Source organism: Aethalodelphis obliquidens, unplaced genomic scaffold, assembly GCF_003676395.1.
Source record: "Aethalodelphis obliquidens isolate GAN/ISIS:26980383/991018 unplaced genomic scaffold, ASM367639v1 scaffold30, whole genome shotgun sequence".
Lineage (NCBI taxonomy): Eukaryota > Metazoa > Chordata > Mammalia > Artiodactyla > Delphinidae > Aethalodelphis > Aethalodelphis obliquidens.
This window is the reverse complement of record NW_020837974.1, coordinates 18,660,457-18,732,545: the sequence shown is the minus strand read 5'-3', so window position 1 is coordinate 18,732,545 and position 72,089 is coordinate 18,660,457.

Genomic DNA, 72,089 nt, shown 5'->3' with positions numbered 1-72,089 from the left:
TTCCCCTCAGCACTGTGAAGATTGCCTTCTGGCATTAACGGTTGTGGATGAGAAGTCTGCTGACAATGTAATTATCATTCCTTTGTCGGTAATCTATTTCCTTTCTGGTAACTTAAAGACTATTTTTTCTTGATGTCCTTAAATTTCACTAGGATGCGTCTGGATGTGCATTCATTTTCATTTATTTTACCTGGATTGGGTGCGTCTTGCAGCAAATCTGGAAAATTCTCAGCCGTTGTCTTTTTAAATGTTTCTACACTGCCACTCACTTTATCCTATACTTAGAATTTTTCTATTAGATGTATTTTGGAGACTATCAATTTATTCTCTCTGTTTCTTAATTATTGTTTAATGAAAAAATATTTCTATTTCTCTGCATTTTACTGCACTCTCAGCAGTATTTTCAATTCACCAATTCTTTTTTTTTTTAATTAATTTATTTAGTTTTGGCTGTGTTGGGTCTTCATTTCTGTGCGACAGCTTTCCCCAGTTGTGGCGAGCAGGGGCCACTCTTCATCGTGGTGCGCGGGCCTTTCACTGTTGCGGCCTCTCGCGGCGGAGCACAAGCTCCAGACGCACAGGCTCAGTAGTTGTGGCTCGCGGGCCTAGTTGCTCCGCGGCATGTGGGATCTTCGCAGACCAGGGCTCGAACCCGTGTCCCCTGCATTGGCAGGCAGATTCTCAACCACTGCACCACCAGGGAAGACCAACCAATTCTTGCTAATTATATCCAGTCTAGAGTTTATATCATCTACTGATTTAAAAATGTTAAATTTAAAAATTGTTTTCATTTCCAGCATTTCTAGGAGACACTTTTTAATATATGTTTTATAACCATTTGTGTCCCCTCATAACTTCTTGGTTTTTTAAAAGTAATGTTATTTGCTACTTCTTCCCTTTTTTCTTTCAAAGATATGGAACATTAATTATTAGATTTTCACTTTTCCCCCCAGGTGTATTGACATATAATTGACATATAACATTGTGTTAAGTTTAAGGTATACAATGTGTTGATCTGATATATGTATACATTGCAAAATGATTACCACCATAGTCTTAGCTAACACCTCCATCTCATCATATAATTCCCATTTCTTTTTTGTGGGGAGAATATTAAGATTTACTTCTTTAGCAATGTTCAAGTGTATAATACAGTATTATTGACTACAGTCAGTATGTTGTACATTAGATCCCCAGAACGCATTTGTCTTATAACTGGAACTTGTGCCCTTTGATCAATGTCTCCCCATCTTTCCCCACAACCCCCATCCCCTCCCCAGCTCCTGGTAACCACAGTTCTACACTTTGTTTCTAAAGCAAACTTCAACCTTTTTTTTGGCTGTGGGATCTTAGTTCCCCAACCAGGGTTTGAACCCCGGCCCTCAGCAGTGAAAGCACAGAGTCCTAACCACTGGACTGCCACGGAATTCCCAATTTCAACTTTTTTAGATTCCACATATAAGTGATATCATACAGTGTTTGTCTTTCTTTGTCTGACTTATTTCATTTAGCGTAATGCTGTCAAGGTCCATCCAGGTTGTTTGCAAAGAGCAGGATTTACTTCCTTCTCATGGCTGAATACTTTTTCATATATATATGATGCATATCCCACAAATTCTTTATCTGTTCAATGAAACTGTTCCTCTCATCCACTGTGGTGCATCCAAACTCATATTTTTTCCCCCAGCAGTGTGCTGGAACCTCTCCTCTTGAAACCTGGACTTCCACAAAGGCTCTCTCATTTGTGGGTGATTATCTAAGATAGTGTTTTCTGGGGGCTCACGGGCTGCAGTTGAGAGGGGCTGGAGCCAGTTCATGGGCCACAGCAGGGTCCACAGCCAGGACCAAGGTCTACTTACCTATTTTTCAACACATGGGTTGGTGAGGCTCCTCTCAGGTCCTATGTGATGCTGGATCCCATAGGTCCCTAAAGGTACTTTTGTCCATGGATGGATGCTGAATCTTTGTTGTTGGTTGGGGGGAAGGGGGACAACAATGAGGGGCTTCTTATGCCACCATGATGCTGATGTCATCCTCTGGAACATAATTATTTTAATGTTAACTTCAGATTATTCTATTATTTGTATTATTGTTATTTTCATTAATGATTACTCATTGTTGATTGTTCATTGTGGATTCTATAGTATTTCTTGCCTTTTTTTTTTTTTTTTTTTTTTTTTTGTCCACACCGTGTGGCATGTGGAACTTCCTTGATCAGGAATCAAACCCGTGTGCCCTGCATTGGAAGTGTGGACTCTTAACCACTGGACCACCAGGGGAGTCCAGGATTTCTCTCTTAACATTAGATCTCACTAAATATTTTATTATTTTGCATTATTGTCTCAACTTCAGTGAAAACCTTTTTTCCCCTCCTCTTTTTCTCTGTGCCCACTCCTCCCTACTTAACCAGTTTTGCATCTGGCTCTTCATGGCCCCTGGTCCAGAACCCAGTTTTCTCTTATTGGATTAAGGTACTTGTTGATAATATTGCACTAACATAGATGCAGCTACTGAGCCACTGGACTGCTTGTCCAAGTTTTGGATTGAGGCTGTATCTACTCCCTCCTGCCCGCCTCGCTCTCTCATTGTAGTAAGTCTCAGCTTTTTCAGCTTTCTTTCAGAGACGGGAAAAGATAATCTATCTCCTGGGCTCGAGCAGTAATCTTGGTTCTTGTCCCCTTCCTGTCATGGGGAGTGTTCAGTCTCTATTTCCTTGCAGGAGCCAAACCCCTGGCCGCCTTGTACTGCTCCAGGAACCCCTTTACCATCTTCCGTTTCTGATGACACAGACTGGAGGGTAGGACTTTTATTTTTTGGTTAAAGGAGAGGTTGATTTTTCCCTCTCTCATAGGATACGAATAAGGAAGCCTGTTGCTCTAATTACTATAGAATGTTATCTTATTGCTGTAAAAACCCATCTTGTGCCCACAAAGAATGTTTGTATTAGGGCAATGTGTCAAACACACGAACATATCTTTTTAATCTTTGTTTTTTTGTATCATATGTGAATGTGCATCTTTGCTAATTTTTATATTTTGTCATTTGTTGCCATGTATTTGGAATAGCAGTAGGGCGTCAAGACACCTACCTTATAAATCTCCCTTGACCAGAAGTCAAGCTATACATTTTCAACTCCACTCCCTGGTGTGGAAGCAGTGGTGAACTGCCCAGATTCCCCTCAGGACTAAAGCACTCATTCCTCAGCTGCTGGGAGTTTTGGCTGCAGACGGCTCACAGCTGAGTCACTCTGCCAGAATTGTTTTCAGCTGAAGGGAGTTGCCTTGCCAAAAGTTATAGCCTTTCCTCAGGAGCAGTGAAATTCTAGTGACTGATCAAGTGAAGGCACACAGGCCTGGCTTCCTCGCTTCAATTCAGGATCATGACAAAAGGCCATCCCCCCTTCAGAGCTCCCTGTAGGACAAGCTCAGGCCTTTGTTGCAACTGCATTTCTTTTTTTGTTTTTTTTTTGAATTGGGGACAAAAAATGCTTTTTATTTATTTATTTTTAGCATCTTTATTGGAGTATAATTGCTTTACAATGGTGTGTTAGCTTTCTGCTTTATAACAAAGTGAAATCAGCTATACATTATACATATATCCCCATATCTCTTCCCTCTTGCATCTCCCTCCCACCTATTTCTGTTCAACTTCTTCCTTTTATCAGTTTTGCTTCACTCACTGCTTTCCAGGTGCTAATTCCAAGAGCACCTCAAGTAATCTCCATCTCAGTAGTCTGTGTCTTTAGGGAACTTTATTTAAGACTCTGCTCTATGGGTGGAGAATATCTAGGTCTCCCTAAAGGCCTCATCCAGCTGCTTCCTCAGAGTAGACATTCGGGAATGTGCATGGAATAAATCCATGAATAAAAGCAAAGTTAGTCAAACTTGACCTGCTCAGTTTTCCCAAGCTACATAATTTTTTCTGATTTTGCTAACAAAACTTGGACCTTCAAAGTCTGAGAAATTAATCTTGGGCCTAGGTAAGGTAACATTCACTTACTCTGCAGGTTTCTATTTTAATTGAACTTTAATGTTGCCTGGATGAACCTAGCATGGTTGACACTTTTGTAATACATTGGAAGATGAATTACTTGCACACAGAGTATTAATGTGGGAGGTGCAGGCAGATAGCAGTGTGATCAAGAACTGAGCATGGGCTGTAAATCGAAGTTAGGCAGTAGAAAGGAAAGGCAGTGTTGGAAAATAGTAATAATGGTCATTCTTTTTCGGATGTCACTGGGGTTGGGACAGCATCATGGCTTTACCCCTCATAAAGCTGACTCAAAATCTTTGCTGGGGACTCGCCTCTTGGACTGGCAATTAAGAGCCTCCAGGCAACTTTCATCTCAGAGGGCACATTAAGTGGAGCCTACTCTCTGTAGGGAGGGAGTATAGAGAGGGTGATTGATGGGGAGGCCCGCATCTGGAGAAACAGTGTGGTGTGGTGAGGTGAGGAATTTCCTGAATGTGTTGTCAGGTGCTTGAGAGTTCTCCATGAGGATATTTAAATAGTACATTGCCATGTTGGCATTAATAGTAATTAAAATATAAGCATGTCCTGGATCACCCAACAACGGTTTACCTATTGTGTCCTATTTCCCAGTCATCTTTTCCAAAGCCCCATCTTTTCTTCAGGTATGCCCATGCCTCACTCAGCCCATGTTCTCAAGTTGGATTCTGGTTTCTTTATGCAAATCATTGCAATCCTATTTCCCTTGCAATTATTTGTTTCAGAAACACAGATTTAAGTAAGTAAACTAGCATTCCCTGATGACTTAAAAGTGTGGGGAAGGCTTGAGATTGCCAGGATGACTTTTTATATTGTGGTTGGGGGGAAGGTTTTTCTCCCCTGTCATTCACAGGATATAAAAATGGGAAAACTAGTTTCCCTAGTTGTCTCTAGTGACCATGAAGGAAGCCATCTTGTGTACATGCAGGAAATCATCTTATATACATGCAGGAAGTCATCTTTTTTTAAAATTAATTAATTTATTTGTTTTTATTTTTGACTGTGTTGGGTCTGCATTGCTGTGCGCAGGCTTTCTCTAGTTGCAGAGAGCGGGGGCTACTCTTCATTGTGGTGCACGAGCTTCTCATTTTCGTGGCTTCTCTTGTTGGGGAGCATGGGCTCTAGGCACGCAGGTGGGCTTCAGTAGTTGTGGCACACAGGCTCAGTAGCTGTGGCTCGCAGGCTGTAGAACGCAGGCTCAGTAGTTGTGGCACACAGGCTTAGTTGCTCTGCGGCATGTGGGATCTTCCCGGGCCAGGGTTCGAACCTGTGTCCCCTGCATTGGCAGGTGGATTCTTAACTACTGTGCCACCAGGGGATCCCCAGGAAGTCATCTTGTACACATGCAGGAAATCATCTTGTACACATGCAGGAAGTCATCTGTGTACATGCAGGAAATCATCTTGTATACATTCAGGAAATCATCCTGTGTATATGGATGAAGTCATGTTGTATACATGTAGGAAGTCATCTGTGGACATGCAGGAAATCATCTTATGTACATGCAGGAAGTCATCTTGCATATATGCAGGAAATCATCTTGTATATAGGCAGGAAATCATCCTGTATACGTGCAGGAAGTCATCTCTGCACATCCAGGAGGTCATTTGTATACATGCAGGAAATTGTCTTGTGTAGATGCAGGAAGTCATCTGTGCACGTGCAGGAAATCATTTTGTATATATGCAGGAAGTCATCTGGGTACATGCAGGAATTCATCTTGTATACGTGCAAGAAATCACTTTATGTACGTGCAGAAAGTCATCTATGTACATGCAGGAAGCCATCTTCTGTACATGCAGGAAGTCATCTTGTGTTCATGTAGGAAATCATCTTGTGTAGATGCAGGAAGTCATCTGTGCACATGTAGGAAATCATCTTGTATACATGCAGGAAATCATCTGTGTATGTGCAGGAAGTTATCTTGTATACATGAAAGAAATCATCTTGTATACATGCAGGAAGTTATGTACGTGCAGGAAGCCATCTTGTGTACATGCAGGAAATCATCTTCTTTACATGCAGGAAGTTGTCTTATGTACACACAGGAAGCCGTCTTGTATACATGCAGGAAATCATCTTGTGTATGTGCAGGAAGCCATTTTGTCACCGCATGGAAGCTAATGTGAGTCCACATACAGAGGAAAGCAGTCAACAAAATCTCAAAATTAAACAGTCCTGATTTTACTCACTGTGGGTTCTGCCTCCCCCTGATTTAATGATATATGAAATAATACATTTCCTTACTGTTTAAACAGATTGAGTTGCGGTTTCCCTATTACTTACAGGGAATACCATCGTATTTGACACATATCCTTATGATCAAGTACTGTCTTTGCATGTGGTTTATAATTTCACCAAGTAATCATTGGTGCCAATTAAAGGAAGCATTTACCTTTAAAGACCTAGGTAAGCATATCAGGCTGGCAATAGATTGGCATTTCTGATGCTAAAGTAACAATAATGATTTCTGGTTGAAGTTGACTGTTTGACAACATGAGTTTGTTCCCTTTCTCTACCAGTATCTCAGTAAAACGATAGTAAAGGAATGAAAATAATGTCTAAATATTCAATGATAAGAAGATAAAAAGAGAGCCATGAGAAGAAAGATTTTATCAAATTTCTGGAAGATGGATAAGATATGAAGAATTGAAAACTGGTGAAACAGAATAAGGAAGCCACGGCCCAGAGTATTTACAGAAAGGAGATTCAAATAAGGAGGGAGGCAATATGCCCTTCCACGTATTTAAGGGCCTCAGCACTATGAAATATCATGTATAAAAGAGGGTAGGGGGCTTCCCTCGTGGCACAGTGGTTGAGAATCCACCTGCTGATGCAGGGGACACGAGTTCGTGCCCCGGTCCGGGGAGATCCCACTTGCCGCGGAGCGGCTGGGCCCATGAGCCATGGCCGCTGAGCCTGCGCTCCGCAACGGGAGAGGCCACAACAGAGAGAGGCCCGAGTACCACAAAAAAAAGAAAAAAAAAAAAGTGTAGGATTAAAATTGTGAGGTAGAAAACAATGTGATTAATCAAAAGTTTATATATGAAACAGTCAGACCCACTCCACTCTGGAGGGCATAATTCTTGGAAGCTAAGCTTCTACTCTAATACTTTTTTTAAAAGGAGTATTTTCTTCCACAGAAACTGGAAGGCTCCAGAGAAATGTCTTTTACATTTTATCATTTAGGGGCTCACCAGGTTATGGTTTACTTGCTTCCCCAAACTGCTCTCACTTAGAGCAAATTGGCAAAATGAGCAAGGTTCAGCTATACCACAGGACCCTCATCAGGTTTAACTGACTTCTTCTTGAGCATGAAAAGTCAAAGGTCTTCAAATGAGAGACCCTCAAACATGGAAGAGAGACATCAAAATGAACAGACACACAACAGGGAACAGGATTCATGCAAAGAACAGGAGGGAATTTCTCCAAACTCTAATGTGTGTCCTCAGGGAGATTGGAGAATATATTCAAACAAACATAGAACACAGTGAAAATGGAATAAACACATACTAAGATTCTCTCCTAGATAGTAAATATGTATTTGTCAGAAGAGAAAATAATTCAATAGCAAAGTTGGAAAATTAGATCTGGGAAATATCTCAGAAGAAGAACATGAAAACAAAGCGGTGGAAAATATGAGAAGGAAACCCAGAGGGTCAATGCAAGAGCACTGAACATCTGACCAAGGGAAAAATGATAGGGGAAAGTATCAAAGAAGTAATGAGGACAGTTCTCCAGAACTGAAGGACTTTTAATGTTCAGATTGAAAATGTACACCTAGTGCCCAGTGAATTGAAACAAAAACAAAAAACCCACATAGAACATTACCACAAAATGTCATAACATCTATGATAAAAGGGAAACCCTAAAAGCAAAAAATGAGGGGAAAAAAATCAAAATGAAAACAAGAAGTCAGCATCATACTACTCATCATCAGCTCCAAACATTAGGAGCTTTTGACTTTCAGAGGGACAACTATTTTGATTTAAGATTCACTACATAGCCCACTTCAGACCTAGGGACACATACAGACTGAAAGTGAAGGGATGGAAAACGATACTCCATGCAAATGGAAATCAAAAGAAAGCTGGAGTAGCAATTCTCATATCAGACAAAATAGACTTTAGAACAAAGACTATTACAAGAGACAAAGAAGGACACTGCATAATGATCAAGGGATCAATCCAAGAAGAAGATATAACAATTGTAAATTTTTATGCACCCAACATAGGAGCACCTCAATACATAAGGCAAATACTAACAGCCATAAAAGGGGAAATCGACAGTAACACAATCATAGTAGGGGACTTTAACACCCCACTTTCACCAATGGACAGATCATCCAAAATGAAAATAAATAAGGAAACACAAGCTTTAAATGATACATTAAACAAGATGGATTTAATTGATATTTATAGTACAATCCATCCAAAAACAATAGAATACACTTTCTTCTCAAGTGCTTATAGAACATTCTCCAGGATAGATAATATTTTGGGTCACAAATCAAGCCTTGGTAAATTTAAGAAAATTGAAATTGTATCAAGTATCTTTTCCACAACGCTATGAGACTAGATATCAATTATAGGAAAAAAATCTGTAAAAAATACAGACACATGGAGGCTAAACAATACACTTCTTAATAACCAAGAGATCATTGAAGAAATCAAAGAGGAAATAAAAAAATACCTAGAAACAAATGACAACGAAAACACGACGATCCAAAACCTATGGGATGCAGCAAAAGCAGTTCTAAGAGGGAAGCTTATAGCAATACAATCCTACCTCAAAAAACAAGAAACATCTCAAATAAACAATCTAACCTTACACCTAAAGCAATTAGAGAAAGAAGAACAAAAGAACCCCAAAGTTAGCAGAAGTAAAAAAAATCATAAAGATCAGATCAGAAATAAGTGAAAAAGAAATGAAGGAAACGATAGCAAAGATCAATAAAAGTAAAAGCTGATTCTTTGAGAAGATAAACAAAATTGATAAACCATTAGCCAGACTCATCAAGAAAAAAAGAGAGAAGACTCCAATCAATAGAATTAGAAATGAAAAAGGAGAAGTAACAACTGACACTGCAGAAACACAAAGGATCATGAGAGATTACTACAAGCAACTGTACGCCAATAAAATGGACAACCTGGAAGAAATGGACAAATTCTTAGAAAAGCACAACCTTCCGAGACTGAACCAGGAAGAAATAGAAAATATAAACAGCCCAATCACAAGCACTGAAATTGAAAATGTGATTAAAAATCTTCCAACAAACAAAAGCCCAGGACCAGATGGCTTCACAGGCAAATTCTATCAAACATTTAGAGAAGCGCTAACACCTATCCTTCTGAAACTCTTCCAAAATATAGCAGAGGGAGGAACACTCCCAAACTCATTCTACGAGGCCACCATCACCCTGGTACCAAAGCCAATAAAGATGTCACAAAGAAAGAAAACTACAGGCCAATATCACTGATGAACATAGATGCAAAAATCCTCAACAAAATACTAGCAAACAGAATCCAACAGCACATTAAAAGGATCATACACCATGATCAAGTGGGGTTTATCCCAGGAATGCAAGGATTCTTCAAAATATGCAAATCAATCAATGTGATACAGCAAAATAACAAATTGAAGGGGAAAACCAATATGATCATCTCAATAGATGCAGAGAAAACTTTCAACAAAATTCAACACCCATTTATGATAAAAACCCTCCAGAAAGTAGACATAGAGGGAACTTACCTCAACATAATAAAGGCCATATATGACAAACCCACAGTCAACATCGTCCTCAATGGTGAAAAACTGAAACCATTTCCACTAAGATCAGGAACAAGACAAGGTTGCCCACTCTCACTACTATTATTCAATGTAGTTTTGGAAGTTTTAGCCACAGCAATCAGAGAAGAAAAAGAAATAAAAGGCAGCCGAATTGGAAAAGAAGTAAAGCTGTCACTGTTTGCAGATGACATGATGCTATACATAGAGAATCCTAAAGATGCTACCAGAAAACTACTAGAGCTAATCAATGAATTTGGTAAAGTAGCAGGATACAAAATTAATGCACAGAAATCTCTTGCATTTCTATACACTAATGATGAAAAATCTGAAAGTGAAATTAAGAAAACACTCCCATTTACCATTGCATCAGAAAGAATAAAATACCTAGGAATAAACCTACCTAAGGAGACAAAAGACCTGTATTAAAAAATTACAAGACACTGATGAAAGAAATTAAAGATGATACAAATAGATGGAGAGATATACCATGTTCTTGGATTGGAAGAATCAACATTGTGAAAATGACTCTACTACCCAAAGCAATCTACAGATTCAGTGAAATCCCTATCAAACTACCACTGGCATTTTTCACAGAACTAGAACAAAAAGTTTCACAATTTGTATGGAAACACAAAAGACCCCGAATAGCCAAAGCAATCTTGAGAAAGAAAAACGGAGCTAGAGGAATCAGGCTCCTTGACTTCAGACTATACTACACAGCTACATTAATCAAGACAGTATGGTACTGGCACAAAAACAGAAATATAGATCAATGGAACAGGATAGAGAGCCCAGAGATAAACCCACACACATATGGTCACCGTATCTTTGATAAAGGAGGCAAGAATATACCATGGAGAAAAGACAGCCTCTTCAGTAAGTGGTGCTGGGAAAACTGGACAGCTACATGTAAAAGAATGAATTTAGAACACCGCCTAACACCATACACAAAAATAAACTCAAAATGGATTAAAGACCTAAATGTAAGGCCAGACACTATCAAACTCTTAGAGGAAAACATAGGCAGAACACTCTATGGCATAAATCACAGCAAGATCCTTTTTGACCCACCTCTTAGAGAAATGGAAATAAAAACAAAAATAAACAAATGGGACCTAATGAAACTTAAAAGCTTTTGCACAGCAAAGGAAACCATAAACAAGATGAAAAGACAACCCTCAGAATGGGAGAACATATTTGCAAATGAAGCAACTGACAAAAGATTAATCTACAAAATTTACAAGCAGCTCATGCAGCTCAATATCAAAAAAACAAACAACCCAGTCCAACAGTAGGCAGAAGACCTAAATAGACATTTCTCCAAAGAAGATATACAGATTGCCAACAAACACATGAAAGAATACTCAACATCATTCATCATTAGAGAAATGCAAATCAAAATTACAATGAGATATCATCTCACACCGGTCAGAATGGCCATCATCAAAAAATCTAGAAACAATAAATGCTGGAGAGGGTGTGGAGAAAAGGGAACCCTCTTGCACTGTTGGTGGGAATGTAAATTGATACAGCCACTATAGAGAACAGTATGGTGGTTCCTTAAAAACTAAAAATAGAACTACCATATGACCCAGCAATCCCATTACTGGGCATCTACCCTAAGTAAACCACAATTCAAAAAGAGTCATATACCACAATGTTCGTTGCAGCTTTATTTACAATAGCCAGGACATGGGAACAACCTAAGTGTCCATCAACAGATGAATGGATAAAGAAGATGTGGCACATATATACAATGGAATATTCCTCAGCCATTAAAAGAAACGAAATTGAGTTATTTGTAGTGAGGTGGATGGACCTAGAGTCTGTCATGCAGAGTGAAGTAAGTCAGAAAGAGAAAAACAAATACTGTATGCTAACACATATATATGGAATCTAAAAAAAAAAAAGGTCATGAGGAACCTAGGGGCAAGACGGGAATAAAGATGCAGACCTACTAGAGAATGGACTTGAGGACATGGGGAGGCGGAAGGGTAAGCTGGTACAAAGTGAGAGAGTGGCATGGACATATATACACTACCAAATGTAAAATAGATAGCTAGTGGGAAGCAGCTGCATAGCACAGGGAGATCAGCTCGGTGCTTTGTGACCACCTAGAAGGGTGGGATAAGGAGGTTGGGAGGGAGGGAGATGCAAGAAGGAAGAGATATGGGGATATATGTATATATATAACTGATTCACTGTGTTATAAAGCAGAAACTAACACACCATTGTAAAGCAATTATACTCCAATAAAGATGTTAAAAAAAAGTTTCAATACATAGCTAAGTATCAATAAATAGTATGGTAGAATAAAGACATAATCAGACATTATCTCCAGGGAAACGGGAGAACTTGATAGGATACTAAATTTAAAGGAGAGGTTGAACAAAATTTACAATATTGCAAAAGTAATTAGTTCCAAAAAAATTGAACTCCAGGCAAAAAGTCATACGAGAAAGAACATTTAACTGTAGAGAGAAACAGTTGTGATGAACCACGTTTTCACAGTCATAGTAATGAAATAACTATTGATTTTCATTTTCAGAATCAACCTACTGATAAAGCTCAGAGGAATTAATTACCATTCTAGAACCAAATGTAAGTATTGTAAATGTGACAGTATAAAAGTAACAATTCAGAAGAAGTTTGGGAAGTAGCGATGGAAACAGAACTGATATTTTATCTATATTCTCACATGAGGAAGTAGGAAATAAAAATACACTGTTTTGATGGAAGAAAAAAATAGTTTTTAAAAATGAATTTTAAAAATTAAAAAACAAGATGGCACATAATTTTGCATCTTCCGGTTCTTGTATTCACTTAGAAGTATTTTGGCAGGAATAAAAACAAAGATTCCTTTTTGCAATCGAAAGATACTTTGATGAAAGAAGACTTCAGCTTCTAATGTAATTATTAAATGAAAATTTTGATTTGTCATCATGAAAGCGATAATGTGTGACTTTCATTGTCACAGGCTAATGCAAAAATAAGAGAGGTGAGCATAATAGATAAAGGACGCTTTTGTATCAAGCGAAGGCCACATAACATCGTTGTGAGCTGTACAAAACTAAGTTTTGCAGTTAGTTCACACTAAAAATCGGAGGGACATTGCTAAAAGGAAAGGAAACTTGGCTATAGTAATTTATATCCCGCTCACTTAATGGGTGCTGATTTACCACAATATTAAACATATTACCATCGCATTAAATTGATGTTAAAAAATTAACTTTATTAGTTTTGTGGTTTTGCTACATTGAATGTGAAATTTTTTTAATTGTGAAAAGCAAGGCATTTTAGTTTCATTTGGAGAACTAAGAAGAGACCCATGTGGATGGCTGTGGGGTCTCATTTCCTTACTACTCTCTTCTCTGCTACTGTAGCAGTGAGTTGGTTCAGCAGCTTTGAATTTGCTCAGTGGCAGCATAAGTTGAGACCAGAGCCGGGCTACTCTTTCCCCACAAGGTCAGTTCTTTAACCACAAGCTCCATTGTTATATAGTTGCCTAGATCCTTGCTACACATAATGTGATCTGTGGACCCACAGCATTGGCATCCCCTTAGGGATTTTAAGACGTGCAGAATCTTGGGCCTCACCCCAGACCTACTGAATCAGAATCTGCATTTTTAACAAGATCCCCAGCTCATGCCCCTTGCACCTAAATGTCTGGAAGGCACGGACGCTGCCCTTTCCCTATTACCATGGTCAAGTAGAGGAGCAGCATCCATCTCTGTGGAATCCTCACCCACGGTGCTTCTAGCCTATCTCTGCCCAGTCTGAGCGTCATCCCTCCTTGAGGACAATCATAGCTCAGGGGATCACGTGTGCTCTTGTTACTGAGTCCAAACTCGTTCTGCTTGCTGCACGACAGGCCAATAAATCGGGAGACGAGTTGTTGGGGCGAGGAATAATGACTTTATTTGGAAAGCCAGCAGACCGAGAAGATGGCAGACTAATGTCCTAGAGAACCCTCTTACCCCAGTCAGAATTCAGGCTTCTTTTACACTAAAAGGGGGAGGGGTTGTGGTTAGTTGTTGCAAACTTCTTGGTGTCGGAATCCTTTGTTCTTGCAGCTGTCCACATAGGTCAGGTCACAATGTTCCTGTAAACCTCCAATGAGTCAAATGTTATTCTCTGTTCAGCAACTTTTTATCTCTATATGAATGGAAGTGTTATACTCTTAAAGGTCAGAGCCTTGAGAATGGGCTACCCTGTATATTTCAGGATATAGGCAACATTCTTAACTGGAAGCAAAGGCAGTAGAATACAAAGGTTAAAGTAAAAGAAACAGATCTAATATGCAGTCAGATTTGTTCTTCCCTATTACACCCTGTCACTTCTCTGCTTGTGTCTCTTAAACTCTCTACTGATGAGTATGCCTGAGCCCCCATTTCCCAACACTTTGTGGAACTGTGTTGTTTTCATCTGCCCAGATTCCTCATCTGTAAGTCAGAACAGTAATAACAATTTTCTCATAGAGTTGTGAGGCTTACATGGAATAATCCGTATAAAGCACTCCCTGCACAGAGTAACATCTCAATAAATGTGGTTATAATTATTAGCTATTATCAAAGAATCCCAGGTGATAACATCAGCAGGAAATGGCTTATATGTTAATGGTCTCCAGCCTCAGCTGTCGTCAGGTTCATTTCCCTCATCAATAGCTCATTACTTGATTGTCAAGTCACAGATGCTATAAGCCACACACCATCACACCAAATAATAGCAATTATTGCAGGCTTAATGTGTAAAGCATTGCAGAGCCGGTATCCCTTTAATCCTGACAGGGGTTTGTCTGCGGAGCAAAGCCTGTGTCGATGGGAGAACTCTCTCACCCTCACGGTCCAGTCTCATGAGCTTCCAAGTGATCCTGCCCTGGCTCCCAATGTTTTACAAAGTCATAACAGCTCTTTTCCTTTTGTTCTTCTTTTACTCATTTCTTTTTGCACTGCCTTCTCCTTAGTCAGCCAGGCATGTGTCCACAGGTGCTGTGTTAGAGCACAAATCTCACATGCTGTGCTGAGAAAGACCTTTTCGCTATTACCGCTTCCCACTCTCAGATTGGAGCATTGTAACTGAATGAAACCCTTTCCCCAAGACCCTCTTCTTAAGATAATCCCTTTCCCAGATGGATCTTCAGTCCCCCAGACAGGCTTCCAGAAGTCCCTCTCTACCACAGCTGCAAACACACCTCCTCGTCTTGCTTGAATCCCAGGAATGACTGGGGTTAATGTCCATATGGGGGTCCCTCTACACTTGACCGGTTCCACTGAGTCTGGAAAAGAGAACACCTGGGGAGATATGAACATGGTTTCTTAATTTTGGAAGACTACAATGTGAAAGTGAGATTTGATATGTACTCAGGAGGGCATTCCCAAGATGAATGGAGAAGAAATAATAGAAAGAATGGAAACCACCACTATGACCCCCTTACTTCCTATGTGAAAGGGACAACATGCTGGCCAATGTCATCACATTTAATTCCTCAAACGAGTATCTGTTTAACAGATAAAACTGTGGCTTGCACAGGCTAAGTAACCAAGCTGGGATGAACTCGTATTTGTTTTATGCTAAAATCTACATGCTTTCCATTACATTATATGGCTTCATATGATGGAATCATCTGATGGGTGGTAGTAAATTCCTTGTCATGGAGAGCATTACAGCAGAGGCTGGAGGCTGGAAGGCTTGGACAGCCATCCCCAGGCCTGGAATGAAGTGAAGAGCACCGGAGCATCAGAGCCTGGGGTAATTCCTAGAGCAACACCATAAAGCAAGTGGTCTGGAAGAAGGTTATCGATTCCAAACAAGGTGAGAGAATAAGGAAGAAGCAAAACATAAAGCTAAAAGTATTGAGAAGCACAATCAGCTGGTATATTATGAGATGAATTGCAGAGATGAAGGAAGATCCAGAGCTGAAAACTGACAGCTCCTTGGCGAAAATCTGCCCATAAACATATCTTGTTTTGTTTTCAAGCATTAATTCCCTTTTATTTCATTGCCAACATCCCAAAATTGGTAGATTTACCCACAAATCCAGATTTCAAAACTTCTCTTGAAAAATGGAAAGATCTGGCAATCCTGGGCCCACATTTCTGCATGGCAATAGCCAGGTGGTGGCGGGTTCTATAAGCAGGGCACATGCTCTCTGATTCATAGGCTTCCACAACCTTATATTGCCTTATGTCTTTCTATATTTATTTGTTTACATTATCTGCTTAGACTCTGAAAATAACCAAAACGATTTATGTTTTCTGCTGCCATGTGCAATTCAGCTTAGAAAGGGATAGGCTGCATTTGCGGCACATCTCAGAGACTCACATTCCCTTCAAGACTCACTTGAAACTACACTATACAGAGAGTCTGAAAGACAAGCCATTAGGATATTTGCACTGATACAAAACCTTTACTAAAGCATGCTCCAAACAGTGAGCTATGCCAGTCACTGAGGGATGGAGAAGTGGGTGAGTTAAAATATGGAAGAAACCAAGATAGGCAAGAACTAGGGCATACATATTCCTAGCTACCACTGCCTAAAGACAGTAACAATATCCTAGTGAGAAGACACCAATGGTTATTATTAAAATTGTGCATTAGGGACTTCCCTGGTGGTCCAGTGGTTGGGACCGTGCACTTCCACTACAGGGGGCATGGGTTCGATCCCTGGTTTGGGAACTGGGATCTTGCATTCTGCCTGGCTTGGCCCAAAAAAATTGTGCTTTAGATAGTCTTGATTTCTATGGGGGATCAAGAGAGAAGAGCTATGAGAGAGCGAGAGAGAGAGAGAGAGAGAGAGAGAGAGAGAGAGAGAGAGAGAGGGAGAGAGAGAGAAGAGTAGTGTCAAATTGCATGTAATGTTTTCTACAGCGTGGATTCAGTTATTTTCAACTAATTGTTTTATTGTTTTTATCAAACTGATTGTTTTAAAAAAACACTCCAAGTTTTGGTAAGATGAGATACCCAAGCCAGCTTAGTGACCAGATAGGCTGAGAAGCAGCTCCAACATTAGTGGAGGTTCTTGGTTTATAAGTAGGAAAAATTGACACCAGTAAATAAAAACAAAAGAGGATTTTATTGGAAGTATGTTGAGTACTCATGGCATTGATGGCAAGGCTGGGGAAAGGGATATAGATAGAAGTAAGCACCCAGCAGTTCCTGTGGATAGAAATGTAAGTAATTCTTGGGTCCGAGACTCAGAAATTCCTCCCACATCTCACAAGGGTGCCAAAGCTGGAATAGATGAGTCCAATCATTTTTAGTTATTGTGTCATTCTGTTTACAATCCTAATTCCATTGAAGGAGCTTGACAGTTAGCCCCGCTTAGGCCAAAGGTAAGCTCCATAAAGTCAGAAGTGAGAAGACTATTAATTATCAATCTATGTTTTCAGCACCAAGGACAGTACTTGAAACAAAGTAGATGCTCAGTATTTGTGAAATGAACCACTGAACGAATGACAGAATGTTTTCATGCTATGACTAGGGTAAGATAAAAAAAGCATCTGGGAAAATAGTCCCGAAGCCCAAAGCCAGCGAGGAAGAGATAATTTTCCAAAGGGAAATCCGGGTGATATTATCAAGAGACCATTGAAGGGGTGCTGGGCAGCCAATAGAGTGGAATATGTAGAGAGATACTTTTAATTTCCCAGCAAGGTTTATATATAACATGGAAAATTTCAAATCTCTCCCAGTGTTTCACATTTCAACATAGTAACAGAAAAATCAGGGTCAAATGCATCTAAATCCATCCTGGTTTTCCTGTACACACACAGTGGTAGCCAGATTTGGGGTGCTGTTGACTGGTAACCTGAAGACCCATTTCCCCGCTGTTCTGGTTCTGAAAGGGAAGGCCGTAGGCTAGTGCCAGCCCCGCCCCGAGTGAGTTCCCAAAGATGCAGGCACATCTCCTCCAAGAACATGCCATATGTACAAGAGGCTGTTCCAAGGAGGAGCAAATTTGCACATCCCACTCAAAGGAGGAATGGAAAGGATGGGTGTGAGGAGCCCCCGGATTTTCTGCTCTTCCTCTGAGGCACTTTAGGAAGGAGCACACAACTCATTTCAAAGGATCGAGGAAAGAACACCACCTGGGGAGTGGGAAATGGTCAAGAAGCCTCGGATAACAAAGCAGCTTTAGGGTTGGTGATGAAGCAATGTCGCTTTCTTAAGTTGATCTGACTGATCATTGTTTTATGGCCCAACACACTCAGTTCACCAGCTGGTCATATATAATTTAGCTCTTAATTATGACTTGTCTTGTGAGGTCCTCAGAATTCTTAATATGTGAGCTTCATTCCAACAGCTGGAGCACAGGCTCAGAGAGTCCTTCAGAACATTCCTTTCAACAAAAGTGGGCTTGCTTTCCAGCCTCTGTTTCAGCTGTAAGTTGGAGACCTTTGTGGATTTCTATTACTTAGGTTGGAAGCATGGATGCTGAGTACTGGGAGAACTTGTTTGGAGAAGAAGGGGAAAGAGAGCAGAGAGATCTGAGGGCTCATGGACCTAATCAGACTATATGCTTTTTTTTTCACCTGGCCTAGGATTAACTTGTTAAAATATTATTTTCAAACTCTATACAATTTGGAAGTTTTACATACAAATCTGTATTTCTAATTTGTCTTGGAAGCATGTAAATTCTTGTGATAGCAGGCTGGCTGTCTCACAAGGGAGCGGAAGTGGAACTGAACTGAATAGTGGTGGCTGCATTTGGACGGGGCCTGAGCTCTCCACTCGGCTTGGTCGTAACACAAGGTGTGTGTCTGTGTATGTGTGTGGTGGTGGGGCTACGTAGGTATATGAGTGTGAAACTCCCAATCTACATCTTTATTCCTAATTGGGTGTGTCCTAGGTCTTAAATTACTAAAAGTCTTTTTTCTGCCTCTTTGGATGTGACTAATGACTATTATGGGATATGCATGCGTGTTGGTTAATGACTTGGGATCAGACCAGGAAGATGTAACATGGGGCCACGTCTACATATGCCTTGGGGAAAGTTAACCACACCCTGAGTTCGTCTTAGCACCTCTTATATTCTGATTTCAAGTTTTTAAGCAGGAGTGTGGCTTGTAGATAAGATCTAAATCACTTCATTATATGATGCACCAGATCATGCAAGGCCTTGAATACCATGCTAAGGGTTTATATATGGACAATGAATTTGAAAACACCAAAGCACCCCAAGTTCTTTCACCCCAGAGCGATTTTACTGTGTGCAGTGCAGGGCCGTGTCATGCCAGACACTCTGTTTGAAGTCAGCTGCTCCCCACTGATGGCCAACAGAGCCATGTAGAATGACTCAGAACTCCAGGGACCCATCATCCGCAGAAGGACGTTCATTTTTTTTGTTTGTACTTTCATATCTTTTGGCCCATCGTCTTCCATTTTGTGAATTTATGTCACAGATATTGGCATATGTGCACGATGACATATGTATGACCTATTTGCAGCAACCCTTTTGATAACTAGAGCCTGGAAACAATCTAAGGGCCCATCAATAGGGAAGCTGAACTACTGGGGGCACATCCACACAGTTGAATACTGTGCAGCTATGAAAGGACTTAGATGTCTATGGCTCATACAGAATGATCTCTAAAGTATCTTTTAAGTGAAAAGAGCAAGGTATCGATTAGTATTTTTACTGTGTTTCCATTCATTTCAAAAATGTGCACTCATTATATAAGGCGGCATAGTTTTAGGAGGTAAACAACTGCTGGGGAGAGAGCATGGGGCACAAGTGTTGAGAGATAGATGTCCTTTTCATGGTATATCTTTCTGTATTGCTTGCTTATTTTTCCATGTTCATATATTGGTTTTTCCCCAATAATAAATATCAAGTTGTGTGGTTGTGGGCACTTAATTTTGAGCTTTATTTCTCCTAGAGACTGCTTCATTTCTTTTAGGAAAACATCTACACCACACAGTACAGTTTTCTAGAAGGAATCACTGGCCCTGCTGGCTGGCAGGACAGAGCAGGTCATCCTGGGCTCCTACTGAGAGCTGGGATTTTTTTTCTTGGAATTCTGGGTGAGAAGAGCTCTCGGGTACTACATGGTGCCTTGTGGAGCTGCTCAGTGAGTGGGCCAAGAAGATACAGAGCCAGATAATGATTCTGTGCTACTTTCCACATCTTGTCCTGCTGTGATAACTCCTGCCTGAGACTGTCTCCTTCCACATATCAAATGGACATGATGCTATTTGTCCTTCTCACTCTGGGGACATTTCAGGAAATAAATAGTGGAGATAAAACTCTATCTTGGAGGACTATGTCCTCTCTTGCGGGAGACAAGGGATGTCCTTTGTCCCCCTCAAAGGACAGAGGATGATGGATCTCTTGCCTCAACACTTAGGATACAAGCAGAGTAGGGTAGGGTGAGTGGGACCAAGTTTGAGACCATGAAGGACTGGCAAGGGGATTATAGAAGATAAATTGCTCTGCAATCAAAAGAGGAAAAGGACTTCTGGGGAAAGGAAAGGAAAGGTACACACGCATCTTAGAATTGGTTGCATTTTAGGAAAAATGAGTAGCTCAGAGTGGCTGAAATGGGAGAAGCAACTAGGGGTGAGGCTGGAAAGTTCGGTAGGGAATATAGAGTTTATTCTGGAAAAAATTGATTCCCAGGAGGTTTTTTAAAGAATATTTATTTATTTTAATTTTGGCTGCATCAGATCTTAGTTGTGGCACATGGGCTCTTTCGTTTCAGCACGTGGGCTTCTCTCTAGTTGTGGCACGCGGGCTCAGTAGTTGCAGTACGTGGGCTTAGTTGCCCTGCGGCATGTGGGATCTCAGTTCCCTGACCAAGGATCGAACCTGCATCCCCTGCATTGGAAGGCAGATTCTCAACCACTGGACCACCAGGGAAGTCCCCAGGAGTTTTTTTATATAAGAGAATAATGATATAATTTTATTTGGCAAAGATAACTAGCATATATATAGGGTATAGTTACTAGAACAAATTCCTCCTGGCTAGAACCAGGAGAGAGACAATTATTGTAATGATGCTTTCTAGCTCCAGATAATAAACCCTAAAGGAAGGCTGTGACAGTAGGGATATAGGGGTGAGGGCTAATCTGAAAGGGATTTGTGGAGTAAAATCCAATAGCTTGGTGAGCGACTAAATGCAGAAGTAGGAAGAATGTCAACAGTGACTTTGTTTGGCTTGGAGAAAACAGTGACTTGGTTCCAGGAGACAGAGCACACAGCTGGAAGAGTAGTTTTTGACCCACAATAAGTGTTGCCTGTGAGGGAATGCCCTCTGATTGCATGAATTTACTTGACCAAACATTTACTGAGTCCTCACTCTGGGACCTGGAACAGGGATTGTGTCAGGTGTGAAGGTCAAGAAAGTCTTTGGAATTTAATATTTTAGATCTCTCTCCCCCTCTTCCAATAGAACCAGAAAAGATATTTCCTCCCTTCTAAAAAACCATGAAAGCATCTATAACAATTGAAAAGAAATAACACTATTTTTCTTTGAAGATCAATTTCAAGCCCTGCCACTTCAGGGCAATGTCCCTTCTTCCTCAACGGCAGTAACTTGGGGGTCACCCAGGAAAGACAGCAAGGAGATGACTAAATTATGAGCCAAATCAGTCAAGAAAGACCGAGCAAGACTAGCAAGGATCATAGTTGCTGAGTGGGAAAATACTTTCCCTTTGTTGCAAGCAGCTCAGACCCAAGGGAAATGGGTGAATCTTTGGAATTGCTGGGAGGGACAAAGTGAAACAATGGGGTATCAACACTCAACTGGCAGACTGGCTTCTTTGGCCGCTGAGGGTCCTGCTCGGTGACACCCTGACAAGGCATCTTGGCCCTATTGGGATATGGTTGTCGCGCTGTCTTGGTGAGGGCAATTCCTCCTCTTGACAGTTTCCTGGAATCTGCTGGAATTTCTTTTGCCTCAAGCAGGATTTAACAAGCCGGGGAGGTTTTTGCTCTGTTGCTTTTTCTGCAACTCTCTTCTTGTTCAGGTGCCAGCGGGGCCCTCGTCCTTCTAGGATTCCAAGCTGTAGCTTCTGGGAATGCTGATGTAATGGTTCTCAACCTCAGAATAGAAGACCCACTTCCTGATAGATCTCTCTGGTGTACGTTCACCTTGCTGACTCTTCTTTCCTCCCTTATCAACCCTGGTAAAGACCTACTGACCCTTGTCAGCATCTTCCCCATGAAGATCCCTCCTTGGACCGCCTTTCCTCTCTGCCTATCACTCTATACTTGGGCTGCTCCGTTAAATTGTATGTTTTCAGCTAATGAATCTATATAAGGAGACGCCAAAACACTCATTTCCAGGCTCAAGTTCTTGCCTGAATTCTGGCCCAGCATTCATTCATTCATTCAGAAAGTGTTTATTGATCGTCTATACTACACAGGCTCTGCCTTAGGCACTGGGCATATAACAAGACGGACACGGTTGACCCTCATGGAATCTCTGTCAATCTTCTAGCTGTCTGTTAGACATTTAGGCTTGCATGTGCCTCATTCCCGTCCTAGACAAGATATATATCTTTGTCCCTCCAACCTATCCCTTTTCCTGGCAGACTTCTGTTAAGGGCATCACAGTCTTCTAGTCGTCTGAGGTTGAACTTCATCTTCATTCTTCACTCCTCTCTCTCTTAACCTCATATCGAATCTGTTGCCGAGCTTTATTGATTCTGCCTCATTTCCCTAATTTGATTCTTCCGCTTCTTGCCCACCTTTACCACCTTAGTTAAGTTCTCATCATTCCTCACCTGTAGAGCTTCTTGACTGCTTTCAAAGATTCTGATCTTTTCTCCCCTCCACTCAAAATTGTTGCAGACCTTCTTGTTATTTAATGACCATCCATGGCTCCCCATCATCTTGAAATAAAACCCTCAGCCATGGTCTCTCAGCTGCATGATCTGCTCCTGGCCTGCCTTTTGGGATGTATTTGCAAGTAGCCTTCAGCAGAGCTTCCCTGGAAGAAGGAAGAAAGAAGGAGAGTAGAGGAAGGAGGGAGACAGGAGGAACAGGATATTCAGGCACATTGGGAACAGCAGATTGAGTGTCTACAATGCGCGTGGTTAAACTGTGCTAACCTGTGCTAAACACTTTATTTTATTTTATCTTTTTCATCCCCCCCACCCCCACCCCCCACTGTCCCCCCTTGGTGTCCATACATTTTTTCTCTACATCTGTGTCTCTATTTCTGCCTTGCAAACTGGTTCATCTGTACAATTTTTCTAGATTCCACATATGTGTTAATATACAATATTTGTTTTTCTCTTTCTGACTTACTTCACTCTGTATGACAGTCTCTAGGTCCATCCACGTCTCTACAAATGATCCAATATCGTTCCTTTTTATGGCTGAGTAATATTCCATTGTATATATGTACCACATCTTCTTTATCCATTTGTCTGTTGATGAGCATTTAGGTTGCTTTCATCACCTGGCTATTATAAATAGTGCTGCAATGAACATTGGGGTGCATGTGTCTTTTTGAATTGTAGTTTTCTCTGGGTATATGCCCAGTAGTGGGATTGCTGGGTCATATGGTAATTCTTTTTATTTGTTTTTCAGAAATATTTGTTTAATGAATGAATAAGTTGACTCCTCTCCCAGCAGATATTGATACACAGGGATGCGATTCCAGAGAAAGTTCCTGTGATTAATAGAAATACAAGATGAATCATAATAACCACGATAATAGTGGCACTGGTGGCGATGGCAGCTACTACTATTTTTCTTGAGTGTAATAAGAGTGTCTGAGTGTCAGGAACTTGATATATATAACATGTCAGATCTCTTTAAAACCTTTAAAATTAAGTGTTATTATCCATACTTTACAGCTGAGACAAGTGAAGCCCAGATAGATTGCATAGCCTGCAGGGGGTGGAGCTATTGACCCCAAACTCTGCTATGTATTGTATTTCTCCTGTTTGTTTGTTTTTTAACATCTGTATTGGAGTATAATTGCTTTACAATGTTGTGTTAGTTTCTGCTGTATAACAAAGTGAATCAGCTATACATATATATATACATATATATCCCCATATCTCCTCCCTCTTGCGTCTCCCTCCCACTCTCCCTATGCCACCTCTCTAGGTGGTCACAAAACACTGAGTTGATCTCCCTGTGCTATGTGGCTGCTTCCCGCTAGCTGTCTGTTTTACATTTGGTAGAATATATATGTCCATGCCACTCTCTCACTTTGTCCCAACTTACCCTTCCCACTACCCATGTCCTGAAGTCCATTCTCTATTCCTGTCCTGACCCTAGGTTTGTCAGAACCTTTTTTTTTTCAGATTCCATATATATGTGTTAGTGTATGATACTTGTTTTTCTCTTTCTGACTTACTTCACTCTGTCTGACAGACTCTAGGTCCATCCACCTCACTACAAAACTCAATTTCATTTCTTTTTATGGCTGAGTAATATTCCATTGTGTATATGTGCCACATCTTTATCCATTCATCTGTCAATGGACACTTAGGTTGTTTCCAGTCCTGGCTATTGTAAATAGTTCTGCAATGAACATTGTGGTACATGACTCTTTTTGAATTATGGTTTTCTCAGGGTAGATGCCCAGTAGTGGGATTTCTGGGTCATATGGTAATTCTATTTTTAGCTTTTTAAGGAACCGCCATACTGTTCTTCATAGTGGCTGTATCAATTTACATTGCACCAACAGTGCAAGAGGGTTCCATTTTCTTAACACCCTCTCCAGAATTTATTGCTTGTAGATTTTCTGATGATGCCCATTCTAACCTGTGAGGTGATACCTCATTGTAGTTTTAATTTGCATTTCTCTAATGATTAGTGATATTGAGTGGCTTTTCATGTGCTTACTGTCCATCTGTATGTCTCTTTGGAGAAATGTCTATTTAGGTTTCTTGCCCACTTTTGGATTGGGTTTTTTTTTTTTTTTAATATTGAGCTGCATGGGCTCTTTATATATTTTGGAGATTAATCCTTTGTCTGTTGATTCCTTTGCAAATATTTTCTTCCATTCTGAGGGTTGTCTTTTCGTCTTGTTTAAAATTTCCTTTGCTGTGCAAAAGCTTTTAAGTTTCATTAGGTACCATTCGTTTATTTTTGTTTTTATTTCCATTACTTTAGGAGGTGGGTCAAAAATGATCTTGCTGTGATTTATGTCAAAGAGTGTTCTTCCTATGTTTTCCTGCAAGAGTTTTATAGTGTCCAGTCTTACATTTAGGTCTTTAATCCATTTTGAGTTTATTTTTGTGTATGGTGTTAGGGAGTGTTCTAATTTCATTCTTTTACATGTAGCTGTCCAGTTTTCCCAGCACCAATTATTGAAGAGACTGTCTTTTCTCCATTGTATATCATTGCCTCCTTTGTCATAGATTAGTTGACCATAGGTGCGTGGGTTTACCTCTGGGCTTTCGATCCTGTTGCATTGATCTATATTTCTGTTTTTGTGCCAGTACCATATTATCTTAATTACTCTCTGATTTCAGAGAGTCTGATTCCTCCAGCTCTGTATCCTGCTACTTTACCAAATTTATTAATTAGCTCTAGTAGTGTTCTGGTGGCATCTTTAGGATTCTCTATGTATAGTATCGTGTCGTCTGCAAACAGTGACAGTTTTACTTCTACTTTTCCAGTTTGTATCCCTTTTACTTCTTTTTCTTCTCTGATTGCTGTGGCTAGCACTTCCAAAACTATGTTGAATAATAGTGGCAAGCGTGGACATCCTTGTCTTCTTCCTGATTTTAGAGGAAATTCTTGCAGGTTTTCACCATTGAGAATGATGTTTGCTGTGGGTTTGTTGTATATGGCCTTTATTATGTTGGGGTAAGTTCCCTCTATGCCCACTTTCTGGAGAGTTTTTATCATAAATGGGTGTTGAATTTTGTCACATCCTTCTTCTGCATCTACTGAGATGATCATATGGTTTGTTCATATGGTGTATCACATTGATTGATTTACATATATTGAAGAATCCTTGAATCCCTGGGATAAATCCCACATAAATCGTGGTGTATGATCCTTTTAATGTGTTGTTGTATTCTGTTTGCTAGTATTTTGTTGAGGATTTTTGTATCTATATTCATCAGTAATATTCGTCTGTAATTTTCTTTTTCTGTGACATCTTTGTCTGGTTTTGGTATCAGGGTGATGGTGACCTCATAGAATGAGTTTGGGAGTGTTCTCTCCTCTGCAATTTTTTGGAAGAGTTTGAGAAGGATGGGTGTTAGCTCTTCTCTAAATGTTTGACAGAATTCACCTGTGAAGCCATCTGGTCCTGGACTTTTGTCTGTTGGAAGATTTTTAGTCACAGTTTCAATTTCATTACTTGTGATTGGTCTGTTCATATTTTCTATTTCTTCCTGGTTCAGTCTTGGAAGGTTATACCTTTCTAAGAATTTGTCCATTTCTTCCAGGTTGTCCATTTTATTGGCATAGAGTTGCTTGTAGTAGTCTCTTATTATGGTTTGTATTTCTGCAGTGTCCACTGTAAATTCTTTTTCATTTCTAATTTTATTGATTTGAGTCCTCTCTCTATTTTTCTTGATGAATCTGGCTAAAGGTTTATCAATTTTGTTTATCTTCTCAAAGAACCAGCTTTTAGTTTTATTGATCTTTTTTTTTTTTTTTTTTTGCTGTACGTGAGCCTCTCACTGTTGTGGCCTTTCCTGTTGCAGAGCACAGGCTCCGGACGTGCAGGCTCAGTGGCCATGGCTCACGGGCCTAGCCGCTCCGTGGCATGTGGGATCTTCCCGGACCGGGACACGAACCCGTGTCCCCTGCATCAGCAGGTGGACTCTCAACCACTGTGCCACCAGGGAAGCCCCAGTTTTATTGATCTTTGCTATTGTTTTCTTTGTTTCTTTTTCATTTATTTCTGCTCTGATCTTTGTGTTTTCTTTCCTCTACTAACTTTGGGTTTTGTTTGTTCTTCTTTCTCTAGTTCCTTTAGCTGGAAATTTAGATTGTTTATTTGAGATTTTTCTTGTTTCTTGAGGTAGGATTGTATTGCTATAAACTTCCCTCTTAGAACTGCTTTTGCTGCATCCCATAGGTTTTGGATCATCATGTTTTCATTGTCATTTGTCTCTAGGTATTTTTTGATTTCCTCCTTGATTTCTTCAGTTATCTCTTGGTTATTTAGTAATGTATTGTTTAGCCTCCATGTGTTTGGGATTTTTTTACGTTTTTTTCCCTGTAACTGATTTCTAATCTCATAGCGTTTTGATCAGAAAAGATGCTTGATATGATTTCAATTTTCTCAAATTTACCAAGGCTTGATTTGTGACCCAAGATGTGATCTATCCTGGAGAATATTCCATGTGCACTTGAGAAGAAAGTGTAATCTGCTGTTTTTGGATGGAATGTCCTATAAATATCAATTAAATCTATCTGGTCTATTATGTCATTTAAAGCTTTTGTGTCCTTATTAATTTCCTGTCTGAATGATCCATCCATTGGTGTAAATGAGGTGTTAAAGTCCCCCAGTATTATTGTGTTACTGTTGATTTCCTCTTTTATAGCTGTTAGCATTTGCCTTATGTATTGAGGTGCTCCTATGTTGGATGCATATATATTTATAATTGTTAGATTTTCTTCTTAGATTGATCCCTTGATCATTATGTATTGTCCTTCCTTGTCTCCTGTTTGTTTATTTCTTTATTTTCTTTATTCTTTATTTTACAGTCTATTTTATCTGATATCAGTATTGCTACTCAGGCTTTCTTTTGATTTCTATTTGAATGGAAATCAAAATCTTTTTCCATCCCCTCACTTTCAGTCTCTGTTTGTCCCTAGGTCTGAAGTGGGTCTCTTGTAGACAGCATATATGTGGGTCTTGTTTTTGTATGCATTCAGCAAGCCTGTGTCTTTTCGTTGGTGCATTTAATCCATTCACATTTAAGGTAATTATCGATATTTATGTTCCTATTACCATTTTCTTAATTGTTATGGGGTTTTTTTTGTTTTGTTTTTTTTTTGAGGTATGCGGGCCTCTCATTATTGTGGCCTCTCCTTTTGCGGAGCACAGGCTCTGGATGCGCAGGCTCAGCGGCCATGGCTCATGGGCCCAGCGGCTCCACAGCATGTGGGATCTTCCTGGACCGTGGCACAAACCCGTGTCCCCTGCATCAGCAGGTGGACTCTCAACCACTGCGCCACCAGGGAAGCCCTGGGTTTGTTTTTGCAGGTCCTTTTCTTCTCATGTTTCCTATTTAGAGAAGTTCCTTTAGCATTTGTTGTAGAGCCGGTTTGGTGCTGAATTCTCTTAGCTTTTCTTGCCTGTAAAGCTTTTGATTTCTCTGTCGAATCTGAATGAAATCCCTGCCAGGTAGAGTAATCTTGGTTGTAGGTACTTCCCTTTCATCACTTTAAATATATCATGCCACTCCCTTCTGGCTTATAGAGTTTCTGCTGAGAAATCAGGTCTTAACCTTATGGGAGTTCCCTTGTATGTTATTTGTCGTTTTTCCCTTGTTGCTTTCAATAATTTTTCTTTGTCTTTAATTTTTGTCAGTTTAATTACTATGTGTCTCAGAGTGTTTCTCCTTGGGTTTATCCTGCCTGAGACTCTCTGTGCGTCCTGGACTTGGGTGGCTATTTCCTTTCCCATGTTAGGGAAATTTTTTACTATAATCTCTTCAGATATTTTCTTGGGACCTTTCTCTCTCTCTCCTCCTGCTGGGACCCCTATAATGTGAATGTTGGTGTCTTTAATGTTGTCCCAGAGGTCTCTTAGGTGGTCTTCATTTCTTTTCATTCATTTTTCTTTATTCTGTTCTGCAGCAGTGAATCCCACCATTCTGTCTTCCAGATCACTTATCCGTTCTTCTACCTCAGTTATTCTGCTATTGATTCCTTCTAGTGTATTTTTCATTTTGGTTATTGTATTATTCTTCTCTGTTTGTTTGTTCTTTAATTCTTCTAGGTCTTTGTTAAACATTTCTTGCATCTTATTGATCTTTGCCTCCACTCTTTTTCCGACGTGCTGTATCATCTTCACTATCATTATTCTGAATTTTTCTGGAAGGTTGCCTATCTCCACTTTTTTTGGAAGGTTGCCTATCTCCACTACATTTTGTTGTTTTTCTGGGGTTTTATCTTGTTCCTTCATCTGGTACATAGTCCTCTGCCTTTTCATTTTGTCTATCTTTCTGTGAATGTGGTTTTCATTCCACAGGCTTCAGGATTGTAGTTCTTCTTGCTTCTGCTGTCTCTGTGCTATACGCTTTATATACAATAGTCCTCCCCCACCGCATCCGTGGGGGATTCTTTCCAAGATCCCCAGTGGATGCCTGGAATGGCGGATAGTATTGAACCCTATACCCAAGGGTTTGTACCCTAAACACAAGCACTGCAGTACTGGGACAGTACATCTGATAACAGAGATGGCTATTAAGTGTCTAATGGGCAAGATATGCTGGACAAAGGGATGATTTATGTCCCAGGTGGGACAGAGCAGGACAGAGTGAGATTTCATCATGCTACTCAGAACAGCGTGCAATTTAAAACTTATGAACTGTTCATTTCTGGAATTTTCCATTTAGTATTTTCTGACTGCAGTTACCCACAGGTAACTGAAACCACAGAAAGTGAAACTGCAAGTAAGGGGGTGATTACTGTATACAAGGCTATGTAATAATCCTCCCCAAGGGGAAGATTTTTATTCCTCTTTTTTTTTAATTGAAGTATAGTTGATTTACAATGATGTGTTAATTTCTGCTGTACAACAAAGTGATTCAGTTATACATATAAGGGGCAGATTTTTTTTAATATCCCATTTAACTATAAGGAAAGAGAAATTCTGAGAGTTTAGACAATTTAGCCAAGGTAAATGAGATAATAAATAATAGTGGCCCACATCCATTGAGAATTTAAAAGGGTCAGGCACTGCCAAGTGTTTTACCAACATTATCTCCAAGAGGTAGGTGCCCTTAGGAGTCCCATTTTACAGATGATTAAACTGGGGCACAGAAAGGTGAGTGACATGCTGGGGCTGAGGCTTTCCACCCTCTGTGTGGTGTAGCTAAAACAAACTTTCATCCTATGTCAAAAAAATTTTTAAAGCAATTTAAATAGATACTGAATTCTTCTATAGGAACAGCAAAGGGAATTCTATTGCTAGATATAAAGAGAAGCCTCTTATCCTCTCTCTCCACCTTTCTTCTAAGAGTTCACACATCATAAGCATGGCTGGTACCTATAGTTTCTCCCCCAATTCCCCCATTGCTACCCCCCCACTTTCCTCCTTCCATCTCAGATCTCTTGTCTCATGGAAATAGTTCTGTTCCTTTTAAAATAAAAAGCCATCAAGACTTTCTTGGCTTTATCCAGTTTTCCTCTGTACACCAAATACCCCAAACCAATGGGCTGTATTCAACCACCCCAAGTGTTTTTGTCCGGTGAACACAATTTTTAAAATAATTTTAGGTAACACTGAAAAAACGGTGGCTTTCACACTGACTTGCAAATTTCTGGCTTGCCTTTGCCTCATTTCTGAAAGATGTAGTAAGAGTGGTCCTGCATCCCTGGCCACCCAGTCACACACACTTTCCAATTTGTCTCATCCCCTCTGTTTACCACCACTGTCTCCTCATCTCTGAATCTTGATTCCATCCATGCTTGTTTCCAGGTATCCTTAAAGATAAGAAAGTGAAAGGTAGAGAGACATGTTGACGCACTGCATGTGTCAAGACCCCATATTTTCCTTTGGATGCAAACAGTACTCATCCATGTTTGAAGATTAAAAAGAAAAAAAGAAGATCAAGGGTCTTTGAAAAAAGAATACAACCCTGGCTTCTTCCTCATCTACATATTCCTGTTGGCACTTGAGTTTATGAGCTCTAGATCAGATTGACAGAACAAAAAGACCCCTTCTCACCCGCCCAAGCCCAGAACAAACGAACAACCAAGACCCAGTTGATCAGACAAACACAGAAACCACTTTAGGAGAGGAGGTGGGAGGAGAGAATTTGTGGATTGCATGTTGATATTTCCAGCCATTCTAGTTGGAACTTTCAATCGCCCTTACCTTGTAACAAACAAACAAACTCCTTCCCAGCAAAAATCCCCAGCTGTTAAGTGTTCTAGATGTTATTTGAACTTAAGTAAAATGACTTCTTTGGCAGCTACCTGGCAGCCCACAGCTTTTACGACATGTTTTCTGATACAAACCGTTTCACAAAGAGCTTGTATCTTTTTACTACCAAGCATTACATTCTGAACAGAAAACTTAATAAGATTTTCAGTGGCAATTTTAAGAGGATCTATGGTACGACTTAACAACAACAGTGATCTATTCTTTTTAGCCCAAGTGTAAAGACCTGAGAGAAATAGCATTTTCAGTTTGACTTTATGGCCCTCCCAAGTTGTGTTCAAGTTAAGTGAAAGTTAAAACTTGGTGCTGGGGAAAGAGCAAAGATTTTGGACTCAAACTGATTTGAATTCCACTGTTATTCACTTATGAACTATTGCACTTTGGGCAAGTTGCTTAAATTAATTTGTGCCTCGGTTTCCTCATCTATTAAAGGGAGAAATTCCACTGTATAGGATTGTTGCAGCAAAGCTTTGTGGTACAGGGCCTGATACATAGTAGTTGCCCTAAATGCTTTAAGTTGTATGTGACAGTAGCCCAACTCAAGCCAGCTTAAGGAAAAATGAGAATTTCTTGGCTTGCCTAACTGAAAAGTTCAAGAGTACATTGGTTTCAGGCATAGCTGGATCCAGGGGCTCAAGCAATAGCTGGATCCAGGGGCTCAAGCAATGTCCTCAGTACTCAGTCTTTCCCCACCTCTGGGCACTGTTTTCTTCTGTTTGACTTTGTTCTTCACTGAGCCCAGCAAACTAGCTGGTTATTTTTTGGAGCAAGCAGAACAGAGCTCTGAAGGAATATAGACCAAGATATGTAAAGCCTGGTTGACAGCCCTCTTTAGACAGGGCAAAGCTAGTTTGGGCAGCATGGTTTCCATGTGGGATGTCCTAGTGGGAGTGGCATTCAGGGCCAGCATAAGGACCCAAGACATTGCATCTTCATCAAAGCCACACAGAATAGGCAGATCCAAGACTATAATTTCTGTTTGGCAGATAAGGAAACTGAGGCTCTGTATTAGCTTCTTATTGGTGCTATAACAAATTACCATAAACCTAGTGGCTTGAAACAACACAAAAGAAGTTCAAAATGAATCTTACTGGGGTAAAATCAAAGTGCCAGCAGGGCTGCATTCCTTCTGAGGCTCTAGAAAAGAATCTGTTTCCTTATCGTTTCTGGCTTGTAAGGGCCACTAGCATTCCTTGCCTCATGACCTCCTTTTCACGTTCAGAGACAATAGCACAGCATCTTTAAATCTCTCTGACACTGACCCTCACCCTCCTGCCTCCCTCTTTCCTCTATAAGGACTTTTGTGATTATATTGGGCCCACCTAGATAATTCCGGAAAATCTTCCCATCTCAAAATCCTAAACTAATGACATTTGTAAAGTCCACTTTGCCATGTAGGGTAACATATTCACAGGTTTCAGAGATTGACATGGACATCTTTCAGGAGACCATTATTCAACCGGTCACAGGCTGATAAAGGTAGAAGCTTCCTGGTCACTCCTTAAGGTAACAGCTGAGTCATGACTAGAACTGAGGTTAATGGTTCTAAATTAAGACAGTGCAGGTGAGAATCCTGGCAGAGTAGCTGGATGGCCTCAGTTAGGCTTCTCTGAGCCTCTGTGTCCTCATCTGTAAAATGGTGATAATGTTATTAAATGAGACACTATTTTAAAATGTCTAGCATAGCATCTGATATGGAGCAGGAAGTTAGTGATGCTAGGCATTCCTACTATTTTTAACAGCCTTGAACGAGCAGGTGCCTTTGAACATTTGGCTCTGGGAAAACTAGGGAAGAGCCAGTGGCATGATGGGGTGCAAAGAGCGTGGGATTTGAGTGTGCCATATGACCGTAGAGAACTTGAAATTCTCTTGAGTTCCAGTTCCTTATTCATACATGAAGATAATAGGTCCTTCCCTCACAGAAGGAAGTGGAGAATGTCTACCTGGTGCTTGGCATCCTCAATCAAACACCTCCCTCTGTCACTGCCTTCCTTTTATCTTCCTTCTCAACTTGTATCTTCCACTTTTTCTTTTCTCCCGCTCTTCCTTGCTGTCTTTCTTTCTCCTGTTTTCCCCTCCTCCCTCCATCCTGCTCTGATTTCCTTCTCTCCTTTCTTCCTCCCCACCTCCTTCCTTTCCTCTCTCTCTCCCTTCCCTTGCCCATTCTTGAGACGCCCATTTAAGAGCAGTTGATCAATTTCAGGGACTTCTGGTGTCGGCTCTTGGTCTCCCCTCTTATGGGTCATAGCAACCCATTCTTCCCACTCATCAGTTTCTCAGTTGTGCAATCTAAATGCTAATGATCCCTGCCTAACCTGCTCCTTTATCCCCCTCTACTGATACGACTAAACACACCCTAGAAAAACTGCCCAGAAGTAAACAGGATCTACTCCCCCCACCGCCACCCTTTGTGCAGGGTGTGGGCTGGAAACCTTGCCATCTTTGGAAACTTCTGACAGTCCAGAAAGGCGGGGGGAGTCCTTCATCTGGAGACCCCCAGAGCTTCTTCCTCCCCAGCAGGACCCTGTTTATCAAGCTGCCCGATGCCCACCCAGATGCCCTCATTCCTTTCATGCACTGGTGGTTTTCAGTCTGATATTGAAAGTGCAATATGCTTGCCAGTAATGATGTCTTATTGGAGTGTAAAGATTTTCCCATTTCACTGCTTTATCCTGAATTTAAAGTGTTTTGAAATTCATTTACATCGGAGAGGACCAGCAGCTGAACGTTTGCTGTAAATAAACTGGGGGCTTCTAAGGTGTTATCTCTGAAATAGGAGATGGGCTAGGTTACTGCTCTCCTGTGGGCTGGGCAGAATCAGTGGCAGAGTTTTTCCATCACAAGGACCCGGCAGCTTTTATGCTTCCAAGTGCTGGTCAGGGTATGAGGGCGCTCTGGCCTTGTGTTTTGAATCTATTCAATTGAAGTTTGTCCAAGGTGTTGAGTTGGAAGATCACTGAGCTCTTGAACACCTGCTTGGAAAAATCAGAAAATCTTACAGCTAATGCAGAGACTGACAGTAATTCAAACAGTGGGTAGTGGCGGTGATGGCTCTTATTATTGTTGCTGTTGCTATTATGATCAGTGAACATTCATTGAATGCTCTGTATTCTGCACCAGGCGCTCTGTTAAGGGTATTGCATTGATTATCCTCACCTAGCCTCTTAACAACCTGTGAGATTGTTGGGATGCCACCCAGTCTGGCTGGCCAGACAGATCTGATGCTCCTGGGAAATTTCTTAACATCTAGTATCAAGGCCATGGCCACAGGTGTCCATGGAAAATAAACCAGGGAAACTCCTCATGCAGGTTGCCTTAGTTGCTTAGATTTACTGATGTATTACACTGGCCCATTGTGACCAGCGTGGCAAAGAGGGATGCCTGAGACTCTGGACCCAAAGGCAGTGTTGTGTCAGCCACCATGTATGACCTGGGGCCACACATCTCTGGGCCTCCGTTGCCTCTGGGCCTCAGTTCCCTCCTCTGCAAAATGTGAATAATAGTGGTACCATCTCATTGGGCTGTGTGAGGATTCCATGCGTCACTGTATGTAGAGCACTTGAACAGCGCCTGATATGTGGTGAAGGCTGTATAAGTATTTCTTTATTAAAACCTTTAAATACTGCTTCACCTTTTCAGTACCAGTGATCTTCTGCATTGTTTCCCATGGGTTCGGGTCAGTGCTATGTCCTGGATGATAAACAATAGAAAATGGGGCTCTAAAGCCATCTTTTTCTCTTTTCTTTCCTGTCCTTTCCCAAGGGCTGGATGTGGGAGGGTTGTGGTAGTATAGGGTAGCCAATTCATCCTGGTTTGTCTTTCCAGGTGTTGGCACCGCAGTTCCCAGGTTCGGGGAACCCCCTCAGTTTCAGACAAATCAGGAGGAAGTAAGATACGCTGACTTGCGGGTTTTGTGAGGATAAGTGTATGATTGGAGACTGTATTCATTTGCTAATGTCGCCATAACAAAACACCAGAGACTAGGTGGTTTAAATAATAGAAATTTATTTCTCACAATTCTGGAGGCTGGAAGTCCAAGGTCAAGGTACCAGTGGGGTTGGTTTCTCCTGAAGCCTTTCTCCTTGTGTGAATGGAGGTGTAAGTCCCCTGTAGGGTCTTTAAGGATCACTCCAACACAGCCATGGAAATTATACTTGACGAGGCATAGGAAATTAGAGGAATTATTATACTTACATGTCCTAGAAGGGGAGGCATGGCACACTGCACAGGGGGACACATGGGAGGGGAATCCAGGGAGCAGGTTCACCCAAGCAAGCAGGTAGGGAGCTGAGAGAGAGAGAGAGAGAGAGAGCACGGGAGAGGGAGAGAGAGGACTGTAGGAAGTACCTTGACTGGGGGTCAGAGTGGAGTTACAGAAGCAAAAGGCATGAAGGGGGTTCATTGGTGCATTTGAACGTCACTAGGTTACACTCAGAGGAGGGCAAGAGGGGGAACTTGTAGAAGCACCAGCCTTATCACACGGGTATATGTGGTCACCTGGGCAGGTGCTCACAGTCTGTTTGTGGGGATGCTGAGGCATCAGGAAAATTAAGTTTTTAAAATGTACAAGACACACCTTGGCTTGCAGATGGCTGTCTTCTCACTGCGTCCTTACATGAGCTTTTTCTCTGTGTGCAGGCATCCTTGGTGTCTCTTCCCCTTCTTATAAGGGCACCAGTCATATTAGATTAGGGCCCCACCTTTATGATCTCATTTAACCTTAATTACGTCTGTAAAGGTCCTATCTCCAAACAGTCACATTGGGGGTTAAGGCTTCAGCATATGAAATTGGAGGGAACGCAATAACAGCCTCTGTGAGTTTTAAAGCAAAGGCTTTTCAGAGCATCCTTTCCTGCATCAGGAACTCAAGGCAACTGAAAGTGCTCTCTGCACATTGTTTTTCTGTCATTTCCCTGTTGGGGGCCTCTGTGGCACATGCAGTGATCTTTAATTGGAGGGCATATCTCAGTACCAAACTAGCACCAGGTGGAATTTTGATAACAAATTCAGATCCACTGACTCTAATGCTTCTAAAGCAGAATAAGGCCTCTCTCAACCTCTGCCTGCTCCAAGCCCTACGCAGCTGCCCACACTGGAGCAGCATCCCAGCTCCTCAGCTCCTAGAGGCCCTGTGCCATCCATGTGCCTCTCTGACCTTGACTCACCCACTTGCTGATGCTGCTCCTTTGCTCTGCCAGGTCACACTGGTTTCCTTGAGAATGTTAAACTGGTCTCTCTCAGGGGACGTTTGCATTTGCTGTTCCTTCTGGTAAGAACTCTGTTCCCCACATCATCCCCTGGTGGCCTCTTCATTATTCAGGACTCCACCTCTTTTGCGTTCTGTCCACTAAATTCCAATGTTGGAGGCGGGGTGGGGGGTGGTCCCTCCCATACATCCAACAAGCAACTCTATGGACATCAACCAGGTGTCCAACAATTCAACTGAATTCCGACACTATCAACCCGGGTACAGTCAGATTCCACAGGTTAAGAGCTTAGTCTTACCCTCTCCAACAACTTCAGATGCCAGTCGAAAGCCCAGGTTGTTGTCTGTACTTCTGACCAACTGGCCATAAATCAGAAGTTCCCACAACCCCCTTCTCGGGTTTGATTAATGTGCCAGAGTGGTTCACAGAAATCAGAGAAATATTTTACCTTTTAGATTACCAGTTGATTACAAAGAATTTAACTCAGGAACAGCCAGATGGAAGAGATGCACAGGGCAAGGTATGGGAAAGGGACATGGAGCTTCCAGGCCCTCTCTAAACACACCACTCTCCCCAAATAGCCACATGTTCACCAACCCAGAACCTCTCTGAACCCAGTCCTTTTGGTTTTTTATGGAGGCTTCATTACATAAGCATGATTGACTAAGTCACTGTCCATTGATGATTGAACTCAATCTCCAGCCCCTTTCCCCTCCCTGGAGTTCGGGGGGCAGGGTGGGGTGGGGTGGGGTGCGGTAGGACTGCAAGTTCTAACTCTCTAATCTCAGGTTGGTTCCCCTAGCAGCCAGTCCTCAACCTTAGGTGTGGTCCAGAGTCATCTCTTTAACATAACAATAAACACCTTTATCACTCTCAACACTAGGAAATTCCTAGGGTTTTAGGAGCTGTGAACCAGGAACCATGGACTAAGACCAAATATATATTTCTTATTATAAGTCACAGTATCACACCACCCAAATGCCACCTCCTTTAAATAACCTTCCCTCTGTGTCTTAGCCATATTACTCACCACATTTAACTTCTTCTGTCACTTCTAGGTGGTGGGAAAGATTAGGTGGGTCCTTTTGTCCGTTATCTATTTACTGGGATCCTCAGGTACTAGGCAATGGAGATTCAACAATAAACAAGAAATTCCCATCTTCTCCAAAGACCTTATATTTTGGAGTGGGGATAATAAACATATAAACGTCCAAATATAAATGTAAATATAAATCTCTCGTTCAGTGGAATGCTTTGAAAAAGCAACATGTAAAACTATTAGTCCTTCTGGAAAATTGCTGGACTAGTCCATGTGGCCTAAAAATCCATGTCTAAGATCCCACTTGAGTACACAGATAGAATGTTATTCTTGGGTTAGTTTTCAAACAAGGATAGCTGGGGAGAACACTTCCTTTCTCACCAGACGTCTCAAGCTACTTCCCTGTAGGAGTGGCTTTGGGCTGTCAGAACATTTCTTGGTCTAATATTCAAGCACAGCGTTGTTGATGGGGGTGGAGGGGATAGCCTGTTCAGTCTCTCTCCCCTTAGCTTTCCCGGATTCAAGGCAAGGAGCATACTTACAATAGCCATGAAAAGGAGGTCTGGTCTCAACAATGGAGGAAGACAGTAAAAAGAAGGTATTTTGCAGAGAAATAGTGCAAATCCCAGAGCCCAGCAGTGAGGAAGCAGGCTTATATCCGTAATGGCTTATATACAACACTGATGACAAACTCTGGAATCTGCATGCAACTTTCCATATGTGCATCTGACTCTGGCTCTGTGTTGGCATGCTTGTTTCTTTTGAACTTGTATAGTTATAAATTATAGTGATCTTAAGAACGGTGAAGGCAGGAGAGTTTGTGTGTGTATAAGAAAGAATGTGTGTGTGTGCTCAGTTTGTTAACAGTGTGCTCATCCCGTATCTAACATTGAGGATAAAGAAAATGAAGAAAATTTTATAACAGCTGGCAGAGTACTCTTCTCCAGAGGACCCCTGGCTCTCAACTGAATATAAACTTGCTATGGAATCAGTGTCTGTGTCCCCTCCACATTCATGTGTTGAAGTGATGGTATTTGGAGGTGGGGCCTTTAGGAGATAATTAGGTTCAGATGAGAGAGGGACCCTTCTGATGGGATTAGCTCCCTTATAAAGAGACATCAGGGGCTTCCCTGGTGGCGCAGTGGTTGAGAGTCCGCCTGCCGATGCAGGGGACACGGGTTCGTGCCCTGGTCCAGGAAGATCCCACGTGCCGCGGAGCCTGTGCTCCGCAACGGGAGAGGCCGCAACAGTGAGAGGCCCGCGTACTGCAAAAAAAAAAAAAAAAAAAAAAAAAGAGAGACATCAGGAGAGCTCAGCTCTTTCTATGTCTTCATCCCACCCACCACTTGAGGGTGTAGTGAGAAGGCAGCCACTTGCAAGACAGGAAGAGAACTCTCACCAGAACCCGACCATTGCTGACACCCTGATCTCAGACTTCCAGCCTCCAGACCTGTGAGAAAATAAACTTCTGTTGTTTAAGCCACATGGTCTATGGTATTTTGTTACGGCAGCCAAAACAGACTAAGACAGAGCTCAAATCAGCAAATATTTACTGAGTGTCCTCAGGCAATATGCCAAGCCCTGGGGACATAAAATAAAAAGGCCTTTGCCTTCGAGGAACTCATAGTTTAGTAGTGGAGACTGAAAATTAGATTGCACTACACAAGGAAAATTCTCTCAAGTGACCTCCACCTACTCTTTTTCAGGGATTCTCCACATTTTCCCATTTCTTCTGTAAAACACTGTCAGGGGGCTGAACTGTGTCCTCCTCTGATACCTATGAATTTGGCCTGATTTGGAAATAGGGTCTTTGTAGAGGTAATTAAGAAACTCAAGATGTGATCAGACTAGATTTAGGGTGGACTCCAAATCCAATGACTGGTGTCCTTGTAAGAGAAAGGAGGGGGAGATTTGAGACACACGCAGAGGGGACAACCATGGAAAACTAGAGGTAGAGACTGGCATCTATCAGGGAAGGAACCCAAGGATATCCAGAGCCACAGGAGGTCAGAGAGAGGCATGGTTCCAGAAGGAACCAACCCTGCCAACACCTTGATTTTAAACTTCTGGCCTTCAGAACAGAGAGTAAAGTTCCATTGTTTATAGCCACCAAATTTGTAGAACTCTGTCACGGTTATCTCCTGGTTGTTGGAGGATTGAATGAGCTAAGATGTGTAAAGGGACTAGAACAGTGCCAGGCAAGTGGTGAGTGCTACATAAGTACTAGCCATCAGCACTCAGTGATTTCCTCATTCTACAACTTTTTACTGAGCATCACTTTTGGGCCAGCACTGTGATTCTACCTCAATTTTGCATTGAAAGGTTTCAATGGATTGTATGTTAGTGTCCCCCCTGAAATTCATATGTTGAAATCCTAACTTCTGTTAGGATTTCAGTACCATCAATGTGATGGTATTAGGAGAGGCGGAGCCTTTGTGAGGAAAGGAGGTCATGAGAGTGGAGCCCTCGTGAATGGGATCAGTGCCATAATAAAAGGGACCCCAGAGAGTTCTTTTCCCCTCTTTCCACCACATGAAGACACAATGAGAAGTCTGCAGCCCAGAAGAGGGTCTTCATCAGAACCCGACCAAGATGGCATCCTGATCTCAGACATCCAGCCTCTAGAACTATGAGAAATAAATTTATTTTGTGTATAAGCCACCCAGTCAGTGGGGCTTTGTTATATCAGCCTGAACTAAGACAGAGGTGTTTGTTTGTTTTTTTGTTTTAACATCTCTATTGGAGTATAACTGCTTTACAATGGTATGTTAGTTTCTGCTTTATAACAAAGTGAATCAGCTATACATATACATATATCCCCATATCTCCTCCCTCTTGCATCTGCCTCCCACCTTCCCTATCCCAGCCCTCTAGGTGGACACAAAGCACCGAGCTGATCTCCCTATGCTATGCAGCTGCTTCCCACTACCTATCTATTTTACATTTGGTAGTGTATATATGTCCATGCTACTCTCTCACTTCGTCCCAGCTTACCCTTCCCCCTCCCCGTGTCCTCACAAGTCTATTCTCTACATCTGTCTTTATTCCTGTCCTGCCCCTAGGTTCTTCAGAACCATTTTTTCTTTTTTCTTTTAGATTCCATATATATGTGTTAGCATATGGTATTTGTTTTTCTTTTTCTGACTTACTTCACTCTGTGTGACAGACTCTAGGTCCATCCACCTCACTACAAATAACTCAATTTCGTTTCTTTTTATGGCTGAGTAATATTCCATTGTATATATGTGCCACATCTTCTTTATCCATTCATCTGTCGATGGACACTTAGGTTGCTTCCATTAAGACAGAGGTTTTATGTTATGTGCCTTATTGGACATTACCTTGTATGTGAACTACATTCCAAAGCCCTCCAAAGGGGCTTTTTGTCTGAAACAAATGTTTGACATTCATAATCACCCAAGATGTCAAAGGGAATAGAAATACTGCATGTTTATAAATGCATTTTTCCTCATATTATTGGAAAAAGAGAAAATTCCTGAAAAGCAGAAAAGAAAATAATCATCCATAATTTGATGCATAGCCACTATTTACATTTTAATGTCTTCGGGGCTTTTTTTATGCATAGTTTTTTTTCACATAATTATATCTATTCTCTATATGCAATTTTTATCTTTCTTTTTTTCAACTATTATATCACAAGCATTTTCCATATTATACAGATTTTGTGAACATTGCATTTTATGACTCCACAATGTTTCGTGCTAGGATTATGGCATGGCTTATTTAACCAAACATTTAAATTAAAAAAATTTTTTTTCACTATTAAATATGCTGTTGTGATGATAATCTTGTTGCATAAACTCACCCCCTCCCAGTCCCCAGCCCACCACCAGTATTTCAAGTGACTTCATTAAGCTACATATTCCAATGTGTAATTACTGGATCAAAGGGTGTGACCATTTTAAGGCATTGGATACACACTTAAAAGTGCTCTCTTAAAAAAGGCTGTGCCAGTTTACACTCTGATATGCAATGTTAAGTACATACCCATTTTGCCACACTTGTGTTAATATACCTGTTATCATTTAAAAAGACCAGCTAATTTGAAAAGCATGAAATGTGGTTGTTTTATTTGCATGGCTTTGATTAGTAGTAATATTGAACATTTTCCCCATGTTTGTTAAACTGTAACATTTCCTCTCTGGGGAAATATCTGTTTAGACCCTTTCATCCATTTCATCCATGCTATTCATCCATCAGCATCTTTGTTTTTCTTAAAGATGTTTATTAATTCAAATATAAAAATACATGGTTCCTTTTTGTTATATTTGCTTCAGATGTGTTTCCCTGTTTATTGTTTTCCTTTTAAGTTTGATTTTTTTTTTTTTTATGGACAGAAGACTTAAATTTTTTGTAACCACATCTGCCCATCTTTTCCTTTGTGATTTTTTTAATCTTTTCTAAATCTACTCACTTCTCTGCAGAAGCTTGATATTCATTTCTCTTTTCTTATTGTTTATTTATGCTTCGATTAAAAAGTAACTCTTTGCTCTATCTACAATTTGTTTGGGTGCATGACATTGAAGAGACTTTTCACATGGCTAATCATTTGTCCCAATATGATTTATTCAGTAATCTTATGTTTTCCCTTCTTTATTATATAGTAAATTCTCACATATAGTGGAGTATAATCTAAGCCATATGTTATGTTTAGTTGAACCAATGTACCACATTGTTTAAATGACTGTATTTTCAAAGTCTGTTTAAATACCTATTCATGCTGGTCCCCAGGTAGTTCAGGTTTAAGGAGAGACATCTGGAATGAACTGTCTTTACTCTTTCTCCTGCCTCACAGCAAGAAACCTGTTTGAAGACAAACAATGGTGATAGTGACGTCACCATAAAACAAAGAATAATACCAATCCCAGGAAACATGTCCACCTGAAAAGATCTTTTGTTCTTTTTCTTTTCATTTCAGCTTAATTGAAGTATATTTGTACAACATGGTGATTTGATATACATGTACATTTTGAAAGGATTCCCCTGACCTAGTTAATTAACATATCCATCACCTCACATATTTATCTTTGTGTGTGTGTGTGTGTGTGTGTGTGTGTGTGTGAGAGAGTATTTAAGTTCTATTCTCTTAGCAAATTTCATTTATACAAAACAGTGTTATCAACTGTAGTCACCAGGTTATACATTAGATCCTCGGACCTTATTCATTTTATAACTAGAAATTTGTACCTTTTTACCAGCCTCTCCCCATTTCCCCCATCCCCAGCTCTTGGCAACCGCTTTTCTAATCTCTGTTGTTATGAGTTTGACTTTTTTTTTTTTTTTAAGATTCCACATATAAATGATACCATGCAGTATCTGTCTTTGTCTGGCTTATTTTACTTACCATAAATACCCTCAAGTTCCACCCAAGTTATGAAAAATGGCGGCATTTCCTTCTTTCTCAGGGCTGAACAATATTCCATTGTATAAATATACTACATCTTTATCCATTCATCCATTGACAGACGCTTAGGTCATTTTCGTATCTTGGCTATTGTGAATAATGCTGCAGTGAACGTGTGAGTGCAGATGTCTTTTGGGGATAGTGATTTCATCTCCTTTGGATGCATACCCAGAAGTGGGATGGCTGGTAGCTCTCTTTTTAATTTTTTGAGGAACCTCCATACTGTTTTCCGTGTTGGTTTCACCATTTTACATGCCCACCAACAGTGCACAAGGGTTCCCTTTTCTCCACATTCTCACCGACATGTGGTACCTCTTGCCTTCTTGAGGACAGCCATCCTAACAGGTGGGAGGGGATAGCTCATAGCGGTTGATTTGCATTTCCCTGATGATTAGTGACGTTGAGCATCCTTTCGTGTGCCTGTTGGCCATCTGTTTGTCCAATCACTGATCCTTGAAGATGATTTTGTGTCCATCTCTCCTCTGTTGTCCACCCTGACGTCTACTCTTGTTACTCCAAGTTGGGACTGGGAGTTGAAAGAGGACGAGCTTCCTGGAGATGAGTTTTATTCTCACCCTCACCATGTGCAGCATTGTAGATCCCTTGGGTGACCAGAGCTCACTTCTTCACTAGTTTTTCTTCCATTTACCTCTGCCTGAATTTCCTTCTTCCCCTCCAGCCTGACAAGTGCCTTGCCATCATGGGCACCCACTGACTTGCTTTCTTTCTCAGAGGATTTCATTTCTTCCTGACAGGAGGCAGATGCCCCCCACCCAAGGTCAAAACCTTATTCTTAAATCCTTGGAATACATCTTTGTCGACTTCCTTCCAGACCTGATGATTTTCAGATTTTGTTACTTCTAATTTTCCTCACGTATTCTCAAGTCCTTTGTTACACACAGCAGGGGATGAGAAGAGCTAAATTAGGGGGATGTAGAATTCATGGTAGGAAAGGGGGACCAAGGAGCTATTCCATAGGAAAACCCTCCAGGCTATCTAAGTGGAACTCCACGTGTCCCAGAAGTTAAAGGAGCAATATTCAGTACACATGCTGCCCAAAACAGTCAGGCAGGAACCCCTAGCTAACAGGGCAAACAGATCACAGGACATTAATACTCCACCATATCTGCAGGCCAGCTCAGACGTGTCATCCTCTCATCTTGCTATAGGAGCTGATAGTCTCTGTTTAGCATTTTGAAAATGAATTCAGATTCTAAAAGGGCATGTTTTCAAAATCCATCAGAACAAAGCCCGTGAAAGGTCTGAGCAGATCATACCACTATGGATCAGATATCAGCAAAGGCGCCAGGTGTAGTAAAAATACCCAGGGCAGGATTTATTCGTTCACTTGTTTACTTATTCATTCATTCATGCAACAAATACTTACCAAATTCTTACTCTGTGGCAGGCATTCTTCTCATCCTAGAACTTGGGATCCAGTGGTGAAATCAGCCTGGTCTAATGGAGAAAGCATTCTAGCCAAATCAAATGGAGGAGACAGGTAACACAATGCATTATTTCTCCTTCAGTCTTCTTTTTCAACCTTCTCCGTTAACGCTTATAAATGAAATGTGGAAATCTAATCTGGTTGCGGTTTACTGGTAATCAGTAGAGATACTTTCCACACAGGCAACGCTGCTGGAAGCTACGTGGTGAATATGTATTGTGACTCTTATAAATATGTTTCTGCTTAGCACTGCCTCTTGAGAAGAAATGATTTCACACCCACTGGGAATCTGCATCTGAGCTATTTTGCTAGTAAAACAACCAAAGGACAGATAACAGACAGTTCTTCCCACGTGGGATCAGAGAAACTGGAGATGTCTGAGGGGGTGGCAGAGTCTTTTCTTGTAGATCCACCCAATATAGCAGGTTGTTTGAAAACAAAGAAAAAAAATAGTTTTCTTTCCCCTAAGGGGTTAAAAAAGGGAGGGTGGGGGGGAAATGAACATTCAAATAAGGAAGATTTAAGATTAGTTATAGATACTTTATGGGCTTAACTGAGAGTTGGGAAATTCTTAATTATAAGTTAAAATCTCTTGACTTCTTTATTTGATTCTGCAAATCCATACTTAGCCATGGCTTATTATTGGCCTCGCACAGTGTTTGGCATAGAGTGGGCCCTAAATGAGTTTCTTTCTTTCTTTTCTTTTCTTTTTTTTTTTTTTTTTTTAAACAGGGCACTGTGACAGATTCTGGAGCTATAAGATACTGCCATTAGCCTTAAGGAGGGAAGACAATTTTGTGAACAGCTAACTCTAATGCAATAATTACCAATGTTTATTGAGCTCTTACTGTATTCCAGGCACCAGGCTCAACACTTAATGCCTGTTACCTCCTTTAAATCTTGTAACAATCCTATGAAATGGGCACTAATGTCTTCTTTGGTTAAGGATGAGGACACAGATGCTGAGAGAGGTTCACAATACTATGCAGGAATGGTGATTGGAACCCAGATCTTTGTGATTCAAATGTCTACATGCTTGAGTACCCAGCTGCCTGGCCTCTCTCGCTGTCTCTGTTGCCTTGCAGGTATGGGTAATGTCTCTAGAAGGCAGGACAGGGAAGGTGGCTGGTTCTCCTGGAGGAGGGTTTGGAAAATGTTCACCGGGAAAGTGCATTTCACTAGGCACCTTGAAGGTTTCTAGCATGGGTGAGCTGGGTGATTCAGCATGCCGTTAACTGAGACGCTGGACACTGTACCATATCATTTTGCTGCTAGTCTGGTTTTGTCCTGGTGACCCCAACCGGGTAACTGCAAACTCATCCATCTTGATGGGCACCTCAGTGTCTGGATTGAGAGGAGAACTTGGCCCCCCTTCCAGCCCCTCTTCCTCGATCAGTGACTGAGGCTGTCTCCCTGACAGTGGGGCCTTCCTCCCTGTCTGGATGCCCTCTGGATCTCCATTTCTATTGTGACTTCATGCCGGGCAGTGCTGACTTTGGGCTGAGCTACCACTTCTGTTATTGACAAACGCACACTGGAAAATCGACCCAGTCGGCTAGGTTTTCTCTCTTAGTCTGTAACCAACCTTCACTCTGCAATCCCATCAGTGTGGATTCCAGTGCAGTGGCTCCATTAAGTCCCAGCTAATGGCCTTTTCATTCCCCTTCTATCATGCAGCTCACCCCACTTCAGGCCATAGGAAAGGGGCTGCAGCACTGCTCTCGGAGCTGGGCAAGAAGGATCCCTGTGCTTTGGAGGCCCCATCCTGGTTCCTCTCTGTCTATGTCCCCCTCCCCACACCACCCACACACATTATGAAAACTTGTCATGCCAAGGAACATACATATCCAGAGGCAGTGCCCTCCTAGACCACAATCTGCTCATCAGAATCCTGCAATTCCCTGTTCAAATGGCCCCATGCCCACTTTCAGGACCTGTTCGGGGGTCTTCCCGTGTCTGTCTTCCAGAGGGTGGGTTATGCTGGTATGTGCCTTCCTAGGCCTCAGGGCTGTTTGTGGCAGAGTGTGGACAGGCTTGGACATGCAGTCTAGGGTATACACAGGCTTGTACAAGAGGATGTGGTGTAGAACAGAGCTGAGAGTGGGCCAAGGGCTCAGAGGTGGCTTTCCCCATACATGGAATGGGTTTGAGAACTCTGCAAGTGAACTTGGCCTTCTAGGTTGTTGTGAAGGTATATTTATCAAGGAAGCAGGCTAGAACATATGTTATTTAGGTTTTCATTTTGTTAACTATTTAACATATGGTATATGGGCCTTGTGTTTTTACTCTTGCCGTTGGCCCTTGCGAATCTTAGAGGTGAGCAGACCATTGTACTCTTATCTTTTATGAAGGAACCAAATCTGGACAATTTTTTTCTTTCTCCCAGGGAAAGGTGCATCTTGGTGTATTTCTTGCCAACATGAAGATGTTAGTTCTGGGCACAGTCACAAGATGCCAGATGGTACCCAGGTACCAACTGCTAACTATTGATGAATTATACCATTTAGAGACTAGAAAATCCTGACTGCTTTCTATATGGCCCTATGGTAGCTCATGGGATGTGGGAAAGATTTACTGCCTTGTTTAAACAGAAAGGACCACATGTCAAGTGAGCAGGGAAATTCACCTCTCAGAGAGGACCCTTCCTATGTTTCATCACAAATCCCTATTATCATAAACCAGCCATTATGGTAAGCCAAGCACTTTCATACGTAACTCACATGAATTACATTTTATGGAATATTATTGGGAACCAATCACTCTTCTTTCCTCATTCAACCTCTTGGAAATAACCCACATAGAAGTCATACACTCTTATCACATTGCTTTTGCTAAGAGATCTTGTATTAGTTATACACTGCTGTGTAAGAAATTGCCCCCAAAACTTAACAGCTTAAAATAGCAGCACTTAGGAATCCGGGTGTGGCTTAGGTGGGTTCTCTGGCTGAGGGTCTCTCAATCAGCTACAATCAAGTTGTGGCCAGGGCTGCTCCATAAGGCTCAGCTGCAGGGGAGGGAGTCCTCTTCCAAGCTCACTCACCTGGTTGTTGGTGGGATTCACTTCTTCATGGGCTGTGGGACTGAGCCTGCCCTCTGTTTGTGCCACATGAGTCTCTCCACAGGGCAGCCCACAGCAGGGCAACTTGCTTCAGCAGAGGAAGAAGAGAAAAGAGCTTGAGAAAAAAAGTGCGAGCAAAACAGAAGTCACAGTGTTTTGTAACCTAATCTTGGAAGTGACCGTGGGATACAACATTCTAAGATGTTCCCCTGGTGTACACATCCTGTATGACCCAGGAGTGTGAATATGATGGGCTGGCACTCCCATGATTCTATTACATCATATGGCCAAGAGGATTTTGCAAATGTAATTAAAGTCTTAGATCAGTTGACCTAAAGATAGGGAGATTATCTGGGTGGAACTGACCTAATCACATGAGGCCTTTAGAAGGGTAGCTACCACATGTGTATTTAATGAGTCTGGGTCTCAAGGTCAGAGATGAGGGAAGTCAGAGATTCAAAGCACAGGAAGGGTTAGACATGCTCTTGCTGACTTGAAGATGAAAGGGGCCATGTGGCAAGGAATGCAGGTAGCCCCAGTAGCTGAGAGCAGCCCACAGATGACAGCCAGGAAGGGAACAGGAACCTTAGTGCTTCAACTGCAAGAACTGAATTCTGCAAACAGCAAGAATGGGCTTGGAAGTAGATTTTCCTCCAGAATCTGTAGACAAGGACTCAGCCTGGCCCACACCTTGATTTCACATTCATGACACTTAGAGCAGAGAACCCAGGTAACCTATACCCAGATTCCTGGCCCACAGAAAGAGTGAGATAGTAAATGCGTATTGTCTTCAGCTTCTCTGTGTGTGGTGATCTGTTATGCAGTGTTATAGACTGAATTGTGTCTCCTACCCTCAAATTCACATGTTAAAGCCCTACCTCCCAGTGTGATTGTGTTTGGAGATAAGAACAATGAGGTAATTAAGGTTAAATGAAGTCATAAGGTGACTGATCCAAACAGAAAGCTCACTCACTCTTTCCATACACACTCACCAAGGAAAGACCATGTAAGGATGCAGTAAGAAGGCGGCTGTCTACAAGCCAGAAAGAGAGCTCTCACCAGAAACCGAATTGGCTGGAACCTTGATCTGGGACTTCTAGGCTCCAGAACAGTGGAAAAATAAATGTCTGTTGTTTAAGCCCCCTCATCTGTGGTATTTTGTTATGCAGCCCAAGCTAATACATGCAGTGATAGAAAACCAACAGTAACTTTGCATCACTGTTGCTGTTTTGTTCATTAAAGGTAAAGTCACTAGATCCAGCCTACACTCAGGGGGAGGGGTTCCCTAGGGTGTAACACTAGGTGATGGGGATCATTGCATGCCAGCTTAGAAGTCTACCTGCCACAGTTATATTTAACAAAAGATACAACAACAAAACGAAAATATCATTTAGCACATATACCAAACATTAAGTGTTAAGTGCAGGTGAACTGCACCCTGAGAATATTGGGGTAATTCCAGTCCTCAACACCATCCACTCCTTGTGCAGTTGTGGCAGTTTTCTATTTCCCATGTGGGCACGGCAAACCTTGGGGCAACTTGCTTCTCTGTTCAGCTGGATGGCAATGTGGCGTAGTAGTGCTTGGCACATGGTAAGTTAAAGTCCCAGTTCTTCACCTTCCTAGGTATGTGGTCTTCTTGAGCAAATTACTTATATATTCTGAAACTTTGTTTTCTGACATGTAAAATGGGCATAAGAATACTTGACCCACAACATCATTAAGAGGAATAAATATGCTGATGCATGCAAATGTAGAGCACAGTGCCTGGCATATAGTAAATGCTTAAAATTTTTATTTATGTTAACAAAATTTAATCTGAGTATATTTTAAAGATCTTATTGGCTTTATTCAATGATTCATGAATTGGACAGCATCCAATCTAGCAGATGCAAAGGAGCTCCAAAGAGCTGCACAAGGAAAGAGATTTTATAGGCAGAAGGAACAAGGAAGTTGGTTAAGGCAAAAAGCCAGTTGGTTATTGCAGGTTTACTAGGGAATGGCCGGGGTTTATCAGACGATTACCTAATTAATTCTCATCAAGTTATTTCTGAGTGGTTGGTTTAAGATTCCACTTCTGGGGACTTCCCTGGCAGTCCAGTGGTTAAGACTCTGTGCTTCCATTACAGGGGGCATGGGTTCGATCCCTGGCTGGGAACCTAGCATCCCACAAGCCATGCGGCATAGCCGAAAAAACAGAAACAAAAACAGAAAAGATTCACTTCTGGGAGAGCTGAAACATTTATTGAATCTCGGTTTGGTGACATGGGACTTAGCACAAGTGATTCCATTTTGGGTCTGTTGTCTTGTCTTTAATATCTATTATTAATATCATTATCAGGAAGGTCTCCTGAGCTACCTACAATGCCACAGACACGTGATGATGTCTGCTCTTCATCGGAGTAAACAGTTGATCTTACTCATATACTTTATTTCACTTAATCTTTACAGCACACCCTATGAGATAGGTATTTATTATACCCAACTTACAAATAACAAACTTATTAAACCGTAGGGAGGCTAAGCAATATCATACAGCAATTTAGCAATGAAGTTAGGATTCCCTGACTCTGAATCCCATTGCTTCCCACTCCACTGAGCTGCCTTTACTGATATCCTGATGCATTTACTGACGCCTTTACTGGGTTTCATGGGGCTCCAGAGTTTAGCATCACCAGGTTGCATAAAAGAGCTCATCTTCTTTACCTAGAGAGCACTTTTGGCCCAAGCAGAGGTTTTCCTTCATCCTGGATTCCCAGGTCACCAGGACAACTGAAATTATTTAAATTTTTTACCATTCCTCACTTTCACTTTTTACATTCTAAAACACCTCAAAAAGCCAGGCCTGTTGGGAGGATTCCACACAGCTCTCTGGGAGAGCATGTGAGTGGTTGGAAGGGTGGGTTTGAAGCCAAATTCTCCAGATCTTCCCCAGCCTGGCTTGTGTTTCATCACCTACAGCCCTGGGGCTTTGTGTCTGAGGCTGAATGTGGGGACGGGGGAGGACTGGGTGTAAATTCTTCCACCACCATCAGTGCTGCTGGGCCTCTGGGAGCACTGTAGAGATGCAGTCCATTAAGGAATTAGCTTGGTGCTAATGCTTTCCACTGAGAAGCTATTCTGCTGGGGCCTCCCGAGGGGTAGCTGAAAGTGTTTCATTCCTATTCATTCTATTCTCTGCATTCCCCAATTTAATGAGGTCTTTACTTTTGCCTTTAAAGGGTGCTCTCACCCCTGTGGTGTCTAGCTGTTAGCTGGAATTTGAATACAGAAGGGAGCAGGGAAAGAAGGAAGAAAGGGAGCACAAGGGTAACCCCACGCGCACTGAGAAGGAGCTGGCTATCTCTGGCTCCCCATCTTTGGTCAGCCCTGCTTCTGCCTTTCCTGAAATTCCAAATTTTGTGTCTCAAAGACCTCCCACCTACTGGCTGAACCATCCCCAGTTACAGAGCAGACTTCCTTGGGGGCACAGAGTTTGTTAATAGTCTCCACCCCCAGACCAGTAGGGATCAGAATAAATTCATATTCTCAGAAAATAGAGCCAACACAATAGCTGGGCCTCTGGCTGCCTCCACTGTCTCTGCTCCCTCCCAGGCTCTGTTGGCGGCACTCAGACAACCCTCACTGGACAGAGAGTTCCAGCAGATACTTGGATGCCCACAGAGTGTTGAAGGCAGAACTTCTGGCATATGGAGTTTCATTCAGTGTTTATTCCATTCAAGAGACAGGGCTTCTAGCTTGATCGACCTCCCAGTGACAGTGCTCAATGCTCCAGATTCACCCTTAGCCTCAAGCTCAAAGCCAGCGTAACTCGCCAGAGCCCTCTTTACTCTTGCTACTTTCACCCACAATGGGCAGATCTCCCCATTCTATAACCACAGCTTGTCAGACTCCTAAATATTCCCCAGGTGACTGAACTTCTTGTTACCATGGCCTAAGTGATCGCTTCCCCATCTTTTACAGATGCCTCCAAGCATTAGTGTTGAGAGAGTCATATAGCCCTGGACTTTGTCTACATTGTTTAGTTCCCCTCTCTGTACCAAGTTAGTTTTATCAGTGCCAGTCCCAGTTTCCTACCATCATCCTATGACAGCAAAAGAAATCTCAGAAGCTGATTTTATTCTTTGCTCTCTGTTTGTATATCTTTATTATAACCAGTACATTTCTTTCAACCTGGAATGGACTTACCAATAACAGAATGGAACTGACCTTAGCTTCTGGAAGAACTCAATGCAGTAAGCCACTGGAGAAGACTGTCTTTACATAAGTTGCTGGTAATCAGTCACCAGGCATCAAATTCAGAGTCCCAGGCAATTTTTCAATGCCCACATGGTCTGAAAAAAAACACTTCTTGCATATAGAGCTTGGCCCAATTTTTATTTCATTCAAGAGATTGGGCCTCCATCTTCATTGGCTATGCTATAGTCCTCCCAGTGACCCTACTTAATGCCATAGACTCAGCTTTAGCCACGAGTTCAACCCCAGCCTGTCTAGAACACTTAGACATGCTTAGGTGTTCAGAAACTGGGTCAACAGCAAGGAGAAGTAAACTAAGATACGGCATGATGGAAGATTGAGGCACCACCATGAAATCAGTCTGATCCCTGTCCAACTACAAGAGAGTGACAAACTCAGACTGGGACTACCCTATCAGTTAGTGTTCAAAGTCAGGCAGCTGTTGGCAGTGGTGTTATAGGAGAATGGTTCCTTCTTAATGTCACCTGACCTCATCTGAGGCTAAACATGGTTCTTTACTTTGGCTGCACATTAGAATCACCAAGGGAGCTTTAGATATATCAGATGCCTGGTCTCCATAAACAGAGATGATGACTTAATTGGCCTGGGCATTAGCAGTTTTGGAAAACTCCCCATGTCATTGTAATAGGCAAGGACGCAATGATGAGAACTACTGACCAAAAATGAATAGGACTCAGGTATTGATGGTGGCAACCAGACTGAAGGCTCTAGCTCTGACTTGGAAATGGAATATGAGGCAGAAGAAAAAAACAAACCTAATCATAGACTAGGCCAACCTAGATAAATTGGGTGATTTCTTCCAAATCCACCAGTTGCAGTCTAGCCAGGTCTTCCTCCCCAACCAACTGAAAGGCTGAGGTTCCTAGTGGACCACGAGAAAACTCCCTGGTGCGTTTTGGTTAAAGGACTGGACTGAACTGAGTTTAGGAGTGAAGGGCCTCACTGACCACACCTGGATGAGTCAGGGACTGACATTTTGGTAACATCACTCTTCCCATTAACATTACATCCTTAATATTATTCTCTGGCATAAAATCCTTCCAGGAGTCTCCTTTAAATTGTTACAATAAGAGGAGGCTATAGACCTGAGATGCATAGAAGATAAAATGGGCCATTGAAGAGCCTTATTTTTTGAGTGAAATGGACCAACTATATTCTTTTTACACAGTTAACCAGGAAAGAAAACCATCTGAAAACAAACCTTGCGGATGATGGCAATTTGCAGAGAGGAGATTGAGCCTGGAATGTGGTGTAGGAGGTAAGCAATGCTAACGGCCAATGATCCATTAGCTTGTGGAGTTGAGCAACTATTGGGTTTGCTACCAACCGCATCCAAGTGGGAGCCTTTCAGGGACGTGCAATGGCTGTCAGTCCTCGGAATAAAGCTGTGTGAGGCTGGTGGCTGTGTGAGCTGTCATTGGCTGGTTTCAATGAGCAGATGTTGCCTAACATAGCTCAGTCTCATTTCCATACAAGCTGCCCATGCCCATCCCAGGCAACCTCTGAGCAAGGGCCTTTGCTTCCCCACAATCTGCAGTGCCTTGGTTCTAGGTGAAAATGGACAGAGGCTGCAGGGGTTGCTCCTAAAACCGATTTGGGGGGAGGGAACAGATAAACTCATCACTTAATCATACACTTTTCTCATGGCTAACGTGTTGTCCCTCACAGTCTACTTTTTGCTGGGACAGTACAAAGAATCTTATGTTTATTTATATAGAATATTTATCAAGTGTCTACGTTGGGAAAGGACTATTGTAGGCACAGAGGATGGAGCAGTGAGCACAATAGATAAGCTTCTGCCTTCAGAGTGCTAATCGTCTAGTGGGAGACAAAAAAGAACCAGGGATACCTATAAATAAATAAATATCAGTAAGCATAAAAGCCATGAGGAAAACAATACAGGGTGACCTGAGTATCAAGAAGTCAGCACAGGGAATGATAGAAAAAATAGACTAATTGGACTTGATCAAAATGAAAAGCTTTTGTGCTGCCATGGAAGTGATGCAGTGAAAAAGGCAACCTAATTTTTATTTTTTAAGTAAAGGGCCAATGATCTGAATAGATAGTTCTCCAAAGAAAATATACAAGTGACCAATAAACACGTGAAAAGTTGTTCAACATCATTAGCCATCAGTCAAATACAATTTGAAACTGTAATAAGATACAACTTTACACCTATTAAGAGAGCTATAATAAAAAACATAGATGAGAAGTGTAAGCAAGGACATGGAGAAATTGGAGCCCTCATATGCTGCTGGTGAGAATGTAAAAGGATTTGGCTACTTTGGAAAGCGTCTGGCAGTTCCCCCCCGCCCCCCACAAAATTAAACATAGAGTTAGCATATGACCCAGCAGATCCACTCCTGTGTATATATACTCAAGAGAAATGAAAACACGTGCCCACACGAACACTTGTATGTGAATGTTCCTAGCAGCATGACTGTAGTAGTCAAAAAGTGGAAACAACCCAGATGTCCATCGAATGATGAATGGATAAATAAAATGTGGTATACCTATACAATGGGATATTACTTGGCAATAAAAAGTAATGAAGTACTGATACATGCTACAACATGGATGAACCTTGAAAACATTATGCTAAGTGAAAGAGGCCACTCACAAAAGCTTCCATCGTCTGATTCCATTTATATGAAATGTTCAGAAGGAGCAAAGCGACTGAGCTAGCAGGTAGACTAATGTTTGTCTAAGGACAGCAGGAAGTGGGGAGAAGGCGAGTGACTATGGGTTTTTGGAGGAGAGAGAAAAACGTTCTAAAACTGATTGTGGTGATAATTGCACAGCTTTGTGAAGATACTAAAAAACCACTGAATTGTATTCTGTACTTGAAATAGTGATGTTCTATGGCATATGAGTTATGGCTCAGTAAAGATTTTATTAAAAGAAGATGAAGAAGAAGGAGAATAAAGTAGCAGCATCTGCCCCCCCTCCAGCCATAGAAGGATTAAGGATTTGGGGGAAGCATTCTGTGCAGAGAGAATAGGTAATGTAAGTGCCCTAGCTTTTCTGTTTGATATTTTGTGGTAAAATAAAAAGAACATGGGTTTGGGGCCAGGCACATCATCGTCTGAATCCCATACTGACCATTTACCAAGATTAGCTTCCTTTAAAACTTTTTTTAAGCTTTCTTCTTTGAGAACTTACTGTGTACTAGGTATTGCACTAATAGATTTCCATGCACTGATGTAATTTCCTCCGAGGGAGGTGGTATTATCTTCTTCTTACAGGAAGATGAGACCCAAAGTGCCTGTAACCACTACATGATACTGAGGGAATGACCTGGGATATGCACATCATCTTCTTGGCTCTTAAGTATCTCATTTATGAAGTGGAGATAATATCTACCCAACATGGCCCTGTAGATGGAAACCCATGTGTACCTAGCAGTGTGCCTAGAATTACTTTAAAAGGTTTTTTTTAAGTTTTTATATTAAAAAAAAATTATATGATTATTTTTTATGAATGTCTTATTTCCACATTCGATTGTGAGCATTTTTAAGAAGTGGCAATGATTTACATGCCTTTCTAATTTTAACCTTATGGTACAACAAAACTGGGTTTGGTATTTGTGGCAGGTTAAATAATGGCTTTCCCCTCAAAAGATATGTCCAAATCCTAACTTCCAGATCCTGAGAATGTTACTTTATTTGGAAAAAAGTTCTTTGCAGATGTAATTAAGATAAAGATCTTGAGATGAGATCATTCTGGATTACCCATATGGGACCTAAATAGAAAGACAAGTGTCTCTATTAAAGACACAGACACCAAGGAGAAAGCCATGTGAAAATAAAAGCAGAGGTTGCAGTTATATATTCACAATCTAAAGAACACCTGGAGCTGCTAGAAACTGGAAAGAGCAAAGAAAAATCAGAGTAGGGCCCAACCAACACCTTGATTTCAGACTTCTGGCCTCCAGAACTGTGAGATAATACATTTCTGTTGTGTTAAGCCACCCAGTTTGTTACAGCATCCATAGGAAACTAATATGGTACTTATGAGGAGTTAGGTTATGAATAAATAAATACTAGATTATGAATAAATAGCTATTGATTGATTGAGGATGTTAACAACAAAGGCCACCAAGAAACAAGGAATAAAGGGAGGATTGTAATTAGTAATTTTTGAGCACAAGACACTGTCGTGATACTTTCACAGCTATTAACTTCTCTCACGCTGGAGCCAGTCAGTGTGGTTAATTGTATGGATTTTGAAGTTAGAGCCAGGCGCAAGCCTTGCTCCCACCACCTATTTTATATATGATACCAGGCAATCAGTGTCATTTATGTATATCTCAGTTCCTCCATCTGTAAAATGGGAAAAATCATTGCATCTAAGGTGGCTGTGTAGAGTAATGAGAAGTAAAAATATTTGAGACAAGCTATTTCTCTGATGAAACAGACAGTAGGGTCTTGAAAGGCTAACACTCCTACACAGAGATGAGCTCTAGACAGACATTGCTCCCAGAATTTAGTTATAGATTTTCAGCAGTCTGATTATGATAGGCCCAGGCATGGTTTTCTTCATATATGTTTTGTTTGCTGACCTCCTTGATTCTGTAAATTTATGTGTTTCACCAAATTTTGGAAGTTTTTAGCCACTATTTCTTCAAATTATTTTTTCTACTCTTTGTTTCAGCAACTCTAAAAATCCATATATTAGATCTTTTGATTCCCACACTCCCAAAAGTCCCTGTACATTTTTTCCAGTATTTTTTCTGTCTTTTCTTCATTTTAGGTAATCTCTATTTATCTATCTTCAAGTTTACCTTTACTGACTCTTTTCTATGTCATTTCCATTCTGTTATTAACCCCATCCAATAAATTCTAATTTCAGATACCATGTTTTTAGTTCTAAAATTTCCAGCTGATCCTTTTTCATATTTTCAATTTCTCTGAGTTATCCTATCTTTTCATTCATTATGAGCATATTTTCCTTTACCTGTGGAGCATATTTATACCATTTTAAAGTCCTTGTCTGATCATTTTATTTTTTATTTTTAAAATTTATTTATTTATTATTTTTGGCTGTGTTGGGTCTTTGTTGCTGCGTGCGGGCTTTCTCTAGTTGCGGCGAGCAGGAGTTACTCTTCGTTGTGGTGCACGGGCTTCTCATTGTGGTGGCTTCTCTTGCTGTGGAGCATGGGCTCTAGGCACATGGACTTCAGTAGTTGTGGCATGTGGGCTCAGTAGTTGTGGCTCGTGGGCTCTAGAGCACAGGCTCAGTAGTTGTGGCTCGCGGGTTCTAGAGCGCAGGATCAGTAGTTGTGGCGCACAGGCTTAGTTGCTCTGCGGCATGTGGGATCTTCCCGGACCAGGGCTCAAACCTGTGTCCCCTGCATTGGCAGGTGGATTCTTAACCACTGTGCCACCAGGGAAGCCCTGGTAATTTTAATACTTGAGACATCTCAGTGTTGGCCTCCGTTGACTGTCTTTTTTTTTTTTTTTTGAGAATGGGTCACATTTTCTTTATTGTGTATATGTTGACTGGTTTGGAGTTGTGTTCTGGACATTGTGAATGCTGCGAATTCAGTTATATTTCTCCAAAGAGTATTAATGTGTATAACCTGCATTAATTTGGTTAGGTGGGTGGCAACTCAAATCTCAGTTTTAATATTTTATATTTAGCTGGGCTATTTATAGCCCATGCATATGTGGTTCAGGCCTGAGACTTGGGGCAGAATCTGTATGCAGAATTTAGTGTTATTCTTCTCTGATTCTCTCCTTATTTTGAGATTGCCTCCTCAGTCTTCAGCAGCCATAGTCGCTCCAGGTTCCATCCCTTTGTTCCTTAGGTCAGAAAATTGGGTTTTCTATGGTTTTAGATTCCCTAAATTATGACTGGAGTCTGCCATCAGGTCAAAGCCCCTATCCCCAATGGGAAACTCACTTTCTCATGATTTCATCTTCCAGGTTTTGACTCTCCTCCAAAATCTTTTGCCTTTGTTCACACTCTAGACCCTTCAGGTGGTTGTCTTAGGGGGTACTTTGTCCCAAGTTTATAGCTGTTTTCTGTAGGAGCATCAGTCTGTTGAAACTTACTCCTTCATCATGGAGATAGAATCTTGCATTTAGCTATAGGTGGAAAATATAAGAAGCACTTAAATAATGTCTAGCCCAAGGTAATCCTCAATAATAATCACTACTTATTATTCTCATCATAACAGTGTGTAGGATTAGCATTATTATTCCCATTGTGCAGATTAAGAGTAAGGGCTCAGAGAGGTTAAGTAACTTACCCAGCATCTTATAGCTAGTAATTTGAGATTTATCAAAAGGAGTAAATTTCAGTTTGGAGTTTTGGCTAGATATTTCCATTCCTGTTCTCTCTTGAATCTTCAATGACCTTGAATATCTAAGATTCATTGATTTCCATCTGTAAATGGAGATTCATAACTGTGCTGCTGAACCCCTGATGCTACTTTTCATGAAGAGAAATGAGCTTGAAGAATATCAGGCTCAGGTTCACCTTATGAGCAGATATAATAAATAACCACAATGACTATTTAAATGGGGATGAGAAAATGACCCAAAGCCTTTACTTGGCTACCACAAAGACACTCAGCTCCTCCTTTTATTAACTATGTGGCATTGATCAGTAATTTCTCCTTGAGTCTCAGTTTCTTCATCTGCGAATCGGGTGTAATAATTCCTAATCCCCAAGCTGGGAGAGAATTCAGTGAGAAAGCTGACTTCCCCGTGCCGGACTTTGTCCTTCACAAATGGCAGGATAGACTTAAGTTAGCAGAATTGGAATAGTGACTCCATATGCAGTCCAAAGAAAGAGGAAACAGAAGTCAGTGGCACAGAGGAGACCAATAGTTTCTCTGGGGTTTCCTGTGGTACGGTTTTCCTTTTCAGATGGCTGGGCATGAGGCTTCTGCTTGCTGGGGAGGCCAGTCCTCGACAACAGTCCGTTCTCCTCACTGCCACACACGACCACTTTTCCCCTTGAGTGGTCTCTGGCTTTGGCAAACAATTAGGCAATGGACAACAAGACTGCACACGGTTTCTGGGGAGGTGGCTTCTTCTTATTACTTGATGCTTCATTTTTATTTTTAGTTTTCTTATCTTTGCTCTCATCCCAGGGGAATCTTCACATATGCTGTATTACTAAATTCTTGCAATGGAGCAATGGAACAATGGAATAAGTGATAAAAAGTAGATTTTGTAATTCCCCAGTCTCTCTTGGGATGGGCTTGAATAGTCCAGTCCTTTGGACTTATATTTGGAAATATTGGTTCATCTAAAGTTTATCACATAGGTTTTATTATCCCCCATTTAACAAATAAGGAAACTGAGAGGCAGAGATGGTATAACTTGTGCCAATCTCCACAGCTTCTTAGTGCAGAGCAGGTATTCAATGACATTAAGGGCCATGGAAAATTGAATGTAGCTGGAGGAACACCATTTCTTTAGACTCTGTCTCTGGCTTTTACTTATAACTTTATAGCTGCAGTCTAGATTAGAGACTTAATTTTATATTTTCTCAAAGATTTTGCTTTGGATTTTTTGTATGGGAACTTGGAGGGTGAGAACCCAGTGTGTGCATCCCTTTCAGTTTGGAGATTGCATTTTACATGTCTGTGGGATGATACAAGAATAGACTTATACTAAACTGTTTATTTCAGGTCTGTTTACACTTCCCATTTTATTTCTGACACCTAGCTCTTTTTTCTACTGCATCACAGCTCCGTCCTTTCCAGCACAATTCTTTCCTGTCTTCTATATGCCCAGGAACCACATAAACAAATAAAAGACATAGAGCAGCACATGTAGACAGTGTCCTCTGAAAGTTGAAGTGAAATCCCCCGAGATGAAAACCTCAGTTCTCCAAACAGGCTCACCTCTTCCCCCACATGGCTCTGCTAAAGGATTTGTCTGGGAAGGTCTCTGAGTCCATGTCTGTTTGGTGACAGCTGTCCAAATGTAAGAGGTGTTATGCATTTGGAGAATGAAGTTATTTGGCTGAATTGATGGTGTGTGACCATGAGTGTCAGATGTCTGTTTTTGTGCTGGGCATTACATCCTCACTTCTTTTGGTTTCCAAAGCAGACATGTTGGAGAGAGATGAATTTGAAGCAAACATCATTTTCCTTTGTAGGAAAGAATAATATTATTCCCAGCATGTGAAGTCCTGCCAGGAGGGTATCTCCTAGAGTACAAAAGGAATGAATGCAAAAGGGCTAGTCAAACTCTCTTTCTTAAAATTACAGTAGAAAATGAATAGAAGGGACCTTGCCAGAACTCAACCATCATTTGCTGGTTTAGAAGGGGAATGGCTGGAGGCTGGAAGACATCCGAGAAACATTGGAGTCTAAATCCCTTTTCACTACTGTTGAACTTTGCAGAGCTCAGAGGCCTCAGAGAGAGAGTGGAGGTACAGTGATAGGAAAGGGAGCCAGCTGTTACCACGTGTGCATGGGGTGAAGACAGGCCAAACAGAAGATGTCAAATTCTAGGTGATTGCTAGGTTAAGAAGTTGTAGAGAATATCAGTATGATGGTTGGGTTATTGGACTGCATAGTTCTTAGTATGTCTTCCTAACCTGAGAATATTTGATTGTGTGAATTAAACCAAAGTTAATTCACTCTATATTCAAGTTCTCTGTTGCTCTACAGATTTTGATCGACTGCCCCAAGGGAATGAGATGGAATATACACCAGAAACATGCTTTCAGAGAGAGTGAAGAATTGATATAAGTTATAATTCAACAAATTACATATATTTGAACACCCACTGTATACTAAGTCATGAGATTCCAAAGATGAAGAATAGATCATCAAATTTTAGATGGACTTAAAGTCAGGTAGCAAAGAAAGACAGTATATAGTGTCTTTATATACTTAGGGTATAGTGTGATTAAATGCTTTAATAGACCACTACTTATAGTGCTTGGAAACACAGATGAAGAATAATTAATTGGCCTCATGGAAAGCTAGAGAGAGGAGATGATTTTTTTCTGGGCCTTGAGTATTAACTCATGATATTAACTCATCAGACATTATGAGAAGAGAGAAAGTAATGTAATATGACTGAAACATGCAGTTAGGTAAGGGAATGGTCAGTCATCAAAGTGGAAAGATTGGATGAAGCCAAGTTTTTTTGCCATGCTGAGGAATTAGTACTTCATTCTGCAGGAACTGGGGAGCCATTAAATTTACCTCTTAGAAACCCCATAATGGCAACATATCAAAATGGACTGAAGACTTCTAAGTAACATGGTAAGGGGAGTACATCAGAGATCTCTGCCCTCCAGTCCAAAAACATAGAAATGATCAATAAAATGCTTTGAAAATATAAAAATATATAGATGTGCTACAAATAAGCAAAAATAAACAACAAAAATACCTCCTGCCTTTTTCAATTCAGAATTGAATTCAGAATTCAACCGCAGGCTCTTGGTGGTTTCTTCATTCTGGTTCCTACTGATCACCACCAAAGATTTCAAAAAACTCAGAAGCATTCAAATCTTATTAGATTAATAGATCCCCAGAACTTATTCATCTTGCATAGCTGGAACTTTTTGCCCTTGACCAGCATCTCCCCATTTCATGTACAGCACTATGACTGCAGTTAATAATACTGTATTAGAACCTATAGGGGAAAAGAATCTGAAAAAGAATATATATATGTATAACTGAATCACTGTGCTGTACACCTGAAACTAACATGACATTGTAAATCAACTATACTTCAATTAAAATAAGTTTTAAAAAATACTATATTTGATACTTGAAATTTGCTAAGGGGGTAGATCTTAAGTATTTTGTTTTGTTTTGTTTTTGTTTTTTGGGGGGCTGAGCCATGCCGCTTACGGGGATCTTAGTTCCCCAACCAGGGATCGAACCTGTGCCCCCTGCAGTGGAAGTGCAAAGTCTCAGCCACTGGACCACCAGGGGATTCCCGATCCTAAGTGTTCTTACCACAAAAAAGAAAAAGAAAATGGTAACTATGTGAGGCGATGGATATGTTAATTAGCGTGATTGTGGTGGTTATTCACAATGTATATGTACATTAAAACATCAACTTGTACATCTCAAATATAAACAACTTTTATCTGTCAATTATACCTTAGTAAAACTGGAAAAGAAACTAATAGGAATAACTATTTTAACTGCTCTCTATTCTGTGCCAATCTAATGAAGATTAAGGGGTCCTTTCACATTCTTTGCTTTCAGATTCTTAAAGTAGAAATGTCATATGATTCTAAGAGAGGGACTCCTAATCATTTCCTGTGCCATCGGCCCCTTTAGGAGTTTGGTGAAACCTGTAGACTCCTTCTCAAAATAATGTTTTTAAGTACTTAAAATAAAATACATAAGGGAAACTGATTATATTGAAATACAGTTATCAATTACAGAAAGAACCCCAAATCTGTAATATGGGAATATATGCGCTTTTAATTAACATATTAAATAAAAAAGATCCAGCTGTGGGTCTAATAACTCATTTTAAAGTGAGGAAGAGCATCAATAATATTTCTATATATCTGCAACAGCGGTAAAATGGTACGAAAATATCTGTGATTTTTATTAATGACAGAGTCACGGATACTAGTAAGAGTCATACTCAGAATTCAAATTTACACCTTTAGTTTGAGAATCAAACCCCACATAAGGCTTCTATGAAATCATTTCCAATGTTGACCCAGCAGATTTTGTACACCTATTAGTGGTGGGGCATGTCCAATGACTATATGAATACCTGACACAAGGAAGGTACTCAATAAATATTTATCAATGAATGAATGAGTGAATGAATGAATGGAGCTGATCTACCTGAAGAACAAGCAAAGGAAAGTATTCTTCCCTCCTGCCCACACTTTTTGTCTCTGTCCTCTTCCTCATTCCTTCTCATCCCCACTTGTATATGCACACATCACTGCACTGATATTTATTGGGCAGCTACTGTATTAAAGTCACTGTACTAGGATTTGTGGTTGACACTCAGATGAATGAACAAGTTATAAATCTGGCCCTAAGATAGACATAGCTTGGGAGGATGTGATGGGAACCCAGAAAAACCGTCCTCATGTTCAGCACATGACAATATTTTATTGATTGCCTATTTTTTCCTTAAGCATTCCTATAAAACCTGGGAAACCATCAAGGCAAATCTCAAAGTTGGCAATAATGAAATAGCAGCCAGGTTGCAGTCTCTGAAAAAGAAACCTGTCACACACAGGGCCTTTTCAAACCATGCAATTTGCAAAGCTGAGTTTGGAAGAAGTAGGTCAGTTTGCAGAGTTAGCTGCCATAAGATTCTGCAAACAGCTGCCTTAGCTGGAACCTGTGTTAGCCAGGGAAAAATCACAGATGGGACATCTTTAAAATATGCCATAGAGTGGGGCTTGCTATTGGATTTTCTAAAGATTGTTTTATGAGATGTTTCCATACTGACTTTTTGAGAAATAGGTCACTTCTCCCACAACATTTGATAATATCTGATTGGATGTGCAGACTTTCTTCTGTATGCTACCTCTAAACTTTCAGTAACCCCGCTCTACTGGTGGTTGATGAAGACAGCTACACAGGGGCAAATGTGGTGCTGGTTGGTTGTTGGGGAGACCTTTCCTCCTTCCACAGTGGTCAGCTGGCCTGTCAAGTGTAGATCCACAGCAGAACAGAAAATCCTGCCTGTTTTCCATTTTCCTGGTGAAGAAATCCATAATCTAGAAGAGGGGTTGGCAAACAATGGCCCAAGGGCCACTGCCTGCTTTTGTCAACAAAGTTTTATTGGAATGTGGCCACACCCATTCATTTAAATTTTGTCGACAGCTGCTTTCATGCTACAACAAAAGACTTGAGTGGTTGTGACAGATACTTCAAGGCCTACAAACCTAAAATATTTACTCTCGCTCTTATTATAGAAAAAGCTTGCCAACACTTGCTTTAAAAGGCCAACAGTTCAGATGTGTCCTCTTGCTCATGGGATGGCTGGGATTCCCAGGACAAGTTTGGGAATGCTGGGAAGCAATCTTATGGGCTGACTTAATTCAAACTTGCTTTCCTTTTTCAATCTTAAGCCCTGTAATGATGCTAGAGGGTATCAAAATCTGCCCCATCTAAAGAGGAAGTATTTTTATTTTGTATAGGTATAGGTAAAATAAGAAAGGTCCATAAATAACTATAACATAAAGATCAAAGTAGTAAGAGAGATACAGAGAAAAGCACTCTGGGAGCGCAGTCTGGGAAAAACTACTTCAGACTTAGGGGAACAGAAAAATCTTTACAGGAAAAAAAAAAAAAGGTATTTAATCCAGGCTTTGAAGCATGAATAGATCTGAACAAGAACCTTATTAAAAGGATCAGAATCACAGATGACATATGATCTGTGAGGATTGGGGGAGATCATCCAATCTCTTGGGTCTTCTACATTCATCTATCTATGCATCCAACAAATATTTATTAACTTTCTACTAGGTCACAGGCATGGAATTATGGAGATCCAAAAACAGTGGTCCAACTCTTCTCCCTCTTCTCTCAATTTCTAAGGTCTTGCCAAAAATGACCCAAGGAGTACACAAAGAGATGTATAAGGGAAATTAGAGAAGATGGCGTATACATGCTACAAACATCAAGAAATTTCTCCTAGAATTAGAGAAGCTAGGACTAGATTAAAGGCAGTGTGATGGCTAATTTTATGTGTCAACTTGACTGGACAATGGGATGCTTGGGATTGCTGGTAAAATATTATTTCTGGATGTGAGAGTCTGTGAGAGTCTCTAGAAGAGATTAGCATTTGAAACAGTAGACTGAGTAAAGAAGATCTGTTCTCACCAATGTGGGTGAGCATCATGCAATCTGCTGAGGTCCCACATAGAGCAAAAAGGCAGAGGAAGGGTGAATTCTTTCTCTCTCTTCTTGAGCTGGGACATCCATCTTCTCCTGCCCTTGGCCATCCCCGCTGTTCTCAGGCTTTCAGGCTTTGGGACTTACCCTAGCAGCTCCCCCTTTTCAGGACTTAGGGCTCTGACTCAATTACACCACCAGCTTTTCTGGTTCTCCAGCTTGCAGACAGTATATCATGGAGCTTCTCAGCCTTCATAATTATGTGAGCCAATTCCCACAATAAATCTCTTTTATACCTATATGTATTCTATAGGTTCTGTTTCTCTAGGGAAGCTTGACTATTACAAGAAGGCAGCAAAGGTCACAATAAGAGATGTGCAAAGTTAAGAAGAACACTGCACTGCTTTTCAAATGTGAAGAGGAACTGTCTAGAGGGAAGGATAAATCATGGTATGTAGGGGAAAAACTACATATAAATTTCATTTATCAGTCAAGAAGCTGCTGCTTCCATGGTCAAAGGTGGTAACAGCTAACGGAAGCTGGAAAACAAGAAGACTTGTCCATGACATAGTATGATTTCCCCTGATCCAGTTGGCAGCATCACTAGGAAGGTCAGTAGAACCACTGTGTCTACTTGAAACAGAGGTTAAGATTCACAGACTATAAAATGAACATAACTGGTGCCCAGCTCAGTAGCTTTTCCAAATACAAAGAAAAAGTAAGGCAGAGACCTTCTATAACACCGTGATTCTTATCCAATCTGTACAGTCTGTTAGATCCTGTAACTGATAATGAAAAAAATCATGATGCTATTGAAGCGTCCAGATGGACAGGAGAGAACTTAAGGAGATGGCTCACACTATCTTTCATAAATATGAGGCAAGGATCAAAATATCTTCCATCAAGCCTAAAAAATAAGAAAAAGAAACAACTTGAGACCCACGGAAAGATATTTCAACATAAAAAAGGAAAGAAAATATAGGATTCAAAAGAAGATATCTTTAGAAAAAAATAGAAGTACATTTTAGGTAACACGTACTTTCCACTCTCTATGAAGTGAAAGTAGAAAGACAGGATGATATCACAGCAGTGATGAAATTGTAGCCTGGGATAAAGGGAAAATACAAGAAAACCAATAATGGCTAAATGGCTAAATTTTGGTTAAATGTCATTTAACCAAAATGTTAAATGACATTAGAAAACTAAGTCGGTGATATATGACTCATAAACTTGGGAAGCTCTAGAATGCAGAATACAAGAAAAGGCAATGAAAACAAAGAGAAGAATGTTACAACTTATGTCTAGAGGCTAGAGGCTGGAGATTCATGATACAAAGAATTAGTTGTTGGGAGAAAGAGAGAGAATGAATTTTATATAATAAAGACAAAACTGAATACAGAACTCCTGAACAGAGAATGAACCAAACCTACTGATGTACAGGTTCCAGCTAGTTGTGGGAAAATTTAACAGAAAGAAATGAACTCTGGGCTATCTTTCAGGACAAAGAAAATTCTATAAGCATAAAGAGTGTATGAAAATGATTACCTACAAAGGCAGATTATTAGGCTGGCAGGTTTTTTTAATATTGCCTTTCCCTTTCCTCATTCTTGAAAAAGAAGAAATCTTTCCAGGCTCAGGAGTTCATAAAAATCCCACATTAAAAACTTTTTTTTCTCTGTTTACCCTTATGGTATCTGAATCCCCTCCATCCATTCATCCAACCACCCATGCATTCTTCATCCATCCAACGAATATTGAGCACCGACTCTGTGCCAAGTACTGTTCTAGACACTGCAGTTATATCAACAGACAAAAGAGACCAAGTTCCTACTCATGTGGGAACTATATCCTAGGTGGGGGGAGGAAAATCATTAACAAATATGTGTGATAAGTGCTATGGAAGGGAAACAAAGCAGCCTCAAGGAAGAGGGGCAAACAGCTCTTCCCTAATAAGTTGGCATTTGCGCAGAAACCGAACAAAATTGAGGAAACAACCCTGGCAGATATATCCTAGGGAAGAAGGAACCATAAGTACAAATGACTTGAGATAGAAATGGGCTTGTCTGGAGTGTTTGAAGAAGAGCAAGAGGTGTGTTTGGCTGAAGCAGAGTGAGAGAGAGGAGAGTGGTTAGGATAGGAACTCAGACACATAGGTGGGTAGGGGTTCGACCACTATGGCTTTGAGACAATGGTTAGGAGTTTGAATTTTATATCCAAGTGACATGAGAACCATCCGTAGCATTTTGAGCAGGAGTGACATGATCTGACTTACGTTTTAAAGGAGTCTCAGTGGCTTCTGTTTGCAAGATAGACTATGGGAGGCAACAAGGGAAGGAGCAGGGAGACCCTTGGGGAGTCACTGAAGAAGCCCAAGAGGGAGAGAAAGATGGGTTGGAGCTGAAGAGATCTTCCCAAACTGCCAACCAAAGGCAGGGCGTAGCGCTCCAGTCAAATCCTGTTTGTATTCAGCTCCTTTCCTCGTGAACCCCTATCCTCTGAAGTGACATCTTCCTCCTAAACCCACGGCCAGCTTTCACACATCTCTGAACTGAAATTCTACCTGTAAAGCAGCAATTGCTGTCACGTGTGGCTACCAGACTGGTACCATGTGGTACAACACCTCCACAAGTTCAATCCACTTCCACTGTCCTCTCAGACTTGCCCCTCTGTCTGAACGTAGGAATATGTTGGGCCGTCCTTGAAGTAGGGTTGACCAGTTCTCTGATGGTTACAGTCACCACATCCCTGAGCCAGGGGAAGTACTGGACTGGTGAAAATTTGTTTTACCTTTTTCTGGTGCTCTTGCTTTCATGAATCAACAGAAACAGAAACCCAAGCAGGTCTTAATTTTTATAAGTTTAGATCCATTTACCCTATAATTGAATTAAATTCTCCCCAGATTTAGGCATTGAAGATTTTGTATGTTTTATTTATTTTTGCTGTAAATATTCATCTTTAGTGTCTTTGTCATTTTTAGAGAGTAGAAAGGCGAGCCTATACCTGAAGCTGTTAATCATTGACCATATTAAACCGGATATTACCCACATTGTACTTAACAGTGCAAAGTAAGACAGTAGAGGCTATCCCACTGCAGTCAGGGTCAAAACAAGAATGGCAGCAATTATCACTATTATAAGCATTTCCACAACAGAATAAGTTTTCAAAACAAGAATTAGATAAACACGACTAATTAATTAGGGAACACAGTTTATACCATGTGGTCCACTAAAGTTACAACAAAATCTCCATTTCTATATATGCATAGAGAAAAAAGCTGTTGTGTAGACAAGAGACACACACTTGCTTTGTTTTAGAGGTTAGCTGTGCTTTTATGTTGCATTATTTTATTTTGTTGTTGAATATCAATCAAAACTTCAAAGTCAAGGTCATGGATGATAGAGGAGGCCAAGAAATAGCTGAGTATGTAGAATGAAGAAAAAATAAGGCAATGTTTAGGTCCGTTTTTGTCAATTTTGATTTGGCATTTTTAGCTTATAATAACAAAAATACACTCAAAGTATTATTCTTCAAATCCCTGCAGGACAAAAAATGTTGTAAATCTAAAACTCTCTAGCTCCACGATTATCTTTTTTCCAATGGAGTCTACATTTAAAATGCATCTTTGAAACTTTTACAATGTGTTTAAAACAAAATAATTCAGTTATAGAAAAACGTACTGTACATTGTTCTAGAGCTTCTTGCCAACATAATAAAATAAGAAAAAAGAAATTATCAGTATACATATTGGAAAAGCAGAGACAAAGTTATTACTTTTAAGTGATAGGAAAGTCTACCTTGAAAACCCATGAAAATCAACTTAAAAACTATTGGGATTAAAATGAAAGCTCAATAAGGTGACCAAACACAAGAGAAATATTAAAAAATTAACAACTTTCAAATATGCCTGAAGAAAGAAACAGTGAGAAAATTGAATGGATTGTAAAGGTGCCATTCACATAATGACCCAAAAATAAAATGTCTAGGAATAAACTTAAAATGTAAGAGTAGAATTCTTATGAAATAATATAAACTTGACTGGGGGACATAAAAGAAGACTGAAAAATAAACAGTCAAATAATGAAGAGACATATCAAGTTTTTGGATAGAAACATGGAATTTCATAAAGATTTCTATCTAATTTCCTAAAATTAATATGAAGTTTAGGGATATCCCAGTACAGATACCAAGATAGTTTTTAAAGGCAAAGAGGATGAAAAAATAATTTAATAGTTCATTTGTAAGAAGACATAGGATTATAGCCAAGAATATTTCCAAAAGAAATACAATGTGATACACTCTAGTTATTAAAACATATGATGAAGTCACACTCTACTGAAACTGTATCATTCATATAGAGACCAGCAGATCTTTGGAACAGAAAAGAAAGCATAGAAATAGATTTAAGTACAAATATGTATTTATTACACAAGGATGTTAGCATTTTAAATAAGCAACAGGATGATAGATTATTCAATAAATGACTCTGAGGCAAATGGTTGACTATTTGGGAACAAAGTTTAAATTCCCATTTAATATTGTGCACCAAAAAAAAAAATCCCAGATAGCTTAATACATTATATGGAAAAAGTTAAAACATAACACTATGTGAAAAAAATGCTAGTAAATATGTAATGTAAAATTTAGTTAGGGATGACCCTTCTGAGTATACCACTATATCAATTTATTGTAACTCCATGCCAACTATTAGATATTTTGAATATCACCTCTAATGGAGACTCACATATGTTTGAGGTCATTGGTGGCCTGATTCGTTTTCAGAAAATTATTTTTGAGAGAGTGAAAGTGATTCCATTGTTAGAAAAATAAGTCAGGTGTGATAAACTTGACCCAGTGTCTAGACATAGTGATTATAGTTAAGAATTTCTTGGGGATCCAGCATGATGGCTACCACCAGATTTTTTCCCTATGTAGCCCTGTGCATTAATTACCAGGGACTAGACAGAGACACCTGTAAATAAAAACTGGTTGAATTGTTTCAGCAAAACTTACAAAACAGCAGCCCCACTTTGGTACATTTCATATCAGAATGAAACATACCAGAATGTGTGTGTGTAGGAAATTGATGGATATGTTTTCAGTCAGGCTAGGCTAGAGGATGCTACCATATAAATGATCCCAAATCTCAGTGACCTATAACAACAAATGTTTATTTCTGGCTCTCATTATATGTTCATCATTGCTTAGCTGCAGTCCTGCAGCACTACATCTTCATCCACAGTCAGGCTAATGGAGCAGCTTGGGTTGGGGTCCATGAGCATTCATGGCTAAGGGAAAAGAAACATGGTAAGCCACACACTGTCGCTTAAAGCTTCCATTTGTAAGTGACACTTCTGCTTACGTTTCACTGGCTCAAGTAACTCATATGACAAAGGCTGATGTCAATGGAATGAGGATACATAACCTTCCCACGAGGAGGGGCATCAAAAAAGAGCACAGGAACATTTGGTGGATCAGGAACACAAACTAACACACCCATTTTCCTAAAGACTACCTTGCTGCTCTGGGACCTACAGGTGCCTAGGCATTTCTGGTCCATTTGGAAAAGTGCTCTATGGCATCAGCAAGACACAGAGTATTTCTAGAAGCCATCTGCTTGCTCTTCCCTGCCTAAGGTGAACGTCACCCAGTGGAGCAGATGTTGGCTGCCAGGTGGTGCCAGACCCCGCTGTGATGGACAGCTCTTATGTTTTGTTTACTCTTCCAGGCAGGGTGATAAATTCTCCTTCAAATCAGGTTTGGTGTTTCTCCCTCTCAGAGGCACCAGCCTTGCTAATGAATGATTCACTGAAGTTAGCGGCTGAGACCTAGCATGCTGCACCCCGCTCTGCCTTTGTTATGCAAAGTCATGCCCTCACTATCTCCCGAACACAAAATCGAGTTCCCAGAGTATGGCGTGGGTAGATGATGGAGTGTACAACAGCCTCAGGTCATTTGCTCACAGTTATTCAGGCCAGTATATTCTGTCAAGTCCTCTACTGAATACATTTGGTTTAACTTGCTGAGGGAGAATGGTGCTTGGAGGGAGCTTTTCGATGTTGATCACTGCAAATAAAGTCCTGAGAGTTCCCAAGCTGTCAGTCCAAGGGACCGGATGGAGCTAGTGCTCTGAGCCTTGTCATTGGGTCCTGAGAAAGCTTCAACTATATATAGGAGGAAACCTAGGAGGTAACTCCAAGGGAACCCCATCCCTTGACTGCCACCATTGCCATGGCTTGACAGAAATTAAATCGAACAAAGAATGGAATTTTCTTTTCTTTTTCAAAATTCATATTAAAACCGAGACCAGTCAAAAAGAATTAAAGGAAGAGGATCTCAAACCATAGCACTTTTCACTGGACCTACTCTTGAAGCTACATTCCAAACCTGGGTATTAAAAATGGGGCAGGCTTGGGGGCAAGACATCCTAGGATGTTAGTTGTAGGGGCAGAGAAATGCACCTGGCTGTGTGGCCCATACCCTGATGAGTAGCAGGGTAATCCAATGTTGTGACTATCTAAAGGGTGTGAGGATGTTGTTTGGGAAAATGTTGGTACGACAGAAGATGAGAGGACTCAGCAGTGAGAGTACAGGTAGAAGTTACAGCTCAGAGTCAATTGGGAGGAAGAGTCATACCATACAATTGATTATTTTACAACCCTTAACCTGAGAGTTAAATCAGAGCCCATGTCACCTGATATGCAGGCTAAGTCAGAACTCTCATCACAATCCTCACCTGGACTCCAGGCATGGCTTTGGACAGTCAGGGGCAACATTGAGAATAACCAGGGGGAAGACTGGGATTCTTTGAACACTGGCCGCCGAATCTGCGCAACATTCATCGTGTCTTTGGGAGAAAATCGATCAGGGTTAGACTTGGTTTTGTTGATGTAAAACACACTGAAGGTAACTAACCTGTACTGGAAAGGAACCTGCAGTTTTAGGACTTAGCCAGAGAGACAAGAAAAGAATGTCGAAAACAGGTGTGCCTGGCAATGGTAATTCACTTCCCATTGGACCATCTTGATCAAGGATAACTTGTCAGGAAGAGAGACCCACTTGGGCCACCTTAAGTAAAGGGAGTAGTAAGTGTAGTGGGTACAGATATCAGCCTAAAAACTTGAAAATGCAGGAAGTATCTCTCTTTGTTTTCTAAAACAATCTGTCTCTCCAAGTCCCCGATCCCCCCAATGACATCAGAAAACTAACTCCTATTCTATTCTTCCTGTAATGCACCTTCTCCCAGGATACGGTTTTGATGTTAGGCTGCATGAAGGCATCGGTGGAATGGACGTTCGGCTTTCAGTTTCTGGCCTTCATAGAGTGTTGCTGAGATGTCCATCATGTCTGCCTACATGGCCCTTGGGATTCAGGGGCTCTCTGCTATTTTGTTTTCATGCTCAGAGTGAGGTTGCCCCTGGTCCCACCCACCTATTCACACCATGGAGTCTGTGTCAGTCGGGGTTCTCCAGAGAAACAGAACCGATTAGACATAGATATAGATATAGATATATAGACATACATCAATACATAGACATAGATGAGATTTATTATGAGAGATTGACTTATGCAGTTATGGAGGCTGAGAAGTACACAATCAGCTGTCTGCAAGCCGGAGGCCCAGGGAAGTCGGTGCAGTTCCACTACAAACCTGAAGTTCTGAGAACCAGTGGAGCAATGGTGTAAAGTCTTGGTCAGGGTCCGAAGGCCCAAGAACCAGGAGCGCTGATGTCTGAGGGCAGGAAAAGATGGAGCTCAAGCACAGACCAAATTCACCCTTCCTTCCCCTTTTTGTTCTACTCAGACCCTAAACGGATTGAATGATGCCCACCTGCATTGGTGAGGGAAGATCTCTCACTCTACTCAATCAAATGCTAAGCTCTCCTGGAAACACCCTCACAGACACACCCAGAAATAATGTTTTACCTCTATCTCGGCATCCCTTAGCCCAGTCAAATTGACACATAAAATTAACCACCACAGAGAGATTTCCCCTTTGGAATCTAGCTGCT